Source organism: Rhea americana, unplaced genomic scaffold, assembly GCF_003343005.1.
Source record: "Rhea americana isolate MKP2758 unplaced genomic scaffold, rheAme1 scaffold_141, whole genome shotgun sequence".
Classification (NCBI taxonomy): Eukaryota; Metazoa; Chordata; class Aves; order Rheiformes; family Rheidae; genus Rhea; species Rhea americana.
In genome coordinates, this window is record NW_028185495.1 from 271,251 (window position 1) to 343,339 (window position 72,089).

Below are 72,089 nucleotides of genomic sequence, written 5' to 3' on the forward strand. Positions count from 1 at the left end.
TTCAGTTTAAAACACTGTTGCCAACAGCAAAGAAAAAAAATCACTTATGCTATGGCATGTTTAAATTAAAACATAACCTGATCTATTATTCTATGTTTGTGAAGTTTGACTTCAGAAGTTAACTAGGGGTAATTCCTTTAATTCTCTATAGAGACCAAAGGTTTATTTGTAATTACTTGTATTTACAAGGACATCTCTGTTTTGTTTTTCATACCTCTTTACTCCCTTGTGGCTTAAGATGTTTTGAGTAGCAATTCCTTATCTCTTGAAGCAAGGCTAGATAAAATTTTCCGTTACAGAAGTGGTCCCGTGTTTCAGAAACCTTCTATATATGGGGGCTAATAATATTTTAGTTAACATATGGCACCATACACTTTTTTGTTGAAAATGTCAACTTTTTGAATCAGTAATTATTATTTGGCACTGTTTTCAAAATGCTAAAATATGGGGCACTCATTAAATCTAAGTTTGTGTGTTGAGATGAATGTTCATATATAAGTTTCAGCTTGGTCTTTGAGTGGTTGCATGTGTTTTTTATCTTCAATTTTAAGTTGCTTTATATACAACTTCCTTTTTACWGGATAAGCAAACCAAAGGAAGCCTGTAGCTGTGATGTTTCCTTAAGTACACTTTGCAATTAYGGTTAAATGAGCCCTGGGATGCTAATGAATTCGTCATGCTCAGTACTTGTTCTGAGGGCACCGTTCCTCTCCCTTGCCTTCCCTGGTGCTTAGGTTAGGCTCGTTGGGTGGGAAGAATCCTATTTTTATATTAACAAAAAAGCTGCTAGCTTTTAGGAGATGCCATGCCTCTAGGGTGAGGTTTCAATGTGCAGGAAGGCAGCTAAAGTTTGAGAAGTTTTGGCCCAGGGTCCTTGATCCAGCTCGCTGTGAACTGTAGGGCAGGAATGCCAGACAGAAGAGAGCAGCCTGCCTCTCCCCCTCGCTGCAGGGCCAGCCCCGTGCTTGCCCAGCTTGCAGGAGCAGTCGAATGGAAATAAAATAAAACTGCCTGAAGAAGGAAAAATGCACAAATGTTGGCACGTTTGGAGAAGGGAACCCTAACTTTGCGTTATTTATATACATACATAGATATAAATATTTTTTTCCCCTGTAATGTGTTATTACTTAATAATTTAGATTGCCGTTCTCCTTGATTGAATACAGGAGTTGTCCGGAGATCCAACATGCATATTCTGCAGCTATAGCTGCATAAGTACTAACAGATTTTGTGCATTATAAAATGATTTTTTCCCTGATTCTAAAAGCATTTGTAGTACAAAAATATCCCAGGGCCAGGCTACGTTTTGCTTAACAATGAAAAAGCTGAAGCCGCRGGCGTTCTGGGCTTTTCCCATTCTTGTCACTGGTGCTCAAGAAGCAATATTTCTGAATACCTCCAAGTGTGGATGTTCTTCGGGTACATTTGTAATGTAGAGCAACGTGTATTACAAGAGATATTTGAGCACGCTGTCCGTTCTAGTTTGGGAAGGGAAGGCACTGACTGCATGGCACAACCTTCTGTGAATAATATCTGCTAAGAAGACATCTTGCAGCATTGGAAAAATTCTTTTCATTTTACTGTTAAAACTTACTGTACATTGTTAAATTAATAGACATAAGATATTTAAGGGAGTTAATTAGTAATAACTTTATTTAAAACTTGCACCTTATCTTAAATTGCAAGCAGACAAAGTCTTTAAATACAATGACAGTGGGAAAATCAGTTTATAATCTGTGTTCATAGGCATGAACACAGTCATCTGATAGAAGCTAAGAACAATTTTTAGCTTTCAAACAGTAAGGGGCATCCATTAGGAGAAACGGGAAACATTTTTCAATTTTGGGATTAACTCTTCAAATTTTTGATGAATCCCAAATCAAGCATAATGGTAACAATATGATTGTAAAATAAAACAGCTTCTGTACTGCTTTAATATGCATGTAGTTTCTTAGGATTACTATCCTAAATTAACATTTAGGAATATTTTTTTTAATATGACAGAACTAAAATTTCTGGGTTTGCTTGTTTTTCCAGGATAAGTGAAAACAAACTAAGGATATAAAGCCTCCATATTTGGAGGCTAAATTTTAAACTTTCATGTTCTAGTTTGTGTTTTTCCTCAACTTCCAATCAAATGAAAGGAAGAAATTTTGTGAAATTGATTGAAACTTTCAAAATATGATTTTTGATTTGATAAAAAGCTCATCTAAACCCAGAGGAAAGGACTTTTTTTTTTTTTTTTTTAAGACACTTTTCAATCGAGAAAGTAGTAGGTCAGACTTTTTTCCTCTTGAAATGTTAGCCAAGCCCCGATCTCTCTTTGTCCAAATATTCTGTCAACCACACTGGAGAAGTTGATACTGATACGCCATATGTTTCTACAGTAGAAGTCAAAGCATGCAGTTTAATTTTCTCAAAAGCAATTGCAATGTAAAACTGCAGACAAGTTTCTTAAATGGACAGAAATTGTTAATATGTGATCTCTTGAAGTCAAATGTTTCTGTCTTTTTAGTACGAAGTAAAACTTTCCTTCTGGAAGGAGAAAACCCTAAAGCTTTGTGTGTGTACATSGCAGAAAAGTATTGCTGCGAGGTGGTGTTTTATCTAACTTCCACCATGAGACTCTCTATGATGTGTAGTTTCCCTTGTGTTACAGCCCTCAGTATGGACCTGCTTTGCGCTCTGGAGGTAGAATAGGTCGTGATGGTTGGACCTGGAGGAGAGATCCTTGTCCTGCGTTCACGTGCCCCACGTTCACAGAGGCGCGATGGTGGCTTTGAGCTCTGCAGGGGTCAACGGGGCCTTCGGTGTGGGCCTGGAGCTTGAACCGAACCACCAGTTGCTGCAACACGCTTTTGAAAGAAACCGGAAAGGGGGGAATGAGAGAAATGATTTCGAAGCAAAACAGATGATGACCCTTAAAACGCTGTGGTATGCTTTWGTTTAACCTGTAATTAATAGCCTCGTGTGTCACCGCACTCGCTGGGATGTTAAAATCCCSGCTCTTGGAGTGCATGAGGATCAGAATGATCCCACTGACTTTTTGTTTCAGTGCTGACAGTATACAGCACATATTATTTTCAGATATGTAAATAAATAAATCCTTGAGGAAGATAAATGTGCAAATTTGCAATAACATCTATGTACCAGGACATGCAGTTTGTCTAGTTTGTCATATAATTTAATTGGAAACAATTTTGCACCTGCTAGCTGTGGCACTAATGACCAGTGACACCTATAATACTCTTACAATTATCTGGGGACTTGTAGTTCTTGCTGACTTACAGCTTTATAAGGCTAATTGCAGTCTGAACTTAAGAGTGTGGTGTGGTTAATTAGGTTTGCTTGAATGGTTTTTAAAGAAAAATCTCGAGTAACCTAACTTGGAAATTCATTTTCTCTATTTGAAAAGTCAGAAGTCAGTGTCATTTACATGATGATAAGCACAGTAACTTAGAAAACATTATATTCAGGCAGAGTCTATTTCATTTCAATGCTTCTGACTTTTTTTTTCAACATCATTTTAAAGGTAAGAATAAAAAAAATCAATATAAGTACATAATAATTAAATTGCTCTGAAGATATTATTCAAAAATTCTGTTTGGCTCTAGAGAAAAGACTCTGAGGTTAACCTTCTATTTACACAGAAGTAATTTGCTTATTCATCTTAACCCTGAAAAGCAAATAAGGGGTTTTTATTAGATTTGCTGTATATTATGTATATACATAATATTATGTATATGTATATATTATGTATATTATTGAGATAATAAAGGAAACTAGTACAGCATTCTCTGTGGAGAGCAAATTAACAGCTAGATGCAGCACTCTTAATATGATAATTTTAAAAATTTAAGTGTTTACATGTTTGAATGTAAAGTTGAAACTTTTTTAGCCAACACAATGAAAACTTTCATTGCAGTAAAGATGTAAAATATATGTATTTCCTTCAGGGAAATATTGTCACCTATTAGGCTAATTCAGAGCAAGGCAAAATATATTTTTTTGCCTATATACAACTCAAATCAAAATGAAATCAAATGCTTTTCATTGTTTTAGTCATGTTAGAACAAGTCCTTGCAGCTTTTTATTAATAACATCTAGCTGTTAGGCTCCGTGRCACAAGAAAAGGAAGGGGAAAAACTTTGTGTTTGGCTGAGGAATGATGTTAAAATATTACTAGGCAAATACTGTGCTCCCTGTAAGCTGCTTTCCAAAAGACCTCACATCCCTCGGAGCGCTGAGGCTATGTAGAACACGGCAGCTCGCCCGTGAGGGCAGCTCCTTGGATCCAAAGCTGCTTTCACGCTTACCCGATGACACAGGCAATAAAGATAAAAAAGAGAAAAAGGGATAAAACTTCTTTCTGTTYGACTGTCAGCGAATATGACGCCCTTGAAGTTATTTTTAAGAGACTGTCTCTACTGCTTATTGAGTAGCTCTATAATAAAAAAGGACAAAATGATGAAGTCTATAGCATAGGAAGTTAATTCTTTCTAAAATACGTTAAAGCGTTTTTGATCACTTTCTATGTCAATTCTAAAGAATAAACTCARTCTTTTGAATTAAGTGACAAAATACAATCTGACAGGCAGTATATGAAACAAGAGTAGAAGAGAAAATGGTTTATGGCACTGGTAATGGGATACGAGGCTTTCACACTTAACCTTTTTGGCTCAAATCTGGATGAGGTTAAGATTAATAACTAGGATGCAAGATCATCTGGCGTCCGCACAGTAGGCTGTCTGAAATGGATAGTACCAGTACAGTTCCTTTTGCCAGCAATCTAGACTAATCCTTTTTCAGAACTAACTATTTAGAGGTCTCTTCACCTTTATGGTAATAAAATACAGCCCAGACAAATGTTTTAAAAGCTCTGTCTGAGGAACAAAGCCAAAATGAGTCCTTTGCCTACTGTACTCAAATACAGAAATGAAAATAAAGCCACATGTGCTTCAGTTAACGTTCCCGAAGGACTGGAGTCTGGGGAAGCCAAAGAGCCCAAGAGATGGAGCTGAGACCTTCTGGAGCTAGGGTCTCTAACCTATCATCTTGAAGTGGAAAAAGTGCTTTTCGGAGTGATGTCCTTTTAATCCATAAAACATGGGTAGATTGGAGATAGTCCAAAATCTTTATTACACCTAGGGGACCATGACTTTACTGGAAGCTTAAACATTTGCTGGCTCCAGTTCTGATGTCTGTAGTGCATGTTTTGAAGGGATCTAATGTCAGAACTGAAAGAGGAAGAGTGAGAAACAGTTTGAAGCCTCAGTCTGAGGCTTCAGTAGCATGTTGGCAAAAAGTGCAAATGAAAAGCACAATGTTAAAAAGGACAAATGTGTCTGGTGTTTAAAAAATGTGTYGTGTTGGGAAGCCCCTTGCACAAGTCAAACTGGATAGCTTTTCTGTAGTCTGTGGATGCTCTCTCCAACCTTAGAGAAACTCGGTTCTGTGAAAGATGCTCTTCTGGTGAGGTTCTGGGAGCTTCTCCTAGCCCAGTTAGCATCTTCTAGAGGTGGATATTGTGTTAAGATGGAGACTCATAACATTAATCTAAGCTGAGAAAGTACATGGCTGCTCCTTTAGGGAAAACTTTTAAAAACATAATTGTAAACCACTGCACCACGGGTACTCTGTCACATACCTGTCTCTGGTGATGGCTAAGGGGAAAAATAATGTTGTCCATGATAAACCAATAGGATCATGATTGATTATTTTTCCATGYCAGTAGAGTAACTTCAGGGTCTTTACCCAGCTTTTTGTGTACATAACAGTTGCAGAATGTTTTCTTAAAAAGGTGCTATGCTAAACTTATCTAAATACAAAACAATATTTTCAAAACAAAAAGATAAAAAATACAGTATATTGAGCATGAAAGTAATATTTAAAAAAAATAAAATTCCATTCTGGTGTGAAAAAAAAAAAAATCTCTGAACAAAAGAGGAATGAGAGATATGCTTTGCATTTGATCATGATATGAAAGTTTCTCAGGGAGGAAAAAATAATCTTTCTTCAATTGAGAACTCCACTGAGATGCTACTTGCAGAGAGATAATAGCTCCTAAATGCTATCAGGTAAGCTATTRTAAATTGCTTCAGGAACATAATATGGGTACAGAGAAACTTTACTCCAAGGCACCACAATACTGGTGCTGATTTGTGAGCTTCTCATTTTACCTTCTACTTCTGGATTAAACTGTGAATTGGTTTATCCTACATGAAATCTTCAATCTTCCGTGTGTTTTCATTAAATCTATGCTCAACTAGTTTCCTTTTGTGTCCCAAGGGCACTTTTCAAAGATTCTTAATGGCTGTTGAGAGAGTAGGAGTGAGATACTATGAAAAGCCGTAGCTCCCAGAAAGCTCAAATGAAGTTACTATTCAATTCTGACATCATGATTGAATAATTCGATTTAGGAAACACTTGAGTATTTTTGGTATCATCTATCCATCCTACCATGAGTTGTATTCTAGACTGAAGAAATCTAGAAAACTGATAGGCAAAGGAAGATGAAAGCAGGGCAGGAGAGTGAGTCCAGTGAATTGGATACAAGTAGCTGGATAGGAGATGCAGATGTTTGTTTTTTTTTCCAGTTGTGTTGCCTGTTGAAACAGAGCTATACGAAGAGCCGCACATGTTTATGTAAGGAAGGTAGTAAGGAAAAAGTTGTAGTGTACTTACTTCATGCTAGCAGAAAGTTTGCAAGAATTTTCTCRTGTAGAAAAGTTGTCAATGAGAAAGATCCTCTGATAGGTCTTCCTCAACTGGGCACTGTCAAAGAGCAAAAGGTTATTTCTARGGAGCTGAAAGATATTGTTTTATCATAGTTCTATGTAGAATTTTTTTAGAGAAGTTACTTTTAGTAGTTCATGCTCTTGTTTAAAAAACCATGCAGCCACTAATCTAGATCTCTAGCAGTTCCTGACAGTACATTTCTGTAATACATGCAGTAATGGCCACCTGATAACAGATGGAAAGGTGGGGATTTATGGCGGGTGAACAATATGCCCTTCTGAACCCATGGCATGTAAAGAACCAGCAGTTTGTAGAAGTTTCCTATGCCTGATGTTTTGCCTTTAAAGTACGTTCACTGATTCCAAAGCGGAGTGAGGAAGGATTCAAAATGAGGAGTTCAGCGTGTTTATTTGGCTCTTGCAAGACTCTGTCTTCACACTCTTTATAAAGCAGAGTCTAATAGATCTTGGTTTCTCTACTTGGAGTTTACCTTTGCCTATTTAATTTTCCCTAAACCAAAACATTTTGGATATATYGTTCAACACTGATTCCCAGCCTTCCTAAATTGAGACCAGCTGATGTCACCATTAACAGGAGAGGCAGAGAACACCCTATTGATTTTTAGCARTTAATCAGACCAGATTCTGCTGGCTGAAAGTGGTTGTTTCTTAGTTTTATTTGATGTACATATTGCACTACAACCCTTTGGTAGTCAAACTTCATTCTTGGTGATTTATTAGAATTGGGCATAGCTACTAAGTATGTTATTTTGTTGTAGAAGAAAAGATACAGTAAAGTTTTCTCTCTAAACAAAAATCAATAACGAGTTGATTAGAATTTAGTGTGTCCAGTTTTTTTGGAAAAGGTGGCTTCAAGGTATGAGTTAAGAATTCTGTCAGGCCACCTATTGATTTTTTTTTTTTTTTTTTTTGGGGGGGTTTTTTTTTTTTTTTTTTTTTTTTTTTTTTTGGGGGGGGGGGAGAAGAGTACCACCTAACAAAAGACACAAAATTTAGTAATATATAAAAGTTTCCAGGCTACTTTTACTAAGTCTGTAATAAATCAATATTTCTCAATTTGCTCAGCTTCAAAGCTCTTGCAGCAAAGGTCACACAAGATAGAAAAGGAGAAACCTCAATTTATTATTATTATTWTTTAAAAAAAAGCATACTGTGTTAGGTATATGAAAATAGTCATATCAGTAGTCAAATCAGTTCTTTAATATTCTTAATTWTTTTCTTTATGTATTGTCTCTAAACATAAAACTTACCTGTTCTTCTCGCATGTCTCCATTAATGACTGCTTCTATGTTATTTGTATACTGCTTCATTTTGGTCTGTCACTAATYTTCTTGTTAGGGAAATATCTCAGTTCCATTGAATGAAATCTACAGAAGTTCACTGATAGAATTAATATAACTTATATCAATATAGTTACCTCATTACATGTTAGTTAATTTAACTAGGTATCTGTAAAGATAAATATCTCTAAATATACTTATCCTTTTATTTCTTTGCTTTAGTCAATATGTGCTGAAACTGCTCTGATCTTATTTTTCTTTATATTCCTATTAAAAACCACAAGATTTAGCCTGTTATCTAATTTTCACTGGAAATGCTTTACATGGTCTTTCACTGTATCTATTTTCATAATACCCCTTTGGGTTCTTTTTGCTCTCGCCTTTTTATTCTATGTGTACTTACTCATTTTTCCCTGCTCCTCCTGGCAGTCCCTCTGTACTTTAAACCCCTTACCAATGCCAGCTATTCTTTCTTCTAGRACATTTACTACTTATCTGTCTAGACCCTATCTCCCCTAAAGTGATTTCTAATTCTTCGCTACACCAAAATCCTATCCCATCTATGCTGTGCCTCTAGCTAAGTTTTCAATCTTCTTATGCCTCAGCACACCTGGGGCTGAAAGAGGCGTGAACGGTACCCCGAGTCCTACCACCTCTCAAGGGCTGCGTGAGACACGGTTTGCGCGATGCTCTTACGTAGGCGATCAGTCGTCGTTCATCTCCCAGGCACCTTTGCTAGTCTTACAGAAAACGGGTTGTAAGAACACTGCTGGCGTAAAAGAAATGTTGTCAGCGTACAAGGAACGAGTTGCCTCWTGAACTTTGCCTTCGAGATGTACTTTTTCTGTCTGCCTTCTGTTGTAGCGTCTGTTTAAGCAGCGTAAACCCTACAAACGTGTCCTGCGTCCCTCCCATCGAGGGGAGAGGTCAGAAGTACTCCGGAGGGGAAGGCACACTGCAGTCCTCTCTGATGGTAACTTTGCTGAACGCAAACAATCAGGTGAGGAGGGAAATCCTACCTTGGACTCGTGGCAACAAATTACACATCCCTAAACGACCTGAACTTCTGCAGCCCCARTGATAAATGAACATCACTTGGTAACCGCGTGGGAACAGAAAAACGCCGGGAAGCGTGTACTGCGACAGCTAAAGCAGGAGCTCTCGTGGCAGTGGAGAGGAAGGGGAGCGGGTGAGCAGCAGCACCCCTGCTGGAGACCAGGCACAGGGTGGTCTTGAAGCACTGGCCAGTGCTAGCTCACCTCTGTTAGCCCAGATTCACTTCACCTGAAAAGCCAGAGATGTCTCCTCTGCAACTTTAACTGAAAGACAGATTACAGATGTGCTGAGAGGATTTAGCATTTCTTTCTTAGCTCTTCATTTTCTTTCTCAGCTTTGGGTTTACTTCATCCTCTGGTCTTAGAATCGATCATTTTCTTCCAGGCGGTTACTTTATTTTTTTAAAACCCGAAGATTTAGCCTTCTGAGCCTTAGCTCTTCATCCTCCTTCCTCCTCTTGGTTTTTATTTGTACTCCCATCTTCTCTACCGATGCTGCCGCCTTAAGGAGAGCAGCTTATAAGTCAGAATTCTTATCACAAATTATCTATTATAAATGTGGTCACCAGAAGCTTTTAGAGCTTTGATTTCAGACTTGACAGTCTCTGAAAAGAAAGCTGTTCATAATATCTGAACTAAGAGTGGCCTGCAAGCTGTACAAAGAGCCACATGTTTTTACACCTCGACTGGAATCAAAACTTTGTTAGCAAGTTCCCAATTGCTAAGGAAAGTTTTATTTTTTCACTATTTTGCTGTGAGTTTTAGTTTTATGAGACTTTCACATCTTTTACATTTTCTGCCAAATTCTCTATTTACATATAATTGTAGACAGCCTTCCATGGGCAGGACTTTGTAGAAAAATGTAATTTCTTATATGCTCCCATTCTACCCACTACCCCCAAATCACAGGGAAGGAACTTACTTTGTTCAAGTTTAACGAGGTATGGGTTATTCTCAGGTAAATTAGGATGCCATCTCAAATGGCCTAGGTTGGCTAGCTTCTGGGGAACGTAGGGGGAAAGGTGAAAGAAACTGGGATAATGGTAGTAATAGACTCTGGGATTTATTGTCCTGCTAGGGAGATTAGTGCCTGTCACTGATGAATAGAGTATCCAGTGCCGTATAATTACGGAAGGGAGAGAGAACCCTCTGTCCTCATTTTGGAACCTGGTATTTTTTTTCCATAACTGTGTACCTGTTTGCTGGAACCTGTTCAGGGAGTGATGTCTGCCAAACCAAATTTTCATAAGGTAACTCCCCAACCGTGTTTCTCTCTCTTTCAGTCTGAGCCTTTCTGATAGATACAATCCAGAAGATAGCTATCTTCCAGTACTGAAAACAAATTTTTTTCTCTAACCAAACTTGTGCGCACTGTGAACCCTCCTCTCTGAATAGCTTTTACAGTAGAAGGGAATGCTGAATGTCGGAGGGCTTTCTGTGATGCATTTTTTGGACGAGAGATAGCTGAAGCATAAGAACGTGTCACTGTTTATACAGTGAAACGTATTTCCTTTATTTAATGCAGTTGATGTCTAGATTCAAGAAAAAATGAAGTTCTGTTTTTTCAGCCTTCACGCTTTTTATGTATATTGTTTTATGGACACTCGTCTGCTGGTTGACATGCTCATGGAGTGAGCTTTAAGAAGCAAGCTTCTTACTCTTCTGTAAACTTGCTGAAAAAATATTGTTTTGAATTATGTGAAATTACAGTTCTTACAAATAGTTATCGTATTCTAATTTACTTTTCACAGGGGGAAAAGAAAATCTGGTAGTTCAGAATGATGTTGCATTTCAGCAAAGATCACTCTAAGCTTTTTATCAGTAGTTTCTAATTTATGGATGAACTACAAGTGTATTTTTACTTTGATCTATTTGAATTTAAGTTTGTATTGGAACAAATTATTATTGTTGCTGATATTGATATATACAATTACTTAACATATTATTCATCACCAAACCAACTATATTAAGAAATGCTTCAAAGAAGCTATATAAACTGCCTCCAGCTGACAATGCTGCATAGACACCAACATTACAACTGCTTTATTAATCAATTAGTTATAGAATAAAAGTAGACATGGCAAAGCAAAAGCCAAACAGGAGAATTAAGTTTTAAATGCATTATAGAAGCAAATTGTCTTCAACTGTAGACACTTACCAGAGTACTTAGGCTTGTATTGAGTACAAGAAATGAGGAAAATGTTAGGGAGTTGCTGCTCCCGGAAAGCCGAAAATCTCAGTAAAAGGAACGTATCACTGCCACGATAAATTAGAAGACATTTGATGTTTATGAGGAYGGTTGACTAACTGGGAAGATGCACGTGGGAAAGACTCTTTTGAACAGATGGACACCACTAGGTGCCTGGGACATAATAGCTTTCTGCACTAATCTGGCCGTGATTAATAAGCAAAGGCTCTACACACTAAAATAACGGAGTTTGAACCACTAATGAGAGATGTAATCAGAYATAATGGTAATAGAGAGGCAAAGGGGTGGCAACTGGGATTTARAAACAGTAGGTATTGCTCAGAAAAAATAGCTTTAAAGTTGAAAAAGCTGCACTGTAAAATACAGATTTTAAAGAAAAATCAAGGATGGCTTAAATGACACTAAAGTCCATTTAGGGGGGAGCTGTAAACATTTCCTCTGGGATAATGCTAAGATACTATTCTAGATCTCTGAGGAGAGCTGGATATGGATAGAGATAGTAGTAAAGTCTTTAGAATAATAAACTCTACAGATGATTGGGTCATTATAAGAGATTTTGATTTACTAGGTATAAGCTGGAGAGCAAATGCTGCCAATAATGGTGGCCATGCATAATAACCAATCATTTTTTCCCTTTCACATTAATGAGTTGGCAAGCTGTGGTGATACTTTATGTCTGATTCGGGAAACCAGTAATGAATGCTGGGCCATAAGAAATATCAYGTAGATAAGCAGTATCATCTCATTATTGCTTTACATGAAGGACAATAAAATTAATAATTATTAAAAATAATTAAAAAATAATTAAATGAGAGGCCTGTAGATTAAGAATAAGCTTAACTTTTTTTCAAATGGAAAGCTTAAATAAACACAGGGCCTGTAGGATTACGCTAGATGGAGCTCTGCTAGCTGCGCGTTGAGTCCGCGAGCCAGGAGAGCTCCCCGGCGCGTTAGCACCGCGCCTGACTCGATGCCCCCAGTGTGAAGGATATCACAACAAGCAAAGGACGAAGCAACGGGTGTAGCAGAGCTTCCTTGTGAGGCCTTGCTTTCGTGGCTGTCCTGTGGTTATGCGTAATCAAGAACGTTAAAACCTTAAAGCATGGGAAGAGGGCAAACCCTGTTTYGAAAAGCCCCGTTGCTGCATTATTCAACACCCACCATCTCCCTGTTAAAGTACAAAGAACAAATAGCAATAGCCTTAACCAATTCCTCCAAGAAATGAAGATTATTTCCAGTGCTGGATTCAGTGCAATCCCTTCTGCTTTTGCATAACTGCTTTGTGTTGCCTCGTACCCCTWCCTGGTATGAAGAATAAATGATGTAGAGCTGCTGGTCACCTTCTCTTCCTTTCCCACCCGCTCCCCAGTGGCACTCGCTTGCCACTTCGCTGTTGTGTCACTCTCCAGATCCCCTGTGTGGGTGGTAATTGAGATTCATGAGGAAGGCGAGGGGAGAAGTGAGAATAATTTATGAAGCAGAATTCAACAAAAGCCACCTGAAAAGAATGATATTCATTATCTGCGTATAAACTTTAAAGCCTAACTATTTCTGCTTGTCTCTGTACTTTCAAAGTCATGGCAGACTATAGAGACGGAGATTAGCAATGCAGTCAAATACTTAGGGCATTACTCTTTCGTGATCTTATGTGAAAAAGTAACAACGTGAGAAGCAATGATATTTGAAGTCAAGTGTGGGCAGCCTGTTTCCACTTATGTCCTGCTTAGGCAATTCAAATAACTGTAACATTTACATTTAATAAACAGTAGACATAGAGAATAGGATCTCATCTTAATTTAAAATTATCTTCATATCTTTGCACTAATAAAATTTAATTAGTCTAAAATATTAGTCTTTAAAATACAGTACAAATTAAAATTTCATTGAGGTCCCACTTCAATGGTCGAAGCTGGTAGAAATAGGAATTTTAGTAATTAAACTTAAATTTACATTCATAAGTCAAATATATCAGTACTTCAATTGCTGCATATTTGCCTAAGGGGTTTATTTTATATGGAATTCCACTGAAACTTTGTAACAATTTAACTGTCACTTAAATTGAAAAGTGACTGTAAAATCATGTTTCTCYACTGAGTAGACCTATTCCTGGCATACAATCAGTCTTATATTTACTTCTTAAGGGAACTAAAATCAAGGACTAAAAGGACTGTGTGCTTAATATTAGACTTGTAGATTAATCTGGRATATTTTTAGGTGGAAACTTGTCCTTTGCTTTGTTTCAGAAGGTGTAGATTTGTAAAAATTGAAAGCTTTTGATGTAGTAAACTGCTTTCAAAGCTTTTATCAGGAAAGGTTTTCATGGGCTAGTGTGCAGTTCTTTGCAAGAAATAATTTACATTAGATAGGAGAGATAGGCAAGTACCCAACGCCTTGGCAGGTMAGATGCTTGTCTTGGATTCTGGAGACCTATGGTCCCAAGCCAGGCAAAGTATAAACTTGAAACCTCCATCTTTGCTAACCACCAGATCGATAGCATTTCAGGGAGGATGACTTGGCAACCTTTTCTCTAAAAACTCTTGCGTAAGTGCATATGCATAGAGTCAGAAACTAACTTACTGCATGTGTTTGAAAGGAGCATCCAATGAAAGCTGAGGCTTCTTCCAAAGCTTAGGATATTCTAACCTGTTTTTATCATAGTATGCTGAATAATCAAGCATCTATTGCTTCTGAATGTCTTTGATGGAGGAGAGAACGGCTGCGGGGCAGCAGCTATGTATCTTTGTCTCCTTTCCCTGTATCATTGCATCTCTTCCAGAAGTTTTCTGTGAGAGTGGAATCCTCTTCCCTTTCTCCAAATATTTCTATGGCAAAAATGGCTGAAATCAAAGAGAGAAGCCAGAGGTTAAAGTGACTGGAGTAGTCGACTAAAAGCAGGGGAAACTTAGGCTCTGGTGTAGACTTCTACTTTAAACTTCGTGTTCCTCTGAGGTATATTTAAAAAGCCCTTAATACTGAAAAAATAAACTGCTAGCTGTTGTGGCCTCTAGTTTTATTTAAAGAACACTGTGGATGTGTAACAACTAAGTAAAATATAAAAACACTTGCCGAGACAGTACTGCAGGGTGTCCAGCTGGAAACCCATCGGCTGTCTTGGAGAAAAGAGGAGCGAGAAGACAGCACGTGGCAGAGACATCCAGGCRCGTGGCAGCGGGGTCTGGCTGCAAGCAGCAGTACGGTTGCTTGCACAAGATCCTTTATGGGTGTCAAAGGGCTGCAGAGACACTGCAGTGTTATATGTCCTTAAACACATCTCCTACATGACCTTTGGGGCGCAGTAGTTGTACCCCACAGACAGAAGGACACAGGAATATGAGAGGTTTACGCTAGGAGACAGATTTTCAGGGGGCTGGAGAACATGGGAGTGGCCGTCTCTGGGCCTTATTGAAATTGAAGGCTGCAGTTCTTTTCATTAAGAAAGATCACTAATTTTGGTGTAACAGATGGATAACTACGTGATGTTTATTTCTCTCCTTCAGCTGTCAGTGAAGTAAGATAAGAATGGGATGTGTTTAAATTAGAGGAGAAACAGTGAACTCTAGCATTAAAAATAATGGATTTTTTTTCTATATGGTATCCATTCAACACAAAATTCAGATTATCTATTATGCTSTCTGAACAAGGTTATGCAAATCATTAAACTGTTCACCACTGACACTTGGTTTCAGAGTTCTCTTTCCACCTGTAGAGTCTGGCTGAGCACTTTCAATCAATTAATCAAGTGGTTGTAAAAAATGCTTTGTCAGCTGTCAGATTGTCTTTTATCCCAAAGGCATTAATATATGCTTTTCCTTAGTTATATTTTACTGCATCTGGATTTTTCACGTTTTGAAAACTCAGTGTCTCAATGTATATGGGATTTACTGCAGACTAGTAGTGCTGTCACATATTTGTCAGTTGTTATACTTGAGTGATCATCTTTTCAGGTGGAAACATCTTGAGATAACAGATTGTATGAATCTAGGAGAATTAATTCCTCCAGTATCTGAACAAGGCATTCTGGAGCAAAAGAAAATCCCCTGAAGTACAATGAAGAAAACAGGTGTCCTTGGGAGAGGCACTTGTGAAGGATTAGTGGAATGGAACAGGCAGCCTTCAACAGGACGAAGGCTTAGAGAAACTTGTTTTCTATAGCAGGGAAGTATCTGTTTAATTTTAGCCCTAGCCAGGTTATTTTAAAAAGGAAACAAAAATTTTTTTTAAAGGAGAACTAGGGGAGTGTTGGAGAGGAAAAGCTGTGGGAAGAAGGGAAGTCTGGATTTCTGAGTCTTTGCAGAGCTCATTTAGTTTATATCAAAACAKCAAAGAAAGCGTGGTAGGTTTGCAAGGTGCTGGCACATGTGGTCCCTTTCCGGTGAAGATGTCACTGGCAGCCTGAGCTCAGGAAGGTGCAGATGCAGCAAGTAAGAGGTGTGCTGCGCTCTGCTCTGGCCCGTAAATCATCGCCTTGCTGCACGCTCCTTTAGGGGAGCACAGCAGCCTCGTGACTCTTTGACAGAAGGTGCTTGACCACCATTTGGGATAAATTAATTGGGACATCCCTTAAAATAAATATTTTGAACTCTGTACAAAATTTTGACAGTCAAAGACATGAAAATTCCTCTCATGTGTGATACAGCACACATTCCCCCAGAAGATGAAAGGTTAGTGGGCTATAAAAAAATAATTTTCCTGAGAAAAGTATAGATCTATCTGTCTTCCTTAAAAACATCATCCCTACAGTATCCAGCCAAGCCCTTAATGGTTCAGAAAGTCAGCAGTGCCTGTGAGTGACAGCCTTGTCTAGATCTTACTAAATCTGAATTCTGTCTTCTGTGCTACTGCCTGTTACGCTAAGTGCTGAACAGATAAAAGTGAGATCCAGCCAGACAGTGATGCCCAGAATATTCACACACTATATACATATATATATATATATATATATATAAAATGTACTAAGGACTTGTCTGTGTGACAATGTATAACTTCAGCAGAGAAGTTAAGATTCTTCACAATCATTTTTTAATCTTTTAATGTTGTATGGGTCTTGAATCTGCATGTCCTGCTCTGTTCAAATTATGAATATTCAAAAAATAAATACCTAGCTTTTAATATATTATGACTTTTTTTAATATGGTGAATTAAAACATAGCTAGAAAAAGGTCTTAATCTCTGTAATCAAAAGCTACAATCTTTAGTAGTAAAGCTGAGATTTAATATTCATGCAGCCAGAAATCCACATCACTAATAATTAGTTGGTTTTTTTAATTGGTTCAAACTAAAGAAATGTCAACTTCAAATCAGGGAGCTCATCAGTGCTGTACTAGAGACTTATGCTATGAATAGTTCTGTAATTATGTATGTTATGTATCTTTAGTAGAAGTTTGTGTGTTTAGTAGATATTAATAGTATGTTTATTATCCTTAATGTCATGCCCAGATGATGTCAGATGGGGAAAAGTTTATTTTTTCTGAAAAAAAAATCTGGGTAGAGTATTCAAAGAAATGTTATTAAGACACATTAACAAGTTTCCTGCTGGTAGCCTGAGTAGACAAGAGAAACACTTTACAGTTAGGTTTTGCTCCTTCAGCTTGAAATTGAGSTCTAGAAATTGTATCCTATGAGAAAAATACTGTGAGAATTTGATTGCCTGGCATCCAGGAGAGAAAATGAAGGAGAGATTTGATAATAGAGATAGGTATGTTTTTAAGCATAAAAAAGGCTAGTGGAAGAAGGAACAAAAGCTACAGTTATCCATGTGCACTCTGACAGGACCAGAAGTAACAAGCTTAAATTGTAGCAAATTTCAGGTTAGGCTTTGGGAAGGGTTTTAATACTCCGGTTAAATATTGAGTAAATTGCCTAAGGAGGTTACAGGTTTGCTTATTAGAAGTTAGATGAACAAGATTCAGTTTTTTCGTAAGTAGTTTAGGAAAGAAGAATCTGTCTTGAATCACTTGAAATGGGGAGATAAAAGCATAGAAAAGAGGGATTGTTTAAAGTTACGAAAATGAACATTGGGGTAGCGATGTCATTGTCCTTGGTGTGAAGATTATGTTTTTCCTTAACCTTAGTTTTAGGTGGTAGATAGAATCATTCTATCTTGACAATGGCTGTTTTCATAGGAATGAAAATGTCGTTAATACTTACTCCAGCATAGGGACAGATGTTTCAGAAGAGAGGCCATTGGACAGGATGTTACTGAAGTAAAATTGTATCTTAGTGTCCCTCTTAAGTACTCCTTCCACAAGAGAAGTCAGATAATACCAACATTTTGTAATATTTTCTAAAGCATTTTATATGCCAGTGGTGAYTGATCCTGCTCATATTACCCACTAGGGTCTAAAGGCTGCTTTTTTTAATTTATTTATTTTTATCAAATACAGTGTTTCAGTGGTCCTGTCATTTGTAACTTGGACCAGGTGCATGATTTCTAGAATAACTCTGAACCCTGGTTATCTTTAATGGTTTTAGGAAAAGCATTGGCTTGTGAAAAATCATTTGCCTTGTTCTTAGATTACCTTTAATCTTGGTAATTATTTAATTACCATTAATTCTGTTAAACATAAATTAATTTGCCTCTAATCAAAATTAATATGATGCAAAGCTATTTGGAAGACTAATGTGCTAAGTACCTTGAAATTCAACATGATTTCACATCTTGAATATCAAAGAGAATAAAGAAAAAATAAGTTTCTGCATACGCAAACTCATGTAAAATGGTTAAAATGGGAGGAATTCAAAGCACACATTTGGGCTGTAGGCTGCCACTGGGATTACACAGAAACGGTGGAGAAGCCTGTGCAACTGGGAGTGCTGTGATGGGTGAAGGCAGGCTCCTGAGGAAGGGTGACAGGGAAAGTGAGTGTGGAGCTCTGGTGTGGAGCTCTGCTGTGGGGCAGGCAAGAAAGAACTTGAGGTCAGGACCAGAGGCAAGAAAATGTCACCATGGACATCTCCCACGAACCACCTGGTCCCAAGGAGGAAGTGGACAAATTCACCCTTGCATTTACAATGGTGTGACTAGGTCAGTGCATGGTGGGAGGGTAGTCAAGAATTTACCCACCTTTAGCAGGGCCTTTGGCATGGCCGCTCTCAGTACCCTGGTAACCAAACCATGAAGGTATGAACTGAATGGGAGAGCTACAAGAGAGATGAAAGCTGTCTGGACTGCCAGGCTGATGATTCAAAGSCTAAGTAGGGGCTAGTTACAAGTGGCATTTCCTAGTTTCAATCTAGGGACCAATATTTTTTAGCGTCTTCAGAAACTACATGGGTGGTAGAATCGAAAGCACTGTCGTCATGTCTGCAGGTAACACCAAACCCAGGGCAGCTCTGGGTGCGTGGCAGGGCGAAGCTGCCATGCAAAGGGACTTTTGCAGGCTGGAGGAACAGGCTGGCAGAAGGCTTCTTCAGCTCTACAGCAGTAAGTCTTGTGCATGAAACAGRATAACTGTACAACTGTGCAGAAAGGGTCCCAGTGGGCAAGGTGGGCATGAGTTTGGCTGTGCATCCCTGTGTCCACAAAGGCATCCTCATGCTGAACTCCATTAGCAAGAGTATAGCCAACAGGTCAAGGGATGCAATTACTCCCTGTATCCAGTACTTTCAATTCTCTGTCTTGAATATTATGTCTAGTTCTGGATTTCCTAATGTAGGAGAGACACCGACAAACTGGAGGACCCCCAAGAAGGTCAGGAGCGGGAGCACGTGGGCTTTGAGGAGAGGTTGAGGGATTGGGCTGCTTCCGCCTGTAGAAAACAATGTTAGAAGGAGAATTTTTTTTTCCTCTTTGTAAACTGTCTTCCCCTACCTGTTGGGGAATTATAAAGTAGATAAAGCTAGACTCTTCCAGAGATGCTTAGTGAAAAGAGAGGCAACTGTTACATATTGCAGCGACGAAAATTCTGACTAAATATAACAAAACAAACAAAYAGTCATGATGAGAGTGCCCAGAGAGACTGTGGGATCTTCATTCAGGAGCTGATGAAAATTCAGCAAGACCCTGAGCAATCTGCTACCCCTTGGAGATTATCCCTAACTGTGCAGGAGGCTGGGCCAGGCAGCTTGGAGAGGTCCCTTCTGACCTAAATTACTTGGGGCTTCTGAAAAGTCACAGTGTAGCCACGGGTGTGCTAGTAGAGGATGTCAAGTTCAAAACTCTACAAACAATTAAATAGTAGAAATAATTCAGTAAAGATGAATAATTTAARATGTTGTTGCTAATTCCTTATTAGCTGTGATGAACACTCAGTGTACTTTAAATCTGTTTGAATTCTTAACACGAGACAACATGTTAGAGCTTTCTTTGGCTGAAGTGGTTTCAGAAACGACCTCTAAAAACAAACTAAACCCACCCWCAACCTTTACTGTTGCAGCTGAACTTCCGTGATTCATAGAATTAGTTTAGTGGGTTTTGGTTTAATTAATTTTTTTTTCCTCACCTGAAGTGGCTTCTCCTGCCTATAAAAATTTGCACTATTGTTTTCCCCAGGGCTTCTTTACTTTCTTTCTACCGACTTTGTCTCCTTTGTAAAATTTTCTTCTCTAAAGAATAATGAGCTTCAAGAACAGAATCCAGCTAATCTAGTTTCCTCAGTTCATTTGAATTCCTACCGAGTCAAACATATTTTCACATCCAGTGTCTTGACAATTGATAAATTTAAATGAGAAATCAGTGGTCAGATGTAATTCAGAAAAGCAAYTGAAAAGACAGGTAAGTATTTAAAATAATGTTCATTACAGAAGAAAAAAGACTTCATTTCTTTCCTCTCTAAATATGCATGCTCTTCCTAATGACTGCTCAAGACTGATTTCATAAATTAAGGTAATAGAGCCAGATTTTTTTTTCCTCAGTGGCAGTGATGTATTTCCAAACTGCTCTACAGACATTATTAAAAAAAAAAAAAAACAAATCGAAGATGCTCTAGTTCAATGCTTTAGTTTCCAGCTTTCTTTGCTCACTATCTATTGATCTGCTATTCTCTAAATTGCAACTTCAAACAATGAATAAAATTTCTCAAAAGATGCTAAATTATAAGTGGGTGAGCTCTTCAGAGAATCATTTTTCTGAACTTAAGAAGCTCACAAATAGCCAATGAATATTACAGATTTCTTTATTACGCCCTGTAATTATTCTCTTCACAGATAGCAGWTTCGGCAACGAAACCCATGCCTATAGGGCAATTATTTCAATGTGTGCCATGTTACATTATGCTACCTGTTTTGCGTAAAATAAAAAAGTCATAGAAATATAGTAGTTCATAATCTATTTCAATATATTAAAATAATAAATGAAATGCTGGGTCAGTTCTCTACTGCTTTGAAGACAGAGGTGTAATACACTATAGATTRCTCTTCAAAGACACTGTTCCCTTCAGAGAACAAAGCTGTCCYGTAAAACTGCAATATAAGGTGGAATGAGTCTGTTCAGAGTTATATTCCCTGTTAAGGAAGTTAAGTTTAATTGTGCAACTAGYATTTACCAAACAAATTCCCAGCAGCTACAATACTGGTTCAGTCTTTCTGTAGCCTCAGTTGCTCAACCCTAGCCAGTGTTAGTCCTGGGGTGATGTTGAAACTCTCTCACACGTAGACTTGAAAGTATTTTGTTGTTGCAGGTTTTGTGGCCTYTCATGAGTCAACTGAGCGAAGGCAACTGACCACATGCACTTTTTGTTCGTGTTAAGTAGACATGTCTACCTCCACATTTGCCATTGTGTAAGAGTATGTGAGGAATCTCTCTGAATTTCAGCTGACATGATATAAGTTAATTTTGTATCTGGTCATTACAGTAATTACCAATATGGTTACCTTAGGATATTTTTAGTTTTTACTACTAATTAAGTACCCTGAATTTATGGCTATAAAGATCTTAATGGAATAACCTAGAGATTAAAGCCAGTAACAAATAAGAGAATAGTTGTTCTTACAGAGGGATTTTCTTCTTTTTTTTTTTTTTGATGGAAGTCCAAAATATTTGCAATTTAATTTTTATACCTTTGAAATATAGAACCTGTTAAAGAGATCTTATTGGCAGTGAGGTAAAATTTTGTTTCTAATAACATGAATTCATCTTAGTTGGCCATCCTTCCTGAGTTACACATCCTTTTCATGTCCTACAGGAACTTTAAAGATTTTTCTTCGAGGAATGTTGGTTGAATCCCTGTTTTTTTTTTTNNCCCCCCCCCCGGTGTGAGATGATCCTTCAGTCCCTTCACTCCTGCTGTTCCGTATCCAAGTGCTTGTTGATATGGAAACATCTTCAGCAGTTCTGGTGGCATCGTTGCGCTGACCAGAGTTGGATGTAAGGATAGCTAACTGATAAGCTCCYGTCGCGCTGTCTCTGTCTGGGTCCCCGTCCCCTGCCTTGCTGCCTAGGCACCTCCTGCAGCCACGTGTGCTCGTACCGCTGGCAGACCTAGCAATTCTGCCTGTGCCCCTGGGCCTTTTCTTCTCAAGGCATTGCTCGCTAGGCTGCCGTGCTTCTGTGCATGGATYAGCATGCTTATGGTGCGTAATAGCTGGTCTCATTTTTTCGTTAAGTGTCAAGGTAGGAGCTGGAGGAATCATCTTTATATTGACTGCGTAGCAATGCAGTAAATCGCAATATTTTAAATTACAACAGTTCTTTTGAGCCTCTGAGTTGTAATTCTCCAGCCTGCCTCCATTAGTTGCTAGAATTTGAATCCAGTACAAGGTTTAGATTGGGTAAGGATCTGTTGATTTGATACTTAAATGCCTCTGAAAAATATACCTATGACACATTCAAGATATATATGCTAAGGTTTATTTCTATCAGCAATCTTCTGCTTCCAAAGTTAGTTCTGTTATTTAGTTCTCAAACCTAGAACAATTTTACTTAAATGATCATTTTCAGTTTAGTTCTAAATTGTCAAAATGAGGTAAAAAGCTGGTTGAAAGAAGGAAATCTCATATGCTTTTCAGAAGTTTACTGTTTTCTAAGCCCATCATTTCCAGAATTTGTCTCCTGTTCTGTCCAGTATTCAAGATTTGCTAGGYTGACAACATGCATGAATTTATGACCCTCTTTTAGTAATATGCCTTGTACATGTATACAATATATCACCCTTATTATATGCTCTGCACAGATTTTTTTTAATTATTATTATTTTTAGGRGGAGGAATGGAGGAGTTTCTTCTCTGCACCAGAAAATTACCTCTCCCTGGCATTTTCAGTGCCTCAACTAACAAATTCATATGAGAACTTATTATGTTTCTGATAAGACACTTCCAGAACAGTAGCTGAAGCTACTTGCATTTCCCTTATTTTTTTTTAAATCTCCTCTGTTCACTTTAGATGCAAATTATTTTTTTTATTTTATATTGGACATATTTTAATATTAGTTTTATATTTTGTCCCTGTAGCACTTTTCCCTATTTTATCCTCCTCTCTGAAATCCTCGCAGCTTCTTTTACATTTACATTTTTAAGGCTCCCAGAGGAGAAGTAACTTTCATTCTAGTGTTTTCCATTCATTTCAGGCAGAACACAAAAAAGAAAAGTTATATGAAACAATTACATACAAATTACAAAACCAAATGTCAGAATAAATTAACAGAGTACCTGAGGGGTAACTTATTTTTACTGTGTTCTAATGTGAAAAAGAATGAATCATCGGTTCTCTTACTAAGCTTGGACTTCAGTGAAAACTTCCCAAAATTGTTTCTCTTTTTGCAAAACAGGTTTTTCTCAGTAACCAGAGGTCTTATCTGCTCAGTGGGAAGGTCCTAAGGTTCGCAGTGGATCAGATCAATGGCCCATCTAATTCATAACATAGCTAATAGTGCTAGTGCTAGCTATTAGTGGTGAATGTTTCTTTTTAAATGCCACTTTCCCCTTGATGTAAATGATGGCTTATGCACAGAAGTGTAAATGATTTTTATGCTTTGAAATGTTTCCAGAGGCTTTTTCATCTCTGTGTAAGCTGGAAACTGCAAAGCCCTTAGTAACTTTTGAATCCAAAAGGGATTAAAAAAGAAAAAACACCTTTAATGCCTAGTAATGCTCTTCATTTTGCATGATTTTATCAAGTCTTCCTTTATGCATCTCCTCTTGGAGTTTTTTTTTAGGACTGCTTATGGTGGAACAACTCTTTCTATGTCTCTGTCAATTCTGTCAAATTAGAATAGTCTTTGCTCTTTTCCGTAGGCAACCGTAGCACCTCCCATGAAGCTTTCACTTCGGGTTGATATTTTTGTGAAAGTCATAAGGTAGCATGTCTAGACAGATTGAGATAAAAGTAGACTTGAGGATTTTTTTTTTTCTGAATAAATGAGCAACAGCTGTTGTCAGGGACTTTTCTCCTCACAGGTCGCCAGCAGTAGAACAGACTGCACTGGTAGAAAGGCTGTGACTCTCACCCGGCAGGGACGTTTAGATGGGAGCAATGCCTGTTTGCAGGGACCCCGTCGCACGGCTGGAATCCGCATCCAGCATATCCACGCTGAAGTTATCAGCATATCTACACTGAAGTTACAAATCAAGTCTTAGGGACAAACTAAGCTTCTAGCTTCTGTCCCAGATGGCTATGGTGAAAATGCAAAGGGAAAATAAGAGCAGAATTAAGGCTACTGTCCAAGGCTACTTCCTGCCCGCATAATGCTCATTGGTGGTGACCATATGTAAAGCTGATTCCTCTCTATCCCTTCCAAATCTCTCCTGTTTTGTATGGTAAATTTCATGAATGGCATTATTTTCCGTATGGCATATAATCTGAAGAAATTTGGATTATATTAAAAATGTCAAATGGTGAGTTAAATGTACTGAGTTAAAAACCTGCAGAGAAGTAAATTTTCTCATTCTCTTAACTTGGATTCCTTCAGTTTTAACTTGTGCAGGTTTGGTACGACTGCCTGTCCACTGCAATTTTATACCACTTTCTGGACACATATATATGAATCGAATACTCTAGAGGGGTTTTTGATTAAGCTCTGATACTCCTGTAAGTAAAGTATCAGGCACMAGAAAAGAAAAATTATTATTTCAGACTAGTGCTAATAAGTGGCAATAATGAAAAATTATTTTTCTGTTTCATAACAGATTTTTGCTGTAAATTTTCTTATCATTGAGTAAGTCTATTTAAAATTTGTATGAATTTTAGGCAAATGCATTTATAACCTGAAAATGAATTAGCTGACTCATAACACTCTCAGTCTGTATGTCTCTCTGTATTTTTTTACTATAGATTTTTCTACCATTGCCACTTTTTTTTGGCTGAAACATTGTTCTTCAAGAAAAAGCCATGGAGAAATGTGCTTTTTAAAGGGTAAATGTAGGAGTCTTATTGCTACTGTATCACTAAATAGCTCTTCTTTCCTTACTCATAAATAGAACAAAGTTCTAAGAAAGTAAAAAATCTCACTTCCTAAAGTCACTCTTTAAATAAGATATTTACAATTTTTTGTGTAATTTACCTCATATTTAGTACTTAAAGTTGATCATATTTTATTTGTAGTAAAAGACAGGCTCCAGCTACCTGCAGAAGTTTGGAGTCAGATCCTTAATGATAATCCCTCTGACATGATCATATTCTAACCACCGCAAAATAAGCAAATACATATGCCATTGCTTACGGCTATTTTATATACATAGTCTTGTGCATTTCTAAACTTCCATAATGGCATTATTTTCAAAAATGCTTTAAAGTATTGGTGGGATATAATTGGAGTTGATAATAGTCTCCTTTTTTTTTTTTTTTCATATTCGCAATACTTTCTCTAGAGATTGAAATATCTAGAATTATAAATAATCTGGTGCTTTGTCAGATAGCTGTTTTGCTCTCTAGGTTACTTTAGCTTCTTTTTCCTCCTGTGTAATCCCTGAATCACTCTAATCCTCACTTCAGAGTTTCCTTAAACTAAAGATTTTGAGTGGCTCTAAACTGTGCTTTCACTGATATTCTTAAAGTTAGGATGTAATTAAGTCCACATTGCTTACAACTAGCTTGCTTTTGTTCTCTCTCCCTCCTATTTAAACTTTTTAGTTAGCTGCTTACATCATCTTTGTCTTCTGCTATTCCTTTGGAATAGAGGGGTCCAGCAGGATGAGCTGTGATTAGTGATACTTCAGAGGGTAGTTTGCCCATAAATCTTAGTCAGTAACTAGCTGCTCCTTAAATTGTTTTGACTCCCAGAAGTTTTGAAAGTCTGTGGTGCATTTCACTGCAAATGAAATTTTAGTGAGAGAAACAACAGCAAAACAGCATAGGTTTTACTCTGCCTTAGTTTCTGAATTTACAGTTCTTGCTAATATCCAATAGCTGGTGGCATTTCTTCTCTGTAAAATTATCATCCTGATGTAATTAAGAATATCAAGATTAAGATCATATTCTGAACAGCAAGGATATTTAATCCTTGATTTCAAAGTTTTTGTAACTAAGCATTGCAAGATGAGCGTAACAAGCACAAATTTAATTCCTGCACTGAAATCGCTATCAAAAACATTTTGTTGCAAGATCAGTTCCTGAGAAATACTGCTACTCATTCTGAATAATCCCCACTAATTCCTGCTTTAATAAAACACTCTTGCTACATATGAAAATAACAAATATTTTGCAGCTTGTAGTATGTAGAGGATTGGGGTAGCATGAGTACTTTTTGAATGCTTGGACTGTATTTTATACTGTAGGACCCCAAAACTCAAGTTTGGGAGCTTGCAGGCTCCCAAAAGACAGCTTACACGTTASATGTGTGTGTGCGCACATACACCTGCGCACATACACCTGCCCACACAAAATGATCTTCTGAAAATCAAGTTATAAAGAAAAAAGAAAAGGAAAAGGATGATTAGAAGGAGAAATAAGGAGGCAGAGTTCTTTTACAAAGTGAAACAATTCAGCTACAGGTCCAAAAATGACATGAAGGTCCCTGACATCCTGGCTGAAGGTTCATTGTCTGTTCTCATTCTTCCGTGAATATCTGAAGTTWAAAAAAAAGAATGGCGAGAGGTCACATCTTCCAAACGTGGCTTGAGATTTTAAACACTAACCAAAGAAAGAAATACAGGCAATGAGCTAGGGATTTACTTTCTTAATGGAATGAGGCTCATGCAAAAATTTTCCCTGATGGTTGTTACCTGCTAMCTTTCCCATTAGCTGGTTGGTTGCAGTTTCAATCAAATCTCATGGAGAGCTGGTGATTCTCACAGGTGCTGGGRTAGTAAATCCAGCAAGTTCTGTGAAAGTACAGGGCCAGGACTAGCTCTCTGGGTACCTTAATGAAAGAAGGGGCGTTTGARGTTGTTGTTCCTCGTAGGCAGCAGAAATCTTTGTGGAAGAGAGCACCCGAGACAGATCCAGAGAAAACCAACTGTTATTTGTCATGCAACTCCAGCTCACTGAGAATCTAAATATCCTTATGTTCCTACTGGGTTTATGAGCACCATAAATAATGTCCTGTGTGTTCTGTAAAAAGGAGTTTGAAGGGCATTTGTGGGGCCAAGGGATTATTTAAAATAACTTTAAAAACTCTCACTACATCTTTCAGATACTTGCTAGGTATGGAGATTTTTCTTTATAAACATTTAAAAATATTTCTTAAACTGTAGTCTAACTAGACTATGGAAGTATCTTTTTAAAAGAGATTTCTAGAAGTCATTGCTTTTGATATAAACCAAGCCGATTTCACAAAACATACAGACTTGTAGCTTATCTTCTCCTTGTTTACATGTTGCCAGAGTCCTTTTCCTATAACGGGACTGAGTTTTGATTTAGTGATATACCAAGGAGCAGCTTATATTCAGTTTATTGGTATGATAGAAGASCTTGAGTCTTCACAATTCAATAGCTCTCCAAAATTAATATTTCTGGTGCAAAAGGCAGTAAGTGATAAACAAGAATGTATGACTGCTTATGTGAAAATGTGTGCTCATTTAAAAGCTGATGTCTGTCTGCATACAATTATGCATATAATACCGCATGCATAACAGCATTCTGTAATTATGCATTTGGTTATGTCCATTGTACTGGGGTATGTAGCTACACGTGTATTTGTGTAAACAGTTGCAGGAACTTTTTCTCAAAACATTTAAATTCTGAACTGAGAAGATGACTAATCTCCAATAGACTACAAGAAGGCCCTTACGCAATAATTTCTGTGGTGCTACGACAGATATGATCAAACTACTTTAATTTTTAAGCCTCAGAACAGATATTTTGATATTTTTAAAGCAACAGAATCCTAATTATGGAAACCTCTTTTTGAGTTAAGAAAACCTCTATTTTTAACATTTCTTAAAAGAAAAAGAACACAGCAGAGTGGGGATGAAGTCCTTTGAACAAAGACRACAAGACAAGCCTGCCTTATTCTTCCCCCCTCCCCCTTTTTTCTTCAAAGAACACTTTAAAACACTGTTTTTCTTCTGTAATCAAACACAACAGTGTATGAAAGTATTTTCTTTCATAACTTTCAAAACATTGACTTGAAATACCTTCCTGARTTAAGACAGGAAGACTTAAGAGTAGAAGGCAAAGTGATAATCTGAAGTGTGAAATGGAAATGAGCACAGAGAAGGAGGAAGAAGGTGGCAAAGACTCGGCTTTTATAAATCCAGTTTTCACAGAAAGKGAAGTAAAGCAACACTTTTCTTTTAGAGCTTTTCCCAAATCCTGGTTAGGAATATAAAATACTATTAAGAATTCTCCTGTGAGAGTTAATAAAACTACTTTAACTGCATTAACCTGGGTGGGGCGGGGCGGGGGGGAGAAATAGAGGTGCTGCCCTTTTAATTTGAACTGTTTCCAATTAACCTAGCTGTTTCCCATTGCTGGAGCATGCCGCACTTTTGTACCCTGTGGAATAACACTACCAGGAGATTCTTAGTGATCCATCGCCATATGTACACATACATACATACACATGTATTGCTATATAGTGATATATGTTTCATATATATATATATATATATATATATATATATATAATTAGAGCTATACTTTCAGGTGATAATTTGTCTACCCTTAATGTTTTTCCCATTTTATAGGGGAAACACAGTCATAGAGAAGCCAAGGCCCAGATTCTCAGAGTTGCATGGTACTTAATTCTCTGTTAGTTGCTAATAATTTCAGTGGAGGAGGGAAAGGGGTAGTTATGTCTTTAAGCATCTCTGAAGATCCAGCTGTAGATCTATGGCATGTGTCTTGTCACAGCTTGACAAGATGTGTCATGATCAAAGAACAAAACTGTTTTGCCAAGTGCTTAGGTAATGTTCAACTACGGTAGTATTCTTCCTATTTAACCAATATATGACTCCTTTCATGATTGTAGATGGAAGATTAAACAAAGCACAGGAAATATGATCTGTCAGTGACTGATGGATTAGAATGGAAAATTTTACTTCTTTCTTGTGCAGCTTATCAAACACACAATTTTGTAAAACTTATTTTCAAAAATAGATTTATCTGACAGTGGCATAATTTACGCTTTCAAAATGCTTGAGCTGTGTGATCACATAATACTTATGTATCAACCTTGTCCAAATGTTATCATTTCAGGTCATTCCAGAAGTACTCATTTATTCTGTAAGCTAAATGTCAAACATTAAAAGAATGTCTCCTGTTATCATAGAAAAAGAATGTGGAATTCATGAAATGCAAAAGAGTACGGTGCAGAGGCATAGTAACAAGAGACTAGAAAGCTATGACATTGCAAAAAGGCATATATCCAGCACTAGCAGAAGCAAGTGACATAGTTTCATCTTAAATATCRTGACTACTTTAGCTTTGACTATGGAAAATTGGTTCGTGGAACAAATGAATCTTGAATGTTTTTAATACAATATGCTTTAGGTAGGTTAGGCAATCCAAAACTGAGGATGTGAGTACTGCAGTGGTTTTGTTTTGTTTTAATGTGCTTGTATAAGGCTTCGGAAGAGTCTCTTTCAAATATATGGTTTGTATTTTTGTATCTGATGAGTTGTATCTATCTGAGCAAATATCACTTTGCTGCACGTGGCTGGCAAAAATTCAGATGTGACCTTCTTTCCAGAACCATTTTCCCAGCATAGCCTCAAAAGTGKAGAAGAGCTTCCTGTGATTATTTGAATCTTACTCTTCTGGCTTTTATTTCTGAATTATTTCTGTCGTTCTATTCCAAGTTATTAATGTGTCCATTCTGTAGTGGTAGGTGCGTGCTAATCAAGTCATGCTGCATGTATTTAACAAACTAGTTATTTTGCTTGCTTATAGAACATTTGTTTAAGGACGATAGTGTGTACATGGCAGCACCTGTACAGTTCCTAGAAAAGATCATTGCTGGCTGTGTCGTCTTATGAATTCTCTCGTCTCATAAGACTGTTCTGAGCCATCTGCATAAGGTTATGATCCTTAGACTGAGGATGAAATACTGTCACAAATTCTTTGGCTTACTCTTAATTAAAGGAGAATAAAGTATACAGTAGAAATGTGGTTGGATGGGCTGGTCCTAYCTAAATTTTCTTTCATTTGCTGCTTTTAATAATCGATTTTTCCCTCATATACCGCCCCCCACCGCTATCCTATGCGTTCGTAGGTGAAAAGTCAGGAATGTTGCTAGTAACACCCRTATTTGAAAGTGAGCTGGATGTTAAGAGTGGTGGAATCCTGGAGCAGGGTTTACCACAGCAAAGGGCAGCATTTTGCTGATATTACAAATGTACCTCTAGAAAAGCATGGATCGTGTTGCTGAATGAAACTGTTTTCTATGAAAGAGACTAACAATGATAAGCTTGCAAAGTAGTGTTTCCAACCCTTCCTTTTCATTTCATATCTGCTTCCTCCACTTCTTTCTTTTTCCAGTAGAAAACCTAAAATGTTTTTGATCCTGAGTTTCACTGTTTGGTGACTAGACTTGAATCCCACTTTCTTCTGTGAACTATCTCAGTTTGTAGGAGGAAGGAATATTGGCCACAGATTTTCCTCATCTTAAAAACAATAAATTGCTATCAGATAAAAACTGAAATTATTATTGTAARTGTTAGTGATTTCTGATTTACTGAGAGGATTAGCATAACATAGTTCATGTTTGTCACTAATCTAAAAGCTCAGTGCCTATTTAGTAGAGTTGATGGGAATCGATTTAAGCAGTTTAAAAATGTAATGATTTTGCCACATGTTTAGCAGCAGAATAACTCTAATAATTATGATGATCTTACTGATAAATAAATTATTGCTAATCAAAACTCTGCCACTGTGCTACTCCAGTAGTAGTGCTTCTTTTACGGTAGAGTATTGTTTTAGCATCTAGTTTGACCTGTCAAGTTCATATAGAAATGAAAAATAACAGTGGGGTTTCATAGTGCCTTAAGAAGCACAAAACCAGGATGCAGTGGGGAAAGGATACGGTAGGAGAGGGGGCAAAGATAGGGGATGCCAAAGAAGAGTGGGCTTCCTTGCATTGACATCCAGTCTCTTCTGTCTTGTAGCTCCCATTTTTCTTCAGCTTGCTGCACCTCAGCAAAGCCCTCTCCATCAGAAATGCCTCTTCACCTCCAGCCTCCTTCACCCCTCAGAGCTACCCGCAAGCGCATCCTGCCACAAAGCGCCAGGAACCTCAGCSCTGGTCCTCCAAGATGCCACTTTTTATCTCACACTTGATTAAAARTGAAGCTGTGATACTTCTGTAGAGGCACTGTGTGCTTCACCACCGCAGGTGGTGCTTGCTACTACCCTTCCTGACCACAGTGTCCTTCCTGCCGGCCCTCTGCCTACCCTGAGCCCCACCTGAGCTTCTCCCCAGCTTCTCCTAGGCCGACATGCTGCCTGCACCCTCCTTGCATCAACCCTTATCTCTATTTTCAGCTCTGTTTCATGGCCTTGCATAGGCTGTCACCATTGCTGCTCGTCTCCTACTGTGTCTCTAGCTGTGCTGACAAAACCCTTCTCCTCCTGGCAGGGCTTCCACAGCACAGACGGAGAAGATGCTGATCAAAGCTGGCGTTGGGGGGATGGTGATGGCAGAAAACAAGGGCATGGCTCGGGGGGGAAAGGCCATGTAGTTTTCCATAATTTTAATGCAGTAAAAAAGCTGTAGAGTATATGTAAAATGTCCTGAGGAAATCTTCTCTAAGACAGTCACAGGAAAGTCATTGTGTCAGTCTGAGCCCTCAGCTAGAGCCCTCATCAGAGGGGAAGACCAACACGAGGCCGAAGAGAGATGTGTGCTGGATCCAGCAGCGGTTGCAATACGCTCCGCTCGGAGCGGGAGCTGTGGGATCTGTCCCAATCCCGAGATTGTAGCAATGGCTACGATTAAGGCTATGATGTTCTAAAATACTGATGAAACCTCCTGGAAGAACAGCAGAAGCCCTTGGGAGGGCTAGTGTACAAGTTAATGGCTCTACACAGATTCTCATACAGAAGATCCAGAATTAGAAATTGTCCTCCCTATTCTTTTTGTATTATTGTATATATTTATGTTTTCTTACGAGAATCTTCTGTCATAAAAGGAAGAGCTGTGCTGCCAAGAGACCTGTCATGTGAGGAGTTTCTGGTCTGCTGACTTTTTTTGTTTGTTTTTGTGCTTTTTTTTTTTTTTTGGCCTTTGGAACTTCTGAGCTATTAGAACTTACTTAAAAAACAAAAGTTAATTTTTTCTAGTGACTGTCAGGATGCTGCAGATTCTCTTTTCATATTCCATTGATTGGCTTTTTCAGTCACTCTTGTTTCTAATTAATTCATTAAAGAAAACATTTAAATCACATATGCTACTTACTGTTCTACTTAGTTACATATTACTTAAGAAAAGAACTAATTCAACTTAATCTGTTACTTGACTAGATCTTCAAAGTTTCAGAAGATAATTACACATTTACATTGCATTATTATAGTTGAATCTAAATATTCAATTAACACATTAATTAAGTTTTCATGGTGATTATTTTAATGTTAAATCACTTTTTCATTGTTAGATGTTGCAAATTGACTTTGCTAGCAAAGTCAATTATACCTACTTAATGGAAAGCAATTTGTGTGAATTCACTTATGGACAATATTACATGATCCATTTATGATGATGAATAATAAATTTAATAATGTGTGAATTGGCTTTAAGACTTTTAATATTAAACTGATATTAACATATTTAGAAATTAAGATATGCAGAAGTTGGAAACTTCTGTGTCAGATGCTGAGGACCACTCTACACATCAAATATAAAAATACGCAACGTTTGTAGTGAATAACATCAACCTCGTTTCACTCTTGGATTGGGAGAAGAAAGAAGGAGAAGATGATGAGGAATTTTTTGTTCCTGAATTTCATTCACTCATCTGTATTTTTAGGCCTTCTAGTAAAATGTAATAACATGTTATTATCTTTCAACTTCAAATTTGTAAAAATTAGCTGGAATGTTTCAAACTTAAAATACCAGTCTTAAAATAGTCTTTTAAATTACTTTTTCATAAAGCATTTTAAATGAACACTAACAAACAATTCAACAGCTCAAAATAAAGAAATGCAAAAGTAATGCCTGCTTCAAACACTTCAAAATGAACTATCATAAAAGACAAAATCTGCAACAAAAAACACTTTAGGGAAAGACTTTTTATTAATTTTTAAATTAGCTATAGATATTTATTGAGAGTAAAATGATGCTTTATTTTGTGAGTCACAGCCTAAATGCAGTACGAATAGGCTTCAGACATAATTCATCTCTGTGAAATGTGAGAATGTGGATTTGGGGCTTTCTGGCATCTTTGAAGTACCTTCTTTTCTAATGGAAAATTCCAAATCCAACAGTGTATATGTATTAAAAGGGAAGTTACAGCAGCACCATGAACACCTTCTGAAATTATATTTCTGAATAGAACTGTCAGGTTTGACAGTTATTGAAATGTTTCTCTTGATACATGTATTGAGTTTGGCATATGGTGAGCACCTGCTCAAGAACTTCACATCTCTAAATAAAGTAGTACATTCAGTCCTGTATAACTAAAGGAAAATATTAACTCTCAGATGTGTTAAAATTCTGACCCATAACTTCTTATCAGAGGAAGAAGAAAAAAAAAAAGTAATAAATATCTTTCTCTGGTGCTACATTCCTCTCCCTGAACCGAAATGTGCTGTAAGGCACAACACAATAAGGTGCAATAAGGTACTGAGATAAGGAAGATGAAGTCTGGGAGCTTTTCTGGTATCTATTAGGTATGATTTTTTTGTACTAAGTTGTAAAGGCAAGATAAAATATCTCTATATTACAAAGATCTGTCCTAAGTTATTTTTAGCTGTAAATTTATGTGTAGCCCGCATCCTTGCTCTTATTCTTTTCCTGATGTCTCCTTACGGTGCTACCTTATGGTGGTCCTCTCAGTGCTAAAATTTCAGTATTAAATTATGATAAGGAATGGCCTCTTCAGTATATTGTACTGTCAAGATCTATAACTCTTCTGAGAGAGGTTATAATCCTAACTTTGTTACAGGAGAAACTTACCTCACTGAACGGATTTTTTCCGTATAAATAAATTCTAAAAAATGCTAAGGACCAGAGTAAAAATTATTGAAATCAACAGGAATTTTTGTTTTGGTGACCATTTGTATTTGGCAAATAGGGCATATATTCTTTCTATACATTCGCAGCCTTCAAATAATAAGTACTCTTTTACAAAATATAGTCTTTTGAGCAGTGCAAAACATGAATGTGTCTCATTTCTTTAGATCACCAGAAAATAAAATGTTCTCATCCTTCTGAATCTAAAATTCATGCAAAATTCAAGGGATTATTTACAGTATTTTGCATTTAAATTTATTGTGCTTTTTTGAAATTAGACACTATCTTTTTGGATGAGTTTATGGAAGCTAGTACTACAGTAAGCAGAATAGGGAGGAGAAAAATATTTGTTATAGTACAGAGCTTACATATGGTAATGTACATATGGTACATAGCTTACAGGTGCTAAACTGATCTTCATTTTATACCTCTAAACCTCATTTTTATCCTTTCTGCTCTATACTGAAGAGCCAGAAATAGAGTTTAGGGCTGAGAAGATGGAGTCTTTCCAGGCCATGTCTTCAAAGTTGTTTAGTTGGGGTTTAGTTTACAGGGTCTGTGTATCTTTGCGGCTGAGAGAAATAGTAGAATTACAGAYACTCGTTCAGAGAGGAGAAGAGATGTAGAATTAAGTTGTTTTTAAAGATCTCCCTTGTCTTGCTTTGGCTGTTGATCTGCCTGTTCATAGTGGTGATGACCTGATGATGGTAATAGTGGTTTCTGATAAAGGGTTTTGCTTCAGGGAGGAACAAGTAGCAGAACAAATTCTTGTGAATTTTGACAGAGTAGCAGTACGGCTGACTTCATACAAACGTAAAAAATCTTCACATGCCACAGCTGGAGAACAGCCACAGTATGAAGATAAAATAAAATTAGTTTCTACTGTCTGGAGGGTCTTTGCTGCCATTTTGGTGGGAATTACAAAAGATGCCCATGCATAGCTTTGCAATTCTTTCCTGTCCTTAAATGCAACTTCAAAAAACTATGCAAGTTACTATCTACTAGACAAAATTGTAACTATGGCAGCAATATAAATCAGTAAATTATAGATGTGCTGCACATCATCATTATTAGAGTGTAATTATCTGATAAAACTAGTTGTCAACTCTATGATATTATTTTATTATAGATTATTATTATTACTTATTTTTAATCTGTTTACACAAATTATAGYATGCACTCTTGGAGTACTGAAACTGTGTTGCAATTTTATCATAAGAGGATTTCAAAATGTCACTTTGTTTAGCACATTGCAAAAGTTCAGATTCGATAAGTCTGTAAGGGGAAATACCAGTTTTCTTCTCTGGTTTTTGGGACTTCTGTTTCAGGTATATGGTGGAGCAAAGGAAATTCAGAAGTGACCTAAAAACTAGGACTAAAACTTGAATTTAACTTGGCAGTGTGTGTTCCAAAGAAGGCATATTTTGTAATAAAACTATTCRGTCTTTCTGCTCTGAAAAATAGTTAGTTGAAAATAAGTAAAAAAATATATATAGAAACACTTGAACATTTTCACCACTTTCTCCACGTAATCTAGCTATACTCTTTAGATGCTGAATTTCAGGGTGCTTTTGGCTCCGAATCACCTTGTACCATATCTGACCGTGGAAAAACCCAGCTTATTGCCGGATTCCACCACCCRCCTTGCCAGGCGTTGGCTGTTTTATTTTTTTCCAGGCAGTCCAAATGGCCTCTCAATGCTCTGTTGCCCACTCTCAGGCTGCAAACATGAATTAAGGTCTAGTTCCCACCATTCTGCTGCTTGATGCCATGGAATAGGAAGCCCCTACTGTGAACTAATTAAATACTTCTTGAGAAGAAAATATGAAAGGTCCAGCTAAATTAGTGAGGCTGTTTTTTTTTTTTTTTTTGTTTGTTTTGTTTTGTTTTGTTTAAAAAAAAATGGTTTCCTGACTTCAGTAAAACACTAAACTCAACAGCATAATTGACAGATCTGTGGTATTCTGAAAACACTGTATTTGTACATCCTTGGAAATGCAAGCTCTAATGAAATGAATGGAATAATTCACACCTCTTAGAGACATCGGTTTTGGCTCTTTCTGTAAACTGAGTTGGACACTACTACGTTTGCTTTCCATTTATCTGTGTTTCTATACCTGCAACTATGCCTGGAAAAGTGATTTAATGACAGTTGAGATTCTAGTGCAAAAATCAAGCCTTTAGAATAGAATTTGAAACAGATTCATTTGAAATGAATCAAGGAAAGCGTAGGCCAAACCTGATATCGTTTTTCCTTGGATCTGTCCTTGCAGGAGAAAAGTAGAGGGGCCATGGAGAGATCATGATTTGTGGAGGTCTGTCTTGTTCTACTGATGGTCGACTGGTGAAGTTTTAAGGACTCTAGGGGCCTGTTTCTGCCAAAAATGTAAAGAGCTGTTAAATACTAATTCATCTGGGGATAAGTTATTAGACCTGCAGTTGCTGTTGCATTTCAGTGTCCACAAGCATATTCCTTTGCTGATTCTTAGTCGTCCTCTTATGTAGTATTTCTTTTTCAGTACATTTATTAGAGAGGCAATAATTCTGTAAATTATTTTTGGTCTATAGATGAGTAAACTGTTATGTATTCAGGTTTCACCTCTCAGCTTCCTAGATTTGTTCTGACTGGCCACACTGCTGCACTGCATTCCCTCTAATTCCTAATGTGAGTAATGTAACCCTTTTGTATCTTAGCTCTGTGTATGACTACTTTAATTTGCATGTTTTAGACTTACTTATGTAGAAATATTGCCTGATACTTAGTATTAATGTGGCTCTTCCATGACAAACTAGTTTTGAGGATAATCTCTGAAATGTGAATACAAACAGGACCGAAACTAAGGAAAATTCCACTGAATAGTTCCCCGTTCTTGTGGGAGGAGAAATATCTGTGGTACCCAGTTTGCTCCTATGCACATTATCAGTGCCTTTATTCACAGAATTATAGCAATGTGAGGGGCCTCTGGGTCCCACCTCCCTCTCGAAGAGGGACCATCACTAACACAAGATGAGCTCCTCAAACTGCTCATGTTCCGTGCAAGAAAAATACCCTGCACTTTGTTAAAAGTGGATGGTGGCAAGCAAGGCATACAAATATCAGTCAGTGTTTATAAGCAGCTGATGAGTGTGTTAAAATGAGCAAAAAATTGGGGCTTTGTTTCTGCTTTGAGAAAGCCTAAACTGTTTTTTATGATATATTTCATAACACAGTGACATAGTTTTGTTATAATATAGTCTGATCAATTATTTTAGAAAGAAGTAAGGATAAAAGAAACATTCAAAAAAAATTGTGCATATTTTTGGAATAGATTTTAACTAATGTAGGATCTAGGGATTTTTTTTAAAAACATGTTGATAATTATACTTAATATTTTCAATCAAAAAATCACAGTTGATAGATTTGTTTCTAGAATTACACAAATATTTCATTGCCTCTAAAGTTCATGTTTTCTGTTGAGGTTTTTATAGTAAAGTAAGGCAGCAGAAAAATGGGTCAAACATTTTTTTGCTTTATGTATTTATCAAAAGGGCATTTATACGGTACACTTGACCAAGTCTCAATGAAAAACAGTACAAAGCCTTAGTTTTTCATAATCTGTCTTGACTGCATGACAGATGAACATTTTTTTTTTTTTTATTTTAGCACCAGGCACTGAATTTTAGCCATGTACTGTGACCCAGTAAATTAGAGAGTGGTTTTGCTGTACCACATAACCCTGGGCCCCGTGTGAACTTTAGCAGCGTGAAGACGGACGTCACAGTGTGCTTTCGGTACCTGCTTTGAGTTTTGCTCTCCTGCAGGAGCGTTCCTGTAGTACTTAAATTCCACTTGCTGAGAGCTTATGGTTCGCGACTGCACGCTGCCATACGGCCTCTCCTGGAGGTAAAAATGAGTGTCCCCTTCGGCCGAGCCCTGAACGTTTCGGTGCGTGTTCCTTGTGCTGAAGCAGTATGAAGAGCCGAGGACAGCCACGCGGACAGAGGGCCATGCCAGAAGGGACAGAGCAGTCGTGAGAAGAGATGCTGCTGTATTTAGACTAACACGCGYGTAAGAACGCAAAGGCGCTTAGCGCGATATTCCACATTTCCTTGGGGGAYGTGTGATGTTGGTGGAGCCTTTGGTGCCGACCAGGGGCCAAGACTGTGCCGATAATCCAATAATGACTAAAAGCGAGTGAAGAAAGATCAGGGTCAGARGGTGCTGCTAACTTTTAATCCAGTGTGCCACCTATTCAGTCCCTTTCAGGGACGTACTGGAGGTTGAATCGCACTGGCTGGCAGAGTACCCAAGATGGTARCAGTGGAAACATCTGTCTTCATGATAAATTAAATCACCACTTGGAAACACATGAGAGCATGTTGCTCTTTTGAGGTGCAATTTGTTGCGGTAAAGCTCATCTGAGCCATCTTACAGTTCATGGGACACATTTTGACTAATGAGTTGTGAGGAAAAACACGAAGCTTTATACTTAAGCAAAGCCAACCAGTGAGAAAAGTTTTCCCTATTTTTACATACAATAACCTCTCTAGCCTGACTGAATTATGAGTTGGAGTTTGGTCAGATTAAGACTGGAGAGATCTTTTTGTTACTGACATTGCATTAACTCCTAGTAAAACTATGGAAACTATGATGCAAATTGTGGATGTTTCATAATTATTTTGACAGATAAGAATCTCCAAGAGCTTCAAAAGCTCCTGAAGTCGTCCGTACTTTCTGTCAACAGAACCTCAAGTTTTCAAAGTGCAATTTAATATAATTAGAACTAAGATATAAAACATAAGGGTATAGATGAAAGAATGTATTTGTATGTGYTGTGGATAAAGGTGAGGGGTTTGATTTTGTTTTTTGTTTTCTTTAGGATTATATGTCTGTATAGGCATATTGTCATTAAACTAACAGATTAAGTATAAGGATATGAAAATGTTTTAGGGAAATTCAAGTAGCCAGAGATTTTAATGTGAGTTCACCTGCAAAGACTTCTGAGAGAAAAGAACATGGATATTTATTAGAATAAGAGTTAATCCATAATACCATAAATGCTAGCAGTGCAGAGGTACTTGCCATGATATTGCTACCTGGAAATAAATTATTTTTAGATTAGGAAGCTTAAAGCAAGAATTTTAACAAAATACATTTTTATAAATAAATATAATGGTGTTCAGAGCTTGCTCTATATCAACCTGTCATTGTTCCAGATTCAAATGCTATTTGATCTTTGTCTCAGAGTACTGAAATTATGGAGAAAGCAGTCTTTGTAATAGCAGGCTGTGTTGTTTTTTTTGAAGTGCGCATATGTAGACAGAAGGCCGCTGAAGCAATAAAAAGCACTATATTTGCAGGAAACAGTAGAATTAATGTAATTTATTATAAAACTGTAAAACTGATGTAATTTATTATAAGCTTCATTGGCTTAATGACAATATCTCATACAGTGTATAGGAAGAATATGCTATAAGCAGTAGTGGTATAGGACTATTTTGGTTTTTTTGGCAAGGTAGATTATATAGAAAGAACTGTTCTACATATCATGCTGCCCACTGTAACATTCAAATTTTAAATGAATTTTTAGCAGGTGCATGTTATTTGTTTTGCTTTTGGAAGTCTATTTTTGCTTTCATGGAATACAATGAAAATGGAAGAAGCTTTATTCTATTGATGAACAAGTCTTTATGTAAAATATCCTGAGGATTTGGGGGTTTGAGGCCTTTTTTTTTTGCTTATGATTGGTGGTTGATACATTTAATTTATGCATAATTTATGCAGTTCTGTTAACTGACTTTTCTCTGGAATAGTTTTGCTATTGTTTGAAAATTAACAATTGAAAAGTTATGTGTAAAAATATTTTTATATATATAAATATAGAATAGTTATAAAAAAATACAAATAACTAATAGACTAGTTAAATTTATACTTACAGCTCAAATCAAAGGATTGGTTGAATGTGCAGATTTTTGTCTCTGTTTAGAGCCATGCAGATCAGGCRTCCCACGTCCAGGATGCCTGAATTTATCTGGTAATATCTTTACTTGCTGGTTTTGATATGGAAGTCAAGCCSCATTAGCTTGACTAGGGTGAAGAGGAGTAGTATTCCCCGAGAGAAAGGGGGTCAAAACTAGCATCAGTTCCTTGGGCTGCAGGCATGGACCCGCCTGCACCGCTGCTGCGCTAGTGATGATTTGCTCTCCCTGGTCTATGACTCACCTCTTTCACCGCTTAGCCTGGGGTCCTGGGCAAATTGCCCTGACTGTCTGCYTCTAACACTCATTCCGTATGGATTGTGTGTATTAGAAATTGCTTTTTTTCTAATAGKGTAATTTGGCTTAGGACCAGCTTTAGTCTGCAAAGTATATCCTACAGAATATCCCTCCTTTGTGTTGTGCGGCTGAGGATGTGAAATATCCTCAAAATGCTGAATAGCATTATAATGCTGCTKCTTTTATTGTAAGATCAATAGAACCGTTATCCTGGTTCTGTTCTTATTAATAACTTGAGTCAGCAGGAAGTTTTATGTGAGCTTATGCTTAGCTGTGATTAGCTTTCAGTCTTTGTTTTATAATTTAACTGAAATGTCAGAATTCCTCATTAAAATTCTGAACTAGATGATTTTTTTCAATCTTCAGTAATATACTTGAAGTACCTATGGCAAGTGCTTCAAACTGAGCAAATGCAATATGCTCAGATCAATAGTAAAGTATAACAAGAGAATAATCCAGAGAATTTGATCTTGTAACCTGATAAGGAGAAGATAAAAAGATTTTCTACTTTGACTATATAAAAGCACTTTTCTGCTAACTTGTGGGCACACAGGACAGATGCTGCCAGTTTAAAACCATGTTAGATAGGGACATAAGTCAAGCTCTATTCTTTAACTAGGTTTCCACATTTTCATGCTCCAGCCCTGGAGACTGAAGGTGCCCCAGTGACATGATGCTGTCTGGAGAGAGCCTCTACTTCAGCCAGAAGCTGTGGGCTTGATACACAAATCAGTGGGTGAGACTTCTGTCTGAGCTATGCAGGAGGGTTGGGTGATCATAACGGTCCCTTTCTTGCCTAAAAAATGTGTGTAACATCAGTAGCTGTAGAGTAATAGGCGAAATCTGTATGTTTTACAGAGATAATTGCTTTTTTTAAAGAAAATGTAATTGCTGTGAAATGAGTTTTAAAGGGCTTGATATATGGCCATGCATATTTGCATGTAGAGTTATGCAGTGCAGTCCTACAGATATGGGATGCAAAGGGGGATGGGGTTTGTTTGCTCCTGTTTATACAAAAGACTATTAGCATGCTGGTTAAATTTTGCAGTCTTTCTGGTCTCTTTAGCTACACTCTGCTTTAAAAGAAATAATATTTACATGAAAACACTACCTTTTGGTAATATTTCAGTGCTTTGTGTTATTCTATTAGGTTATTTTRTAATAAGACTTGGGTTTAAATTGGAAAGTGTATATAAAATATTTAGAAAATACTTCATTTTTTTTTATTTGCTCTGTAAACTTTGTGTAAACTCTTTCTCTTCTAACATTTGCTTTTAGCTTGTCTGCCTTCCAACCATTTCTGCATAATAGATTTTATTTTGCATGATGGATTGCATAAGGCCTGTTCATTCCTCAGAAATGTGGTTCTCTAAATCACGTTGGGTCATATTCTGCTCCTCTTGACATCAGCACCGCTTTAAATGAGGTAAACAAAGTGTTAGCGCTGTCAATGATACCAGTGTGTGATTAATARCACGCAGAGCTTCCTAAAGGAGAGGAACTTTAGGCTAGATCATACAGAGCTTATAGGAGTCTGTCAGCTACTGCAAGTTTTACTCGGATAGAAAATGCAGTGTCAGCGATTTTGATGGCCAAGCAGTTGAACCCATCAGACTTCTTGCTTCTCTTTGAGTTTGGATGCAGCTGCGATKGATTGAGCTCTGGCAGAAGCTCCGCAGAGCAGCGGAGGGTCACTTCTGCTCCGGGGCAGTGGGGACAGCTCAGACCAGTTTTTCGCTTCAGGTTTATTTCGACCACCTGCGAGTATGGCCTGTGAATGTCTGAGGAGCGATATTGTGCTCAATATGTCTATTGCCAGAAATTATGGCAGGTATCAGTCCATGGTACAAATCTTTTCATTTCTGTAGTAATTCCTCCAATTTGTTTTTGTTTGAAACTTGGACTCTAGGGAGGAACAGCTGCATTCCTATGAATCCATTTTTTTTCCCGTGCAAGTTTTGACTCTTTTTCTGTTTTTCTGTCTCACCTGATCCTCTCAAGGTTCTTTAATAGTGAAGAGGAATAATTCATAGTAATATTACTGTCATTTTGTAGAACAAATTTCTTAAGACAAGGGTTTGCTTTATTTGATTTTTATTTTCATTGGAAGCTTCTAGATGAAATGGAAATGGCTTGTATTTAGGGGGCTTTTTGAAAAGTCCTTGGTACATCACTAAATAAAGGTAGAAAGGAGAAGTAGAGACTGTAGTTTATACTGGTTTACCTACTTCTAATGGAGTCCAACACAAATGAAAAATAAATGCACCAGTAGTGGCTGCTTCCCGGAAGCTGTAATTATCAATAATCACTCTTGGGAAAGAGGGCATGCAGGTCCCATGATGTGGATTCTTATCTGGTTTCTTGTTCTGGATAACTCAGGCCCTCATTCCTACAGAAAAGATATAATCTGTCTGCTCAGCATGGGAGCAATAATTCCCTAGGACAGCAATGAGCAGAGAGGGTGTCAGTGGGATCAGTATTTTCTTTAGGGCTCTACTACACTCTGACCGTCTTACAAAATGATTGAAATATATGAAAAGTCTTATTGTCAAAAGAGCAAAATAACAAGTATAAATTAAATGCTAAAATATTAGGCCTGAAGGACAAGTGAAGCCAGAACAGATCAACATGTCCTGAACTGAGAAAGAACTCTGCARCTATTAGGGAAGCCAACAATTAAACCAGACAAGAGGGCAGTCATGTAACCRGTTAACGCTGCAAAAGTAATTTAAGCCAAATCAAAAAACGGGTCCCAAGCTCTGTAACTGCCAACTCACTCTCTGATATTGGCTCAGACTCTGAAGTAGACAGAAGAGCATGGGATGTATTGAGCAGTGATAGAAAAATAACTATCTAGGCCAAGCAAGTGCTAGTTTGCTAAAAAGTCACAAACTGCATTGAGAAAAGTTTTGATTTTGGAATAATCAGGTGCTAGGATTAGCTGGAAGGAAAACTACTGATTTTCTTCAAATGACCTAATCTCTGACTTGCATACCCATTTACCTGACATTGCAAAAGGAGCTGAAAGATTTCTCATCATAATATATTTTTTCACTGCAGCGGGGGACAGAACAATGTATAGCCGCAGATTCATTCCTACAGAAACRTTTTTAGTCTATGTCCTGCAGGACATGAGAGTGGGCAGGTTATTAACGTTCAGCTTTCTTGAGCACATGGGCTGGTGAAGTAAGCTTGATTTCAATAATAATACTGAAATTGCAGCACATGGTAATTTTGATCTTGCTAGAAAAAAGAGGAAATAGAATCAAGGAAGAGTGAGTGTAACTGCATCCTAATTCTGTACTTCACTGCCAAATGAACATCAGAGCAGCATTCCTAGGGCAGGCTGATTAGGGTTGATCTGGCACAGCACTTGTCCCTCTCCACGTAAACCAGCCAGCTCAGCTGAAATTCTGTTTCGTGCTGTGAGAAGTGTATTCAAACCTTTGTTGCTGATTGATTGACACTACTGCTTCTTTTTGCTTCTTATTCAGCTACTTTATTTGGCAAACTGTAGAAAGCCAACAAAGTTAGCCMACAGGCAGTGGCTGAGTGTTAGTGAGAGTAAAGGATTCTGTCTTGTCACAGGAGTTATGTTGTGGGGGACAGAGCATCTGTCATAGGCTAAAATCAAGTGATTTCCATCTCATCTAGGGTGTGTCTAAAAACTATACTGCTGAACTGGWTTTACTATGGAGATTGTATCGTTATTATTAGCTATCTCACAGGAGAGAGCTTGTTCTTCTGACACTTCCATAGCAGTTTCTGGTTTAGTTGGTCTAAATGGCATCTGTAGCTGTATGTTTTTCCTACTTCTGTTTGTTTCTTTYTCATGGTGTCCTTTTCCCATCTGGCATGTGGATAACTGCATGGTAACTCATAGTCTGCAAGCATATTGGTCAGCCAGCCTACTGGTGTTCCTTCATATGTCTCCTAATTAGCCAGGCAGCTCCCTGGTATTTTAGTTAGACATTTTTTCACAGTAAGGAGTCAGTTGCCCATATGACATTAATTCTCCTTAGCTTTGAAGTGGCAATGCAATAAATCTATTCTTTTTTCTGTAACTGAATAGGTGATTACAATTTTTTGCTACTTTTCAGTTTTACTGGAGCTTCAGATCAACCTCTCCTTGATGAACTAGGAAGAGGATGGTATAAGAAGGCAGGTTTGATCTTGTGTCATTATCAATGTCCAGTTTCAGACTTGTGAGCAACAGAATAATAGTACAAATATCCTAATTGCCCATGATGTCAAGTGCTAAAATAGACATTATAGACACTCTTTTTTCTTTCTTTTTTTTTAACTGTATTACTATTGAGCTGTAGTGACAGCACAACATCATATTTTTATTCTCAGTCACTTCAGTAAACAGGTCAGGACATAGCTTATTCCGCAACGTTTTCCGAGTACCAACATGACCCCAAGAAGTACCGGAAGGCTCATGGGCACATTTAATCTGAACTGACACTGAGGGATTCCTGCTGCTTCTAGTGCAGAAAGTAAAAATGGTTTTTCTACATCATGAAAAGGTGCTGCCTAATTTGATTTGATCCTCTGCTACAAGGGCTTGCCACTGAGGAAACTTGCCACTGGCCTGATGGTTTACCCTGGAGAAGACATTTATACCTTTGTGCCTCCCTTTTTCCATCTGGCCAGTGGAGAGGACGTTGCTGATCTACTCTGCAAAGCCTTTCGACATCCAAAGGACACGCTGCAGAAGAGCTCAGCTTTATTATTAATACAGAGTGCTATCTCACAGTCTCAGTCACTGCTTTGCAGTTTTGCATCCTGTGTCTAGGATGCAAATCTTCAGGACTCCAGATATTAATAGAATAGCAGAGAKGTTTTCAACAAAATGTTTTTGGAGACACTAAAAAGAAATTCAAGAAGTTGGAGGATCACTTTAATATAAGAGTACACGTGACATATTTACACTCATTACTGCTAACTTTCTTTCTCTACTCTTTCAAAGTAAATTCTTTTGCATTTCATTCTTAGAGATTGCTGTCRCTTGCCTGTCATCTATGTTATCCCCTTGGAAAAAAACTGCGCTTATGATAGGATGCGGTGTACATGCTACAGCCTCTGCATTTCTCTGTGGTTTCGCAGAGGCTGCAGACATTGCATTCTGGATAGTGTGCCTGAAGAGCCTGCTCTGCAAGAGGGGCTCCCTCTGAACCTTCTAGCGAGGCTGCCTTGGGGGAACCAAGGGTAGCAATCTGAAAATAAACTAGCTAGTTTCCATGCAAAATATTTGCTCTCACCTCTCACAATGATCTTTGTTTCCTACCTGGGATGCTTCATGCTTTTTATTATATTTCTTAATCTAGTCWTTTTAAAACTTATAAAATGCTTTCTTTGGTGATTTTTATCAGCAAAAATAGTGTGACCCTGAGTCTAAGCTCGAACTGACTGAACAAAGACCGCAAGATCAGAGCACGCTGCTAGCCTCCAAAATTATAAGAAAATTAAGCTGTCATTTACAATAGATAAAGTCAAATTACTGAATCAATTTTATTGATGTTAATAATTCTGTTAATTTTAGCGATTGAATGGCTAATAGCTTCTGCCTGTATTTAATTGTATAAACTCATCCATTTGTAAATGTCGGCATTTTCTGTTAAGAACAGGTAAAATTACACCATCTATATTCCCAGTCTAATTACAGAAATGCTAATGTTGAAGTCTTTCCAGTCCTCTAAAGGGAGTTCTAAGTTTTTAAGACTTCTAAAAACCAGATATTGATACAGGCACCTAAAACGGATATTATAGACTACATTTAAATGCCAAAATGTGAACATTGCAGGTTCTTAGGATGCAATTCACCAGGAGGCTGCTTTGCCTCCAGGCTACCCAACAGGAAGGGAAAGTTCATAAATTTATGACACAAGTAGAGACATCAGCTGAAATGAGTATTAAGCCTTTGCGTCTACTCGCTCTCTCCTAAGTTCTTCTGTTCACTCTTTGAATTTGTAAGTGGGCTCCTGTTCTCAGGTAGCCCTTCACTGACTGATTGCTTTTACATACATATATATGTGTGTGTATATATATATATATATACACACACACACACACATATATATATACACATATCAGTGTGTACAGGAGATGAAATTCATCAAGAAAAATAAATACACTATTGATGTTAAATCACTGATTTGAAGGTAGGTTTATTCATTATGATTGAAATATTTTCATCAAGCATTTTAAGAAAAACCGCCACCAAAATCGAGGATTACTACTTGAAAGCATGAAATCGAGCAATTACAGAAAGCTGATGAATGCTGTAAATGCCATCTGAATTCACGCACTCTTAATTCTTACRGTAAAGTATGTTTTATACCGAAGTTACAATTTAATGACTTACTGAAATAGGATCTCAAAGGAAAAAAGATGCAAAGAGAACAAGTTAAAAAAGTAAGGGAGAAAAAGGCACAGAGAGAACCCTTCTAGCATCTCAGGGAAGCTTTATAAGAGATAAGAAATATTATTTTTATGAAAGATAAGAAATATCAAAGAGTGAGATGAAAAATGCTGGGGTAAAAAGGGCTGCACAATCCACAGAGGATGTGAATATTGAATGAGCACATGTAGAGGTGTGGGAAGGACATGGTTACTCCGAGTGTGATAGCGCAGCCATAGTATATGGGTGTGTATTGCTCTAGAGAAGTTGCCTATGAACTTCAAACAGTGCAGCTTTCTTCAATAGGAAAAGAAACATCTTCTATCAGTCGCTGTTTTACATAAATCAATGGCTTCATAAAAAAGGAAAGAAAGYGGAACAAGAAATAATGGTTGAGAAACATGATGGAAAAGAGAGCCCCATGTAGTTTTCTAGACAAACTAGGCAGACTATCAAAACTATGGCTGCAGGTATCTGTCAGGATTAAATTCAGCTAAAGACGAATATTATATTACAGTTTCGTAGATCATTTTTGTCATCCATTAGTCAAAAAGAAATGCTGCAGTATCTTATATTCACACAGGTTCACACAGTTATGACAAAAAACACAACTTTGCCACATTTGTGTTTCTAAGCAGACTCTTGGAGCATTTTTGAAAAGAAAAAGAATGAAACCTACAGATGAAAGGAGGAACAAAAGTATTTGATAAGGATTCAGTCATATGCTAACAAAAAGCTACAGACTTTTTCTATTTTCTCATTTTTGTCTAATAATTRGTGTACACTGAGAAATATTTAGGTTTGTATGGTAAATTGTGAATCACGAGGATGCYCTGATTCTCAATCTGTATCTAGCAAGCAGAGGAGGGATGTGGGCTCCTTTTTGAAGTGGCAGAGATGGCTTGTCCCTGTTGGGCATTGCCTAATATTTATATAATAATAAAAWATAAATCAAACGTAGTGCTTTCTCTACTACAGTTCCTTCTAGCCTCCAGTTTGCAGGAGTGTCGCAAAAAAGGGGAGAATGAAGTATCCTTGAGATGCCTTGGATCCAACCTGTCCTCGGCTGTTTCTTAAATTCGCCATGTGGAGAAGGGCTGAGGGAGTTTCTGTTATCTGGAATGGCCGTGGAAGCGTTTAGGTTGCGAGATCAGGAAAGGAGGGAGARAAATGAAAGAGCAGCATCTACTCTGACCTGGTAAGCGCAGCTTAGGCAATGAGTCCACCTAAAGAATGTGCTAGGACATCTCACAAGAGAATCTTATCTGAYTTGAAAGAAACTTTAAAAAGCTAAACTTTTACTCAAAGATATTTTAACAGTTCATTTTTCTTGTTTAGGCAATTCCTTCTCCAGCRGCAAAATGTACCTATATAAAATGAAGGGGATTGAGTAAGCAGTAAGCTAAACCTTTTTCGGGCTTCGGAAACATCTAGGTCAGATTTGTAGTAAATGTTAGAAAAATAGCACTGGTGCTTTAACATTCAACATACATGGAAACGTATATTTGCCAGCAATTCGCAGAGGATTTTGCGTGCTTCTCTTCATGTGTGGCATATGCCTTCTTCGTCAGYGAGTTTCACTTCATAGAGGTATCTTTTTTGCAAGGAATCTGTTTCTTTTGAAGAGTCATATTGGATTTGCAAATGCTCCTCCTGTGCTACACATTAACATATATCTTAAATAGGTTCTGTCAGTATCTTAGAAAGCTCCTGCAGCTCCACATATCAGACAGGCTTCTTCCTTGGACTATAGAAAATTGATAYTAGGACCTATATATTGTCTAGAGGCCAAAATCTCTGCTTTTCCTTCTTTTGAGAATGCAAGTAAAATTCTCTTACTCTTACAATACAGCAAGCATTGAAGTACAAAAGTACTGTGTGTAATTCCAACTCTGTTCAGGAAAGATTTTGAATGTGTCCAAATGTCTTCCTGAATCAAGATTTCAGATTTCAGGTTTGAGCTGAAAAAGAAGCTTTATTCCTGTATTGTATAGCCCTGAAAATCAAGGGTTGCATGATGAAAAGTTGAACAGCTCATTTGTTGTAATGGTCCTGCAGAGCGCAACTGTTATAAATGCTTCTGTTATACATCAAGTCTGCAGAGCCAATTGCTGGCAGAAATCCACCAAATATGTATTTGCTGAGACTAGTTTTAGTGTTATTATCCACTTTTATTTTAGGTACTTCATAAAAATACACTGTAAAATCTATTTATGATTCATGATCTCCTGTCAAATCCCCCTCTTCCCTATTTTTATGGGAAGGTATAAAATAGGGGTTATTTCTTATTAGTAGATCTCCTTTTGCACATAAACTAGGAATTTTTTTTAATGGAACTCCAGGGTACAGTAGAAAACAATGAATTATCAAAATAGCCATATTGTAGAATCAGCAGTGATTTTGTTTGCTTTGTGTGTTCAGTTTACCCAGGTTTTGTCCTGCTYTCAGAATTATGAACTAAGTCATTTAGACATGACAGAGTTTTGTTCCTTGCTTGGTATTTTCCAGTGTTTTGTCCAGTCCAATTTTAAAATACTCAGGCTTCTGGGATTTCCCAAAGACATTACCCACTAGGCTCACTAGTTCTGATCCATCACCCGTTTGAGTCAGGGAACTTCTGTCGATTTCTGTAGGAGTTGTATTGGCTCTAGACTGAAGCTGAGAAAAATGTTCTCATCATCATCATAAATTCTGCTTTATCATTCCATCATTTGTAGATCAACATATATCGATCGCACTACATAATGAAGAGCGCGTGGTCTTCATCCTCCCRCGCTGGAAGGAATTTTGCCTTGAGTCATTCCTTTTTCTTTCTCGCTGTTGGGAAATCTCATTGCCAGCTTTTTCTCTGTGTTTCTGCTTTTCTTCTAGGTAGGCAATGATTGACTTTCTCTTGTTTCTTCCTATTTAAAAGTGKTTTATGATTTGGGGGTGGGGGGAGAGGAGGCTGTGGGAGAGGAGATGGAGGGAAAGGAAAGTTGCTACGAGCTTCTTGCTTTTTGGTTTGTTAACTAGGAACATGGGAAATACAGTTCGAGTATCACCCATCTTGACTTCTAATCTGCTTCCCTGCTTCATTTGTGACTGATACAAGGAAGCTTGAAAGCAATGGTTGATTAAAATACCTTTAATTTTTCTTCTTAACTGCAGCGTATTAGTAACTAACATCTGTTCTTAGTAACTCTTGTTCTTATATGTGCTGATTTTTACTACGTGCACACTTTATATTGCAATCTTATAAGAAGCTACGGATAGGTATATTGTGCCTATTCCTTTTGTAAATACTAGGTTCTTCAGTGACATTTTGCAACTTTGATTTTAATGTAATCATTGTTTGGGCAGGCTTTTAATAGTTTTTAAACTGCTTTTCCTGAGGAAGCTCCAATGACTCGTCACACAGATCCAAATCTGTTAAAACTCTGAGGTTCATTACCAGTGAATTTGGATGCCTAATTCGAATACTTCCTTCTGTTATATTTTAAATATTTTCTTTACTTCTCTTCTAATTATTAGCAGAACATTCTGAGAATTACTATTTTTACTAGATGAGCAGAATCCCTTGGTCTTTAATACCTTTTTCTTACCTGTTGTATTGCTAGCATTGCTAATCTTAAGGGTAACTGATACTTCATATTGTAGAAGCCTATTTTCACTCGCTTGTAACTGCCAAACTTTAATCATTGGAGGTGAAAATTTTCAGGTTGAGTGTGTATATAACAGCTGTTTAACATTAGGATAAATCTAATGTTAGGATCTTAGTATCAAATCAAAACCACTATGAATTTATGTCAATTTTAGGACTATAAGAAGGTGAACAGCTTAATTTTGTACTGAGACTTGTATCAAATCAGATGTTGTCTGTCTACCTGAAACAGAGCAGCATAAAAAAATACAAAGTGAGCATAAACTTCATTGCAATATGCTGTGATGGAACAAAAATTTCATCATATGCCCTAAACAAAAACTGAATCACATCTGTATAATCAGTCTTCGCAGTAGTGTTCAGGTCTGATATTAATGATCTTTGAACCACAGACTAAATCTTGTCAATTTAGCTGATAAGCAAGATGCTAAGCCTGCGAGCTAGCGGTGGTGAGATGAATGAAGCAGTAACAAGGACTATATGAGCCACCAAGCACAGTCCCTCCACAAGCTTGAAAAGACCGGAAGGTATTTGCCTTTCACCACTTTTTTGTTTTCTATCACATACTGTGCAACATGGAAATCAGTCTACTTTTCAAAACCCTATGCACAGGTRTATGCATGTATACACCCACATTACATCAAGTATTTGAAACTAGGAAACAAAAAATGAAGGTTGCCTTGCAACTTAAATGAAAAAGAATTATACAACCTTGAACTGTGAAGAATTCCTTTTTCTATAGGACCTTCTTTTGGTCACGACATAGGCTGGATGCGCAGGAGATGGATCACGCTTTCATTTATTGAAAAATCAGAAAGACATCTGGTGAATGAGGTAGGATATTTAGAGAGAATGGATGATCTCATCTTTAGGGAATGTGTAAAGCTTTGATCGTGAATAAACTTACGAGAATATGCTGTGCTTTTGGAAGGTGAGAGAAGTCTAAGTGTTTCACTATGGCATTTTCAAATAGCRCGCTTGAACTCATGTGTTTTATTTTGTAAGATACATCAAATGAAAGATTTTTTAAGAATGTTAAAATAAAATGTGCTTTTATAACTTGAAACTGTTTGTTTTCCACAGAAAGCTCACAAGAATTCCATTTTGGATTAATCTGAAGAATAACTATTTTACAAATTTTTATTCTTGAGCTCTGATAAATAATCCTTGATTCACAAAGCTCAAAAAGATGTATGATACCTTGGAGGATCAGATTCTATGCTTTTCTCTCACACATGTTGTGTGAAGATAGGCAAGTCATTTAAACCACAGTTTTCAAAGATRGTTAGCAGGTACGTGTTCCTCACTTTCTGAGTGTTTGACATAATACCTGGAGCCAGATTTGCAGAAGTGCTGAGCAATAATGTTGCTTTGAACTTTTCTTTGAACATGTAAKTGCTATAAAATGCTAAGTACTCTGTAAAATCAGGTCCTGCATCTCCAGCTGAGTACCCAGCATGGCTTAGCTCTTGGCCCTTTAATCTMTGTGTCTCAGCTTGCTATCAGAAAAATAAGGATCATATAATGCCATTTGCTTCTCAGAAGTTTTGTGAGGAAAAATGAATGTATGCAAAGTACACAAATACCATATAAAGAATCTGCTAAGAAGTTCATGAAAATATTTGAATATTTATTCTACGACAAGAGGCTTCTAGTAGTTTGCCCTAGACAAGGCCTAGAACCATACAAGGGTAACAAAAATACAAATAAAACAACTCCACCAGCGAACAGCAGGCCAGTAACCATTTTCGATCAGCTGCATTGAATATGAAGTAGTCCTGTAAAAACTACTGTGTGGCATATTAAACAAAGATTGACTTGCTGTTGCATAGAAAATTTTATCTGCGACAATTCCTTGTSTTTGGGTTTTTGCCTCTGAAGTATTAATAATCGTGCACATACATGACGACTGTTTCTTTTCTTGCTCATGTCTCTACTTTCTGCATCATGCCCTGGTCCAGCTCATCAGAAAACCCTGCAGTAACGTGTCAGATGCATTCGTAGTTCAGGAGTTCTTTGTTAAAAAAGACGCTGTGAGTTGTGCTAGTCAGCTAAATGCAAAGAAGGATGATAATGGTCTAATTTATTAAAAATCTCTTGTGGAACTCAACAAAACATATTGCTTAATTATTATCGAACCGGAGTCACTCAAAATATTTGTCTTCCTTAATTGATTTAAAAGCTTTGTAATGTTTAATACCTCTATTAAGACCTATAGGACTAAAACCAAAATTACATACTATCATCACATTTTCATTTGTTCAGCTCTGAGTTTTATAATTAAGAAGGCTGCAAAATGGAGCAATTAGAATCAGTATATACGATAAAAAAGCAGTGAAAATAATGTCCGAATTGCTTTGTGTCTGGAGTAGGAGAGAAAGAAGGTATGATCCCTTCTATTCATTTGTGTGACTTGGCTGCAGGGAATACGCTTAGGTGGGGATTTCTGTCCGTAACCTTGAGTACAGGAGCATGGCAGAAACCTGCCATGGTGTCAGCTGAAATCTGACAACTTCTCTTGTAGATTGAGACTCACCTGGCAATTAAAGAGTTTGTAACATAGGTGTACATTGAGGCTTTGCTATACTTGGAACAGGGAATTGTCTGTTGTATCAACAGACATTAGAGGTGAAACTTCCTCCTGTGCAAAGACAGAAACAACTTTGCAAATGAAACTGCTTCTTTTCTATGAGTAGGTTTGCCATCTGTCTATCCATGATTTCCTGGATAGAAGTATGTTTGCATGCAGGGTACAGGCAATGTATGCAAGCTTAGTAGGCGTGAGACATGGCTCAAACCTGCAAGCTGTACAAAGTATGCACTAGTTTGCCTATGCAAGCGCAAAGGTCATCTGTCTGGAAACTCCTGGAGTTTTGCTCAGATGAAACTTCTAGATAGAAAAAATACGAAAAGAATGTGTCCACAGTACTGCAGATGTCTTAGCTTCCTGCTCTGGAAGATTTCCTGAGAAACAAGAATTTTGCATTCTAGAGCATTTCCTACCACCACGGGCTAGGCTAAAAATATCAAAGAATCAGTAATGAAGTTAAGACTCTAAATGAGCCAAGCTGAAGCTGAAAACCACGGCGTAAATCTGTGGGCTGGTGACAGTATTGTGACATGAGCAGGCAGAGTTCTCGTGGGGCTGTCAGGTGAGCAGCAGCTGGTTTGCATTTTGAAAAATGTATTTTGAAAAGTAGATTTGAAATAGCGAGCAAAGTCAGCACCCTTGTCATAAAACATTATGAAAAATCAAAGCAACAGTAGTGCCATGTGAGTTCCATTAAATTCTGAACTGCTTCAGCCTGGCAAGTTGTCTGACATGTGTAATGACAGTGCAGGAGGCAATTAACTAGGAGGGTATGGACGCTGCTGGGGGATTACGCACAACTGCGGGTAAGCCAGAGAAATAACAGTGCAGTTAAATGGCAGCATATTTGCCTGTGAGAAGTCAAGGATATTCAAATTTCAAAGCTGTCTAGTGCCAAAACAAAAACATGGGCCTGCTGCATTATGCAGCTTTTTCCTTAATCATGGAGGCACAAAAACTAAATATCAGAAAACCTTTCGTCCCCCCGCCCCCCCCCCGAATCTCAGCTGTTTCTCCATTCTACTACTCTTGCTTCAGCACATTTTTAAGGCAAGATATGGAGCCATTTACCATTTGCTTTTTTATAACCTATTTTGCACTTATCCCTTTAAGCATATTAATAAGCTTTTTTGCAGCATGAACAGCTGAAACTGCTGGAAAAATATCACAAGATATGCAATCACTGAGAACACTGAAGTTCTAAACAAATAGACTTTCTATCGTAGTTGGCACCATTTTAACATGCTTTATTTAAATAGTATGCACATTGAGTTTTGTAAAACTAATGTTTTGCATTGAGCAGTAAATTTCAGGGAAATACCRGAAAATATATTAAGAAAACAATTTAAAAGTGTGAGTATTTACATGAATAATGGATTCTAGGCGTTCCCTATTCAGATAAAGAATAGAAACAGCTCGACTCTTATGTTTCCAATTAAAAGGCCACATGAATTTTGAATTTTAAATACTTCCAGTGAATTAGTTTTGCATTCTATCAACCCTGAATTATTTCATAAAATATTCTGAAACTAAATTAATCAAATCAAGCAATAAATTACATTTGATAAAATCAGAAAATGTTTCCTGGGTGATTTGCAAAATAAAACATATATTCATTAGATAAATTATTGTTTATGAACTATTAGTCCAGATTTAATTTCTAACTCCTCTCAGGCTTAAACTAGTATACATGGTGGTTTCTTGGATGGTACTAGTTTTTGAAGGCTGTCTCCTTTCAGGCAGTTTGTCACATACCTGTTTTTTCAAGATATATTAGAYAATTTCAAGGTAATATTAGATTTAATACAGATTCTCTTGATGCAGCATTTTCAGAGCTGTCTCTGGGACTTGGAAGAACTTGAACCCATYGATCTTGCCAAGAGGAACCCCTGAAGCAAGATGCAGTGACAGAAAGTGGAGATTCGGTGCAGGTGGGGGCTATCACCTTTAAATATAGGATTGATCACAGAAAGAATTATATCAACTGGTCAGAGAGAATTCATTATTTGTAGTCACACATAATGCTGGCGGAGGTTACCATATGCCACAAGCTTTTCCCTGAGAGAGCTGGACCCATCAGAGTATCATTAGAATCTGTTGTAAAGACTGTTGCGTTAGATGAGGCTGGTGTATTAAATATGCCATAAGCCACAACCGCCTATGTGGCAAAGCCTCGGAAGCCCTTGCCTCTCCCCTCTGCGCTGACTTTCCCAGATGGGTGGCATTTATTTGCCTYCTCGAGCTTTGGCATTGCGGGGCATTAAATTGCACCAGTTCCGCGCTGCCGGCGCGTTGAATAGCCCGCTGTTTGGTTACTCCCTTTGGGGTCATTTGTACAGCGCTGGCTGAAGCAGAGCCCCCTGCCAGACCACATACCCCCTCCCGCGCTGGGCTCGCACGCTCGTGCCGCTCACCCGCGCGTGCACCTACGGATGCACCGCGTGCACGCCGGCTACTCCTCTTAACTTCAGCTATCACTCGCTCTCATTGTAGCAAGGATCAGCCTTTCTTAACTACGGTTATTCGTTTTACTTTGCTACACCGAGGTTCTTTAGGACAGAGCTTGTCAGAAGTTTTTCCTGGTTTGTATAGCACAGAGCTCTGCACCAAACGTTATTCTGTCCAGGGTAACAGAGTGGTACCAATAACCACGTAAGTAACTTCTGCTTCACTGCTGGCTCTCAGAATCTCTTTCATCCCCGTCTCGTGTTCACCTGCTAGTCAGAAAAACACTACAGCCTAAAACAGAGGTAAACGAGGGCTCATATGAAGGTCGTATTTATTTGTGGTTGCCTCATATGAGTCTTTTAATTCTGGTTTTCAGAAAGAAAAGGGGCTTTGCAGCTCTGCACGAAAATTGACCTTACTATGTGTAACTATGAAGCAATTTGTTTCCCTCACCTCCCAGTGCACAGGTAGGCAGTGGGGGGGCTTAATAAGGGATTACAGCACAAGTATTTCTTGGTGTGTGTGAGGTTGCTAGATCAAGTTCTTACTGTTGGAAAATATGCCATACAATTTATTTTTAACCAGTCGCACAGCCTTCTTTCAGGTGCAGTTCAGGGAATGAGAAAGTGAAATATCTACCTTTGGTATATTAATCTCTGTTCCAGCACATTTTCACTGCTATTTTGTGTTGGTAAAATTAATCTTCAGTCCGTAGCGTAAGAATGGTTTATGAAGAGCTTTTTGCACAAATTACTTTCTGTCCCTGTTGATTTGCTAAAGACGGTCTAGCACAGAATATGCAACAGAGTATTTCACAAGGGTATTTGAAGGTATAAGGAGACATTTATGATCTATACAGCACTGCAATGGTAATGTCTGATTTCAGCAGGATTACCTGTCCCCCAGCAATATATTTCTCAGATCAAGAATGAGTAACCAAATCAGGCCCTGCATCTTTCTTCCACCCAAATGACAGGGTCAAAGATTCAGAAACTGAAGAGCTGTCTCGTGAGATTTTGGAGGCCTTTGCAGCAATTACGTGCCTAACTCTTCTGGTGTCAATGGGATTTTAATGCCTAAGGTTTTCTGACAAATCCCACAAGGCAACTAATAATATTTACTGCGATGTCTGAAACTCTTCATATGCAAATAAAGATACACTAGATCACTCTGACAGCAGAAATAATAATGACATGGAATTGGAGGAATTAATTTACAAAACGCTGCATATGATTCTGTAATTGCAGAAGAGGTGAATATTATCATGTAAATGCAAACAGAAAGAGATGACACTAACTTAACGCCAACGCAGGGTATTGGGTAGTGCCATAGCATTACAAAGGCTATGGCACTAAAGATAGTTTGATCAAACAGCTGCATACGCTTTCTCTCGCAAACTTGTGGATCTGATGAGGTTTTAAAAATACTTCTTAGTGCGCTTGAGTGAACAGGGTATGACCATATTTGTAAAATCTTCATTTTTTGACTGTAAAGATGACTTAGCTTTTTACTATGTGCACAGGGACCTCTTCAGACTGCATAGCTTGTAAGATGCTTTGAAAATTATGTAGATATCAACTATGTATTTGGAGAGAGTGATTTCATATCTGTTATGCTTTAATCAGTTTGAAGATTGTTTTTGCAAGAACCGTATTCTTTTTATTTTCTAAAAGTGCCAGCCAGCATCTCAACTTTTCTTTTACATTTATTTTGTTACTGAATAAATACAAAAACATTGTTTTGGTTCAGTCTGGTTTTCATCCTCAGTGACAGGGACTGAGAAAACCAAAAAGAAAAAGTCAATCCTTAAAACATTCTCTAAATAAAAGAAGTTTCTGTAATGTATTGCTGTTGTTGGGCAGACYCTGAATATGGATGGAATTTCAATCACAATTTAAAAATGTAAAATAGAACCAGTTCTGCAAATTATGRACTATTCTTTTTTTAATATCACTTAGCGATGGAGATCAGTAATTGGTTTTCCAGAGTAACTAGATTCAAACTCCTATTGAAGGAAATGGGTTCTAGGAATTTGGGAATATTTGATTAGRCTCCATTATGCATATTTAAGTGTCTGAATACTTTGAAGTATCCAGCTAAAAGTGATATATTTTTTTTCAGTAGTTGTTATTAACATGCCACAGAAATGAGCCAAAGATGCATTCCATCAGTTTTGAAAGATGGTAACTTCTAATCTTCCAAAGCTATCTGTCTTAATTTTTCTGTACATTTAAAATATGGCATGCTATTAAGTGCACTACTATTGCCCCATAAAGGTGTCATATATTGGTCAATTTAATTCAYGTAAAATGGCATTTCATTTCATCATCACATCTTTTGTTTCAGGGCATATGAGCGGTATAGAATCAGCCTAGAGCTAAAAATAACAAATTAAAGGTTACATAAATTATCCTTATATACATATGCTGCAGTTGTAAATCATGTGTTACAGATACCACAGCTAAAATTTTTTAAAAAAATAATCAGTTTACTTGCCCATAATCAAACACATGTTGATTCCTGTGTGACAGTGTTGCTTCCATGATTTCTGTTCTGTATCTCCAAATGGTCGTATAAACAAAGAGCAGTGAAGGAAGTGACGAAATAAAGGTTACCAGAAGGATACCTGATCTTCTTATCAAAACCTTAAGACAAACCAAACTGATATTACAGTTTCTATAAATACTGTTACACGAACTGACTTGGTAGAATTTGTATTAATTGCTAATATACCAGTGAACAACCGTGACAATAGTTTCACTCACTATGACCATTGCACACTAGTTTATCATCCTTTTTTCTAGAAAGTCTTGATAATGAATGTAAGCTCATTCATAGAGCATTTTATCTATCAGATTTTGCTGCAAAAATGCACATATTGAAGTATAGTAGACAGTTGCTTAACTTACTCTTGCAAATCAATTGCTAATAGTATTTAAAGTATCTCTTTATTACTCATAACATTGGGGGATGGTGTGTGTGTGTGTTTGTCTGTTTTTGCATTGGAGGGTTGTATAGACTTCCCATTATGTACTCAATGACTACGTATTGCAATGGTTTGAATATTTAACCGTGGTATGTTACCAGTCCTGCTGTGATCACTTGCTAGCTGCATCTGTTTGCCCTCTGGTGCTCTGGCAGGAAAGTGAGCAGCTTGCAAATCCAACTTTCTAGGAGCCCAAGTTGCAAGAACAGCAGAATCTCTCCACTTGTATTCATTTCAGCCAGCCTCTGCAACAATTTTAAAAAGTCAGGATAGGTGGAAATCCACACACCTTACACTTTAAATCCATTAAAAAATGCTTGAGGGGAAAACCCATAAGAAAAATACCTGTCTCCCAAAGAAAGACCAAGCATTTGTTGAACTCTCACTCAACTCCAACCAGAAATTATTTCTGACTTTTAACTCTCTTGGACCATCTTCCTGGATCACCATCTGTCTTAACTACTATTTTATCTCCTTGCCTCTTTTTTTCCTCATTATCTGCTTCTTCCACAATGATCAAAATCATCACCTTTTTCTAAAGGTAAATGTATCTGTTTCAGATGTTCACAGAGGATATAAAGGGTGTCCAGAACKTCAGTCTCTCAGTAAAAGATGCCTAGTATAAGCTCAGGTTACTAGGTTTTAATCAGGAGTTACTCTTGAAATTTCTGAAATTTCACATCCTATCCACATTTCACTTGTTAATAATTTTTCCATCCTTCTCTATAAAGTCATCTTTAGCACCTCTTGTACCTTCCAGGACAAAGTTCAATCAGATTTCACCAGTCSTTTGAATATAGAAACTTGCATTTTTATAAGCAGAGCAAATGACAATGCTTCATGCAACTGTGAAAATGAAAATACTGTATGCACTTCACAACAAGCTGTTGAACTGGCCTAGTGCAAACAGCTGTGTGGTAAATGTAGGTTTGTGCTCATGTGCTCTCGTCTTCTGGCTAAAATGCTTTTTCAGGACATTTGGAGGATCTCATAAATCTATCTATTTTCTGAACACCTAGGAGACTGAAGGAATCAGAGGCATCTAATCTGACTGCCCCCTCTCTGTAAATATATTTATAATCTCAGGCTTGTTCTGATTTTTGTTGTCTTGACAGAGCTATTGGACACTTATGTTGTAGTGTCTAACTGGAAGTAGTCCATGTCATGCCTCTAGGAATGATGAAGTCTAYGGCCCATGAGCTACAGAATGCAATGTGTATGTATTTATATCTGTCCAGAAATATAGTAGTCTTGCTTTTTCATGTGCTGTTGTCTTGAGAGTAATTCTGATGCCTTCATTCTTGTCTGTCTTTTTCTTCTCTTCCACTTTTGTCTTTGCCTCTTTAAAGCTCTCATGTACTTTTCTAAATTCACCTCTGTTTCTCTTTTTCTTCCACAACACATGAAATCAATTCTTCTTCAGAACTGTGAAATATTACAGTGAGGTCTTTCTCCTGTTTAATGTTGAAAGCGATCCAGTCAGCTCCCTACTTAATGTGTGGTAATCAATGGCTTTTTCTGACTATGCTCCTAGAATGTGCAAAATATGTAAAGGAATTTTCCTTACAGATTTTGCTTTAGGAAAGAGGTACTTAAGCATGCAAAAATGGAAATAGAAGCCAGAATATGAAGTGTTAAGTTAGAAGAAATCTCTCTTGGCACTTAGCTCTTCTGAGAGAATAAATATTCAAATGCAAGCCATTGTCCATGCCAGTTTTCAGTAGAAAAAACTGTCACATCTGTCAAGTCTCAGTGCTGAAGCCCATGCAGTTGGCTTTTGCACCACGTTCACACATTGGTGGGTTCATGTCTTAGACTTTGTCATCAGTCATGAAGCATTCAAGTTTTGGGTGTCCCCTCCAGAACATGACACCTTGGCAGCCGATGACTGCGCCTGTGGCTCATTGCATCAGGTCATGGGACTGGAAAGGGGGTGACAGGTTGCAACTGGAGCTAACACCACATGCCAGAACCCCTGAATTCAGACCCCATGTAATATGGTGACTGCTAACCTCCAAAAGGAAGCAAAAAAAGAAAACAGCAAACAAAAATGGAAGAAAAATAACTTCTCTGCATATCTGGTTTTAATAATAATATCTTTGAGGAGGAATCAATTTTGTTTTCATTTTAATGAGTAAGTTAAACGGAGGTTTAAAAAAAATCAGATGGTCTGCACATTTTCCTTTTCTGGATTTCCAAAGCAGATGTTGCCRCAGTATGAAAGTAAAAGTATGATTGGTCACCTGGAGCACCATATCGGGGCTTTGACTCTTTAAACTTTGGGCTGAACCTTGGAGCATAATGGTTGAACCACTTTTATACTTGTAAATCAGCCTACTGAAAGGCATGTCAATCTTTTTCTTAAAAGACCTATTCTCTCTGTTATACTGAAGATACTTTACAATTAGAACTTCTCTGTTAGATTTTTCATTAACAACTTCCAAAGAGCAGGACAAATAAGCAGACAGTAGTTTGGCTCATTCTTGTCACTTTTTTCTATCATCATACAGTCATGGTTGCACAGCAGCCAAAGGTAATACAACGTTTATGGCCCCACAGGCACCAGAACCAGTGCGAGGTGGCAGGAACGCACTGCTGGGATCGGGGAAGAAGGCAGGACTACAGCAGCCAGTAGCTATAATGGCTTAGATTATGAAGGAGCCACCCACTTGGTCCACTTGTGGTCCACGGTAGCTCATGCCACCTTTGCCCAGCAGCTGGCTGCTGTAGTCCTGAGTCAGAGGAGGGAAGGTCAAGTGCTCTAGTGTCCACCTGGCAGCAGGAAAAGTAATTTATTTAATTATTTTTTTCATCTTGCTCACACAGAGGCTGCAGAACGTTCAGACAGGTAAATTATGCACATATTTCTTCAGAGAATAATTCTTGTGCTGCAGACCATTCATTTCATTGTATTTAATAATTCATGTGGAAGGGATGAGCTTGATATGTTGTAGGTTATTTTGTCTGTTCTCTGATTGGATGTTATATGCATTACTCATTAGCACAGCATGAATTGCAGATCTGTCAATTTTACAATCAAATATACAATATCAATTTCACACAATACAGTGAATCTTCAAGCAGTCAAGCTTAACAATTTCTTTTTATGGGTATTTATGCCGTCAGATCTCAGGCATTTCAACATTTCATAGCTAGTGAACGCAAAAGGGTTGTGAATACAGTCAAATTGAACTTTACTTTTGAACTGGAAGAAAGGTTTACAGAAAACATGCTGTGGTTACTATACCATGATATTACATTGTTAGTGAAGGAAATAACCTGGCCTGTCAGGAAAATGTCAGAATATTGATTATTTAGTCGACCGCTGTATTCTTCTGAAGGAATACGAAAAGGGGAAGAATGTGGGATGGAGATGGAAATATATACCTGCTGCTCCTCTAGAAGAGTATGTCTGGTAAACATTGAATGACTGTTTCTGCTATGCAAATTTGTAATAAGAAATATCATATATGAGCTAAGCATGAAGAGGCTAACTCAGAACACATCAACTCTACATCACAGCTTGAAAAGGAAGGCTTCTCTTAGGATTATTGCACATAATCTATTCTCAGTAACAAATGCTTTTATCAATTTCCTTATCTTTATAATGTTAGGAAGTGTCAGATCAATTTGGGTCTGTTTGCAAGCAATCAAATATTAAGAAACCAAGTACCAAGAAAACAAATTTGAGCAACTTAATACTTTGGGGTGATTATAAGCCTATTTGCAAACAAGAGTGCAAACTGCCCTTTACAACCGTAGCATTTTCTGCATTTATGCACAATTCATTTGTGCCTCTCGGAGAGTAAGTTTTGCATATAAAATTCAAACAATCTCCTCAGCAGCATGCTAAGAGTCCTTTTCAGAACAGAAAGATAATTTCACTGGTTCTTTAGTGCAGCATATGGTTTCATTCTTAACTAAATGTGAAAAAATGTTTAAAGTAAACAAAATATTATAGCAACTTGAAGAATAATTGAGAACAGGTATTCCTTACTATGCTAGAAATCAGTCTCCAGAACAAAAATTGTATTATCTCTAGTGCTTATTTCTGTTGTGGCATACTAAATATATTTAACTGTTACTGTTGTTGCAATAAAAATGAATGAGAAAGGATCAGCTGCTACCGCAACTATAGAGCATTAGAAAGTACTTAGAGTATCTGCATACCTCTTGGTACCTGTTATCTTCAGGTAGATGAGAAGTTAGATTGGTTCTCCTTCATTTAGTTCACTGTTTCCAAGGTTTCAGTGGGCTCAGTGGTCTTTGTGTAATCCATCGATTTTATGGCAGCCCAGTTTTTGCTTCCTGGGGAGTGAAAACTTGCTATATTATCTCTAAGTGTTTTTACTCCTCCCTCTGGAGAAACTGAAGTGCTTCCATCAAGTATAGGTAGCCATCAGGTGTCTAGCCAGAATAACAATTTGCAAGCAGTAATTGTCACTTGTTTTCCTTTTCTGCTCTGAAGGAACTTGATGCTGATGATGAATATTAACATTTTGTGACACACTCTGTCATGATCCGCATGTTCAAAATACAAATAGGAACATATCTAAGCAAATACKTTAAGCTAGATGCCCTCAAAGAAAGCATGAGTTGGTTTAGARGACAGAACTTCTGAAGAGAGATAGGATACCTTACAGAATTATAGATGCTCCTTGCAATCCTGCAACAACAGTTTAGGGTCTATGCTTGTGCAGCCCATTGACTTCTACACCAAATTCTCGTAGGGTACCTGAATGATTAAATTATTAGCTATTTTAGAATCTCTTTGGGTTTCCTTTGAAAACTTTGAAAGATCTCAGTTTTATCTTGGTATAAAAAGATATTTTTTTCAGTTTCAGAATTTCAATATGAATATATTTCATGCCCAAATCTAATAAGTGACATCAAGCACATCACTTCCAAACTTACTTCTACTTTTTGTATGGTATGTTGATTACTATAGTTTTACAATTGTACATGCTTTTCTGCTTGTCCTTTCAAGAATAATTCCCTAATTGGATAGTTTAGTCTTCAGTTATTCAGCAATTGCATGTTTTACCCCAAATATCTGTGTAACACAATGTTTTTGCCAGGCTTATATGCASCTTCAAATCATATTCTTACTTTATGCAAACACACACTGATTTTGTCAGCGGTATTATTTGCATAACAAATACTGTTGATCCATTTGCCATTCATCTAAGCATCTTCTTTTGTTTCTTCGATTAATTTCATTAAAATGTCACCRCATATACTGAATAAAGCCAGTGATATCGTACAGACATGTTTCAGTCTTCTCTTCATCTCTGTCAGACTTCTTGCGTTTTCATTGTCCATCATAGCCATTTTCTGGTTGCAAGACAGTTATTTTCCTAATTAGCTCTCTGGTTTGGGAATTATTATGGATCTTGAAGTGTTGACCATATTATAATGATAGCATTCAGTAGAAAATTTTGTAGCCAGTTTAACACAAGTATACTGTTTCTCTCAACAGGACCTAAGCTATCAAAATAATCAGTACTGCTATTAGAAATATAACATCATTGAACTTATAATATTTTGGGAAGAGGACAAATAATAACTATTATAGAAAAGTGATGACAGCACTGAAAGTGACAAACATACAGGATACACACAATGTATATTGCAGCTTCTACAGATATATCTTTATGTTATTTAGATATATGATTTAGTTTGATTTACCAAACCAACATGTAACTATCTATTATGCAAGCTGAATCTCACGGTTAAGTTAACTGAACACATTTAATAGAAAAAATAATCTGAAAAGTACAGAATTTCAGTTAAAATATGTCTAWTTTTTTWAAAAAAAACTTTTCAGCAACTTTTTGATTGCTATACCAGTTGGTCTAAAAACTGTAAAGCAAAACAGTAAAGTTCTAAAAAGCTCTCAGTCAAAGTTTTGAAAACTCAAAAATATTTTGCCACATCAAACCAAAAGAAATAACTGCTCAAAAAATAATAAAATAATTAGTAATGTTAATTTCCAACTAATTGTGAAGTCAAACCAACTTGCCCGACTCAGTTAAACTGATCTGAGATTTCACACAGACCAACAACAATTCAATCATTTTGATATTCATATCTGCTTCAGAATTATTTTCATCTGGTTGTTAATTATAAAATAAGCTAATATCAGTAGATCTATTTATGTACACWTTTCAAATAAGGATACATGATCAAAGTGAAATTATATCCCTGCCTTTGCTGAGGATCCATGTCTCAGGTCTTAGCTATTTTCAAAAATCCTATTTTTATGCAAGAGGATGGTAATAATATTTGCCCTCAAAATACACCTAAGTAAATATGATGAATACTGAATACTTACAACTCTACAATTACAAAATTGAACATGTAGTCACTTATTTCTGTGGAGCACAAATTTGCCTGAATGGACATGTTTTGCAAGGGTAGCTTACATGACTACTTTTCTAAAATGCAACCATATCAGTTAAAACTTATGACAGCTGTATGCTTGACACTGAATCAAACCTCTCTGCTGTTGTCTTCTGGTCTTCAGTTGGTATAAATTTACATGAAATCAGTGGAGCCATGTCCATATATCTACTGGCCATGACTGTAGTTTATTATCTTTTAGAGCTACTGCTGTGGACAGCTGTAACAAGTGTTACCCTGTGCATTGATTGTGCCAACTTAGTGACTATAATTTTTATGCATATGATCTTTTCAAAACTGGAACTTAGGAAATAAACGTGTAATATCTGTGGTTACTAAACAATGAGCTATTTCTCCATGTCTTTGTATCTTCCCTGAGTCCTTTGTGTTTCTTTCAGCTGGGCTCCAGTCATCAGATGAGGACATTAGTAATTTCTCAATGGCCTTTATTCTCATAAGGCATGTGTTTGTCATCTCACTGAAGCTAGTCAGTTGTTAAATAACTGGAGAGGGAAATTTTTCTTTTCTTTTCTTCTATTTTTTAACATCTAGAAAGAAAGATAATAAGCTGATGCTGAGGGTCTGATTGTAGTGGCCAAGATAGTAATCAAAGCAGTTGTTCTTGAGGAAAAAAAAAAAGTTTTTTTTTCTACATCCACATTTCTACATTTACATCTACAGCAGTACACATAGATATGTTGGGAAAAAGATACTGTTGCTATTACTGTTGCTAAAACTGATGCAGATTCAGACATTACAAAAAATGTTTTTCAAGGGAAAATTAAAAGTTGTTCTAGACTTTMTTTAGTAAAAGGATGGGTTAGCATTTTTTATTGTGTTATTCATTATTTTGTCCATTGGTATCTAGGAATAAAAATGCTTGGCCAATTCCCTGGAAGAATGAGWCCTTCAGATAGGACGACAGCTTTACAAAGGCTGAAATGAAACTAAGTTCTATGCTATTTGACTGACCAAAGCAATAAAGCCACAGGAAGAGAGAAAATAATTTTTCAAGCCACAAACATTACATGACATGTGAGATACTGCAGTTTTCTTGTCATTTCAAAGCAATTCAAAATGCCAGTTATTCTCCCCACCCAGCCTATAATGGAAATAACTACAATCTACAGGTTCACTACGGTTCTGTAATAAAAATTGCAGTGAATTTTCCTGTCTCTTTACCTTTCCAAGTTCTCTGCCCTTCATTTACCTTTCTTTCCTAATGAAAATCATTCCTTCTCAATTCTTTCTAAATCTATCCTGGAGGCTTTTAGTGTCTGTCTTCTTATTTACAGGGGCATCAGCATGCTGTGAATGCAGAGTTTCTGAAAAAATTCAAATTATTTTAAAAGAGAAAAAAGTAATACATCACAATCTCTTTCCTATAGCAAAAATAACTGCATTTGTATAATTAGGCTTCAGGTACATGGCGTTATTTGGTGAATCTTTCCTGAGATGAAAATTCCCAAGATGTGAAKTGATTTTTGTATATGGTAAATCAAATGGTATTCTGGAATGTGTTCAAGAGTCTTGAAAGATATCCCTGTCTTCTGTCCCCATGAATTTCATGGCATTGCTTGATTATAGTTGCTAAGAGCTTGTAGGTGTCATGGGAAATCAATAGTGCAGACCTAAAGATGGTTCCTCAGATAACCAGAATCTTTCATTATTCATCTCTTTTATATAAAAATAATTGTGTGTTTGTGAAATAAAGAACAATGATCAAAATTTGAATACTATGCATCTAGCAGTACCATATGTTTCATTCCTTTGCAGTTATACAGAAAGTCTTAAACTTCATGACATAGGTTAAATGATTCAGTATTTTTTAGGAAGTAGTTATTCTATTTCAGGGATTCACATTATAATGAAGTTACAACTTCARTTTTTGGATGCTTACATTGCTGTACAATAGTTGTTGTTGAACAGTATCTTTCTCAACTGCAATGTTTGTAATTCCCTCCTACTAAACAGGGAAATATGACTAATAGATTGGTTTAGTTATAAGCCAGATTAGTGGTCTAAACTAAAAAAGTTGATTATTTAATCTCCAGTTATTGATAGCACAATACTAGTTTGTAGGTCTTGTTCCTTCATCTCAAAAAGGATATTATAGAACTGGARAAAACTTAGAGAAGGGCCCAAGAACGATGACAGATATGCAATACAATAGCAAGCTAAAGGAGCCAGGACTTTCCAGACTGGAAAGAAGATCATGATAGAGATCAGTACAGTCAAAGGTGGCATGGAGAGCAYAGAAATATTCTGGCTCAGTTGTTTACCATTTTTTCCAATACAAGAAATTAGGATATAYTAGATAAAACTAGTAGGTACTAAGCTCAAAATACACAAAAAAGAAATGTTTTTCAATAAATGGACAAGTGAACTGAGTAACTCTTTGCCACAAGATGTTTTGGATTTGGGAACTATATAAGTTCCAAGCAGAGCTTGGAAGAGTCCCTGGTTTCTTGAGAAAAATTCATTAAGAATAACTAAATATACAGAAACCATAACTAGCTCAAGACCCCCCTGGCTCAAAATAGAAAGTACAGATAACTACGGTAAATCATATGCCTATGCTGTCCTTTGTTGTTCCCCAAATATTGCCTTGCTGACTGTCAGGAGACACGATACTGGATTAGACGGACTTCGGTTTGATCCCTAATGGTTAATCTTATATGCTAGCAAGAAAACAACAGTTCAGTTTCACATGTAATATTATAAATACAATGTGCAAGAGTCTGCTTTTGTCTATCTATTTTTCCTCTCCAGCTGTTAACCTGTTTCGTAGATGGAGAGTTCTGCTAAAATCAGGGCAATGTTACCTGATTTCTCTGCTTGCCTGTGTTTAGTTTCTTTAGTTTCTTTGAGCTTTTTAAGACAATGAAATAAACAGTCTTTGTTTTCCTAGATAATGAATAGGTAGAAACCAGTTTTCCTTATCATTTGTATGTCTGCTTTGTTGTTCATTGGGAAACTGGGAATTTTTCCTTGCTACAGATCCTTTAGAGTAAATATTAACATAGAATCCTCCACATAGCTTGCATAAGATTATAGCTAATACTAATTCATGATGCCAATACAATTTTGAAATATAAGCCATAGATGAGCTGATTTTAGATGTTAAACTCAGTTAAAATCAGCAGGATTTTTTAAGTTTCAAACTTATCCTGAGAACTACCTTCTGATTACTTCATTTAGTCAACTATAGGAAAATGTTTGTTAATCTTTCTGTTGCTGATRTTACTAAATACCAAAATTTAAGGTGAATTTTATCCCTAATTGAACAAGATGACCAAAAAGTATCAAAGGTCTTATGTTGAAGAATGTTCCAGAAATCAATTTCTTACATGTGCAAACTGTCTTATCAAGATATTATTTTAAACCTCTCTGTGATCATACAAGCATGATATATTTAGGGCAACTTATTCCACAGGTTAAACATCARTTTGTTTACATTGACACCACTCCCACATTAACATCATTACAGTGACACTACCCTTACAAGTTCTGTCAAAAAGCCACATCAAAACAGTTCAAATATGTTATCTCTTGTCAAAACAGTCTCATTACTTAATGTCAAAATAGCCTCATCGCCCAGTTTAGACACATTCTAATCCAAAAAACTGACACGTCCCTAATCTTCATTCCCTTACTACTCTACAGTCAAAAAATATATTTCCTCTGTGTAAAAGGTATACCATTACATTTATTATTTATGCTTCTATTGTATCAGCTAGCAAAAAATCCAATCAACTCAATCTCTCAGTAGCCCACTTCCTTTCTATTATACTACAAGTTAGTTACACTACTACACATTAGCAAAATTAAAAAATAATTGCCCAAATGGCATGATTTTGTCCGATGTGCATTTTTATTTCTCTGCATTCGTTGTGCTTTATGAAAATTTGGTCATGAGATTCTCATTGATGATCATGTCAACCTTTATAATTTAGAGCTTTGTCTTGCATTCAGCTCTGAGTACCTGAGGGGATAGGTTAAATGTCCATGCTAATTCTTGTAGGTGTCCTGCTTGTACAGCAGTCTGGTAGCCTGAATATTTGCATGGGACTTTGGGGGATTGTCTTCAGATGGAGATGATTGCCTCAAGCAGATGAACAGTCCCGTAGCTAGCTTGTAACCAAGCTGAATTATTTAGTGTTCTCTGGGAGCATAAACTATGACTTCCTCTCATACATGGAAGATATCTCTGAATGACCGGTCAGTATTTCTAAGAACTCTTGGAAGAAAGAGGAGGTATCAGAGCTTTGGAAAGTTTAAATATAGCTCCTTCCCTCAAAAAAAGGGGGAAAGGAAGTGGYGTGGTCAGGTTCAACTCCTAGAAAAGTACTGGACCAAATTATCTACGCTACCTATAAACATTTGGACTCTTTCAAGAGATGAGTAATAGTCAATATCGATTTGTTGAGAAAAATTATGTCAGATGAATGTCATTTCCAGATCAAGAAGTCTGATGAATAGATCAGAATAAATAGACCTTTTTACTTGATTTTATTAAAACTATTGGTATTGATTCATATGGCAAGAGAAAGCAATTTTGGATGAAAGTTTTATAGCATGGATCCAACACTGACTGGAAAATARAAAGCATGGCTGTCTGTCAAATGGAAGAGAAATATCATATGGACCTCAGCAAAAGTCTGTACTACTCATTAACAAGTTCAACAACAGAATAGATACTGTGTTTATTTGAGCTATAGGCAGTTGTCCCTAAGCTAGTATACCAACTGCAAAGTGAAGGATAGAATTAAAAGTTCAAATTGGAAAATGATTCTGACAAAATGGAGGAATAATCTGAAAAAAAGGATAAAATTTAATAAAGGTAAGCATAAGATACTGCACCAAAGCAAGAATAAAGTATTTTAAGAAATTTTAAGAAATTCTTAATAATTTAATAATTTCTTTTAAGAACTACATAGATCAGATGGGGAGAGTCCACATGAAAGCTATGTAAATGATCAGAGGTCTAGAAAACAAAATCTAAGTAGAAGGGTTGAGTGAATTGTGGTAGTTCAGCTTTGAGAAAATAAGAAGATGTAACTCAATAATTTAATAAAAGGTTATTGTAAAGGGAAGCAGAGTAATCTGTTTTTCATATCTGAAGCACACAGTGTAAGAAGCAATAGATTTAAAATGCATCAAGAAGATTCATTTTATAGGTAAAAGTCATGGAGTTCTGAAATAACCTGCCTAAGGAGTTCACGAATTCACCAGTATTAGAGATCACTAAGAATAGTTTGGGCAAATATTTGTCARTGATGACATGGGAAGAGTTGATCTACCATAGGACAAAGCAGATAATCTGTGTGACTTCTTGATGTCACTTCATAGCACTGTGATTTGATCTTCTAGGGCATTTTCTTTCCCAAATGTACCTTAAAGAAGTTTAAAAAATACATTTAAAAATTATACATTTTTAATAGATAGAMGGGCACCTTCTTGGAGACCATGATATTCCATAAGTCTTTTAGACAGTGCTGGACATTCAGCAAGACCAAAGGCCGAGGTCACCTCTTTGTCCAGCAGAAGGAGAAGAAAGAGGGAGCAAAAGAGAGAGCTCATTGTCACTTCTTATTCCAGGATGCACTTAGGAACGGACAATATTAGAGTTTAGGGAAATAATCATTGGCTTTTTTACTTTAGATAGTGCAATCTTCCATGTTGCAACTTTCTTGTAGTCTTTAATAAGAGAAGTTTAGAATATCTAAAGCAGGGTCTGCACCTTCAAAGGTCTCCAAATAAGCTGCTTTTACTGAAATCCTAGAATCATTGTTGTAAGTTGAAATTTTCAGATAGACTGAAAACATGGTTCTTTGATCTTTGCAGGATTATGAATGGACCAAATTATGCATAGAAAACCAAAATTATCRCTGCTGTAAAAGAGTGAATGTCAATGCAGTTTACACCAGGCACATATCATTTGACTGTGCTGCTGTTCTTGAAAATGATCAGATATTTCTAAATAGAGTCTGGGCTGCAGAAATGTGTCTTCTGAATACTATATGTATGAAATGTGAAAGTAATAGTGGCATATCAGCTTTAATGTTTTTGTTTTGAACAGAGAATAGAGGCTTTTTTATACAGATTTATAAGGATGTAAGCCTTCATAAGCTATCATTTTAAAAATAGATATAACATGAACTTAAATAAAAATTGCAGGCTACTTAACTATAAGCAGAAATACATGTATTAATAGTGTGTGTCTGATTCTTGAGAGGAAGAATGTGACTAGTCAGAGGTCCTGAGTCAAGTTACCCAGGTGTAGGTGACATTAGCCAAGTCATTTTGGCTTAGCTTCACAAAAATTGAGGACCCTAATCACCATTTGGGGCAATGAAATCCAAAGTCAAGTTGTTGYACTTCATGTAGTTGCCACCTAACTTCACAGGTGCCTGAAGATCCCTTGAGAGTTTAATTTGCACAGCTGTGACTGATTTTCAGATACATTTCTCAAGGCTAGTGTTAATGGAATAGGTGGGCTACTTGCTTTAAGTGGTTCTCTTCCTCCTCCTCCTCCTCCTCCTCTTCCTCCACTGTGTTTTATGCAGGAAAAGATTAACATGGTTTTAGCAGGGAATCACACAGGGTGTCTTTTAGGGCTGTGCATTTCCCTAACATAGAATGGGTAAGGTTGGAAGGGACCTCTGGAGATCATCTAGTCCAACCCTCAAATGAATGGCCCATATGGGATCAAAYCTGCGACCCTAGCATTATTAGCACCATACTCTAACCAGCTGAGCTAAACCTAACCCCACTAACATCAGGGCCCTTAAGTAGAAAACACTGCAAGAGYGCAGCAAAGCTCTTTTGTCAATCCAGTTCTTCCTGCCTTGGTTTTCTRTCTGTACAACAGTGTAAGATCTTTTCCCTCAATCACTGGGAAACAAATTAAAAAAAAAATATGTATATTTTATGGTGTTTAGATGTTACAAGACAAAACGGTAAATATTTTATCAAAAGGAGTGTAAATGTTTTAATATTGAAGGTTTCTAAGAAGAGTGCATGCAAGGAGAGGATAAAGAGATGACAGGGGTCATGCAGTAACCTGTGCTCGGCATGGTGTTAAACTGTGTTGCCTTTGAGAGGCTCTTGCAGTTCTTTGAGCRCTCCTGAGCACCACTCACACAGTGCACAAGCAGCCACTGATGTCCTGCAAGGCCAAATTTGTGGGTCCAGCTAAATTTTACGTGATGACCTTTCCCACCTACTTTGTTAGAGCCCTGGCTGATTTAGCACACTTACCTGGTATGTGGAAGGGAGGGGGTATGTGGAAGGGAGGGGGTATATGAATAAACCCTGAAGCTGCTCCAGACAGCATATGGCTGGAAGGAATGAAAGAAGGCTTGCTGTGTAACTTTTAATGGGTGCTTGTTATTGCTTATTATTATTATCATTGCTTATTATGCTTACTATTGCATTTTTCAGGCCTTTGGAACTGGAATGGCAACAGCCAGCTCTCAGTAACGTGAGTAGATGATTGAAATCATGCATATGGAGGCACATTTAGTAATAAWTGTGCTTTGGTTTTCTATGAGGAAATCCCCATTTTTCAGGATAGTTC